The 72,089-nt window shown below is 42.0% G+C and overlaps 1 pseudogene; it reads right to left on the bottom strand.

The window, feature by feature from the left end:
• Positions 1–28,677: 28,677 nt before the first annotated feature.
• Positions 28,678–46,008, bottom strand: LOC110744186 (annotated as a pseudogene).
• Positions 46,009–72,089: the final 26,081 nt, after the last annotated feature.

The raw sequence follows: 72,089 nt of genomic DNA, 5'->3' as shown, positions 1-72,089 counted from the left end.
GAGTGATGTTTTAGACTTGACGGGCCACGTGGTCTCTTTGGCAAGTACTCAACTGTGTTGCAGCACCACAAGAGTACCTATAGACAATATATCAGTGAATGAGTGTGGTGGTGGTGTTCCAATAAAACTTTATTTACAAAACATGTGCCAGATCAGATTTGGCCCATAGACCCCCGATTTAAAACCACAGTTTATTATTTCTCATGACTCTGTGGGTTGACTGGGAAATTCTGCTAATCTTGTCAGGTTCATTGTTGCAGGCAGCTGCAGTCAGCTGGTAACTGACCTGGGGCTGGAGGGTCTAAGGTGACATCACACACATGCCTGGGGCCTCCATGCTGGCTGCCGGCTTGGTTTATCTCTCCATGTGGTCTCTCATGATTCAGTAAGCTTGCCTATGTTTCCTTACAGGGTAGCTGAAACACTTCATGAGGATAAAGGCAGAAGCTACATGCCCCTTGAGGCCTGGGCTCTAGAACTTACACAACTTATGCCGCATTCTGCTAGTCAAAACAAGCCACAAGGCCAGACCATGTTCAAGGAGTGGGCAGTAGACTCCACCTCTGGAGTCTACAGGGAGTTGCTCAATATCATCGTCATTATTTTTCAATCTACCCCCAGAAATAAACTGGAATGCCTTAGCTTCCATCTCTCTGTAGAAATTCACAAGGCTCCATGAACAGTTTCAGCCCCTTGCTACCAGCATGAGTCAGTGGAAGCCAATTCACTAGCTGAGTTATGAAACTAAGTTCTCTTATCAGCCTTGCCTAAGCCTTTTGATAGCTTTTCTTAGAATCTTGGTCTAATTCTGAAGGCAGCCCAAGGTAAGAAGACACATTCACTGGGCCCTGGAAAGTGGAAACTAAAAGCCTATGGGAGATACCCGTGTTTACAAGAAAATGAAGATGCAGCCATGTTAGCTTTCTCCATCCTGTTCCCTTCACCTGGATGCCACAAATAAGGGGTCACAGGGTGATACTAGACACTATAGAGCTTTAACATTTTCAATTAGATCATGAGCATTTCCTGAAAGTGTTTCAAACTTTCTCAAGCTTTCCTTGGGAAATTCTCTGAGCATTTTCTTATCTCCAAAGTTGAAATCAGAGGGATTTTTTAAAAAGAAAAATTAAAATTCCTTGCTAATCTGGGCTATCAGATACTTCCTGTGGAATACTTATCTTGTTATTTATAAATAAAACGCTTCAGGATCAGTCTGCTAACAGATGCACATTTAGTTGTAGTATGTCTTTGATTCATAAGCCAAAAGAAAAAAAGTTTACTGATATAACACATAATGCATTTTTACCTTTAAAATAAAATTTCATATAAAAACATAAATGAATTAGATATATACCTGTAGAGGCTAAGGAAATAGTAATTTCTCCTTCTTCTGCTTAAAGAATTCTTTTCTAAAATTGCCATTTTAAAAAGTAATCATCAAAATGCATGAAAATGAAACCTTCCCAAGGCACCATTAATTCTCCCATAGAGAAAGCCAGTGTGGTTGATTATTTGCTTTATGAAAGTGTTGATTTTTTATGACTCTTTGTTTAAAGCTATTTATCATTGAAAAGGCTGTGCAAGGCCAGATACAGAATTCACTTTCAAAGGTAACTTATACCAAAGAGGCAGCAGTGGTATTATCTGCCATGTGGACTTAAGAACTCTTGTTCTCTGAGTAGGTTTTAAATCAAAAGCGTTAAGTAGAGTTTAAGCCCCGTGTCATTTTAAATTCAAGCTTTAGATCCATGAAGCGTGGATTTTATGATGGAAATGACAACTGACCCTCATCTGTAACAAATACAGCAAACTAACTTTGTGGCTCCCTCAGTAATTCTGAGCAAGTAGTGCAGGCAGATAAGATATGCATGACTAGAAAAATGTGTATAAAATCCACGGCCAACGAGTGGTTCCTGAGGGCTTACCAGTTGTCCTCTCAATGTTCATCTGGTGTTCCTGTCTGCCTGTGCCCTAGAAAGGCTTCCCATCTGCCAGTCTTTCAGTAACATTTTTTATAAGCAAATTTACAGAATTTACTAGTATTTACTGGAAATAATAGTAAAACAATAGCAGTTACCACTTATTATTTACCATATGCCAGGCTACATACTTTCATGCTTTATGTCATTTTGTCCTTACAACAACCCTGTGAGATAGTTTAAGGATGCTTTTCCAAGTTTTATAGACAAAGAAATTGAGGCTCACAACATTTAATAATTTTCCCAAGGCTGCACAGATTATAATGAGGAATGCTGAGACTCAAACCCAGATCGGTCTGACTCAGACCCTGAGCTCTAATCTACTGCAGTAGTCTCACACTTAATCAACTACCCTCCCTGTGTTGCTATCTCTCTAATTACAGTGTAAGCTTCTCAAGAGGAGAGACATGCTATATTCTTCTATGGTATCTTCCAGGATAACTGGTACAATTCAATAAAAGGAATTTATCTGCTAGTTTAAAAAAATTGTATATTCATAATTCACTGAGGCTTAGAATATCTGTCTGAAAAGTCCCCATCTTTCAGGGAGTTTTTTGGTGCCAGGGCACAAAATAATTGTCTTTAGCATTCAATTTTAATTTAATCAACTAAAAACTCACAAACTAGCAGGCCATGTTCGGAATGAAACTTCAGTGAGGCTGAAATAATAGAGGAGGTGAGGAGTAGGTCTCTTGGAGAAAGCAAAAGAATATGCAAAGACGCATCAGTTAATCACACAGTGCTTCAGATGATCAACGTCTCCTTCGACGTGCCACAGAGCTCTGGATTTGAGAGGAGTGTTAGCATTCAAGCTTGATAAAGTTATAGTCATCTCACAAATTCCACTGTCACCTCATTAGATTTGAAAAATAGAATGCTTTAGGACACTTGGAGATATTTTCAGTAAAAATAACATTTTTTCTCTTTATAAGGGAACTGAAAACCACCTCCTAATTGCATGGTGAGCAGTCATGACAGACTGCATAGCCAGTGGGGTCAGAGCCAGAGGTCTGGTAGTGTAAACTGTCCTTCAGCCTATGAGGGTTTCCTCTCCAAAGAGAAATTGTTGTTAAAGCCTTAATTGAGAGGTCAGTGGTCTTAGGACAGGCAAGAGATAAGCCACCAGCTATGTGAAGTAATGTTGACTTTGATCTGCCAGGCCTTTTGGCATAGAAAGAAAGCCAGCCTTGAGCCAGAGGTTCCCTAATCTTCTTAAAGATAAGCTGTAACTGTTTGGCTGGGGTGGGGGTCCAGGGCAGAGAAAGGATTTCTCTCTGTGTGCTGTGGCCAGACTTATGAATGACTCAGTTACTGCCTGACATCCCTGCCCAGGCTCTAACCATACTCCGGAATGGCAAGGCAACCTGTCCTAAGGGGGCTTGTTCGAAGGAAGAGTCTTGAAGAGAAGACCATTATACCTATGGGAGTTACCACCATTCCCTTCTCAGGAGCTGCTTTGGAAGATGTCCAGTGGATTATTTCCCCAAAGAAAGCCAGGATCAGCAGATAACTGATCAAAATGTCTCAGGAAAGGAAGTGTGGGAGGGAGGGAGAGAAGGAGAAAAGAAAGAAAGATTTGAATAATTGACTTGTTCGGGGTCTCTGTGCAATTCCAAGTTTATGAAAATAGAATCTTACCACTTAGCGCTCTCTCTATATATATATGCATGCTATGCTTTTTTATTTCTCCATAGCAAAAGATAAATTTATAGAAATTGGTGGAGGTTCATCCAAGAAATGGAATCTATCTGCTAGAAAGACAGCTGAGAAGTTGGTAAATTCAGCCTTGCCTCTCACTGATTGGAAATCACCGAAATGATTGATTCCTAGGATTGGAAACCATGCAGGCAGGAAATAATGGGACCGAATGACCGAAGGGGATCTTGAGCACTCTCAGATGGAGAAAGGATCAGTGCCACTGTCAGGAGTCTTTGTATAACCCTTCTGCCCTTACAGTGTATTTTAAGGCATCATTTTATAAAGCTTCAGCCAGAGAAGGGAGAGATTTGGGGTGCTTTACAAATGGGTGAGCCAAGATGTATAACTTGTGTTTGGAAAAGAGAGCTCAACTACAAGCAGCACCTTTCAGAACAGACATGGAGCCTCCAATCCCCAAGTTCAGAAAAAGTTTCTTCCATCCAATCAGGCACTATAAACTCTGACCCAAACAGAATGTGGGCTCCATCTACACTAACATTCATTCCAGCAACCAAGACTTGGTAGGCACGTGTATACCCTTGTAGCTAGGAGTGATGCCACAGTAAGGACTGCTTTCCACATCTAGTGGGCTAGACTGCACTTCCACAAGCACCATCTTGCTTTGACTTGAAGATTTCACAAAACTTCCATGAAATAGGTTGCGCTTATTGCCAGCTCCCTTTTAGATTTTCAGAACTGGGGTTCAAGAATCATGGGTTTACATGATTGGCTAATAAAGGTTGCTTAGCTAATAAGAGGCAGAGACAAAATCTATACCTAGATATTTGAATATAAGACAGCAAACATACGAAGGAGGCACCGTGCAGCAAGACCCCAAAGTCAACTTCCAACTAACACTTTATAGTAATTGGTAATTTAGACTAGAAAGGAACCTCAGATGCCAACTCCCTTCAAGTCGGGAAATTCCCCATGGAAAGACATTCAGACCTAGACTCCCACTCACCCAGTACCTATACCATGGTGAATACCCATCACAGATCATCAGGGCATCACCAGCCAATGGAGTCTTCACCTTCTAAAATATTGCTGGTTGCCATGGCACAGGGAAAGAGAATGTGGTAAATTATGCTCTAGCTCTTGACTCTGCCATTCACATTTCAAGGGCCAAGTCAAGTCACATGATCACGCTTAACTTCAAAGAGGGGAGAGAAGTGCCACCCTACTATGTACCAGGAAGGGGGAAAAAAGGAGAATTAGTAAATGTCTTAATGGCTTTCCCAGTGTCCCTCTCATGAATCCAGGGAGATACTGATAATCTGTGTGTTCCATTGAAGTCAGTGATCACAGATGTGAATTTTGTTAGTGTATTCCTTGAAGAACTTAGCCAAAAATGTTGTCTGGTATTCAGCTGAGGAATGGTGTTATCTTAATGTAGCTGAAAAAAAAAGTCATAATGCCTGGAAGAGGCATCTTTGAAGATTTCACAGACAGACAGCAGACCCAGGGAGGATGCTTAGAGGGGAATGCTTAGTTTTTTGGAAGCACTGGGGTGGTAGAGCCATGATAAATGTGCTCCCCATATCCCTCAGCCAGTCTATCTTTTCTGCACATAAAAGAGATAGAGAGGAAAAAAGAAAAAGAAAACAGAAACGCCAAAAAAGATATCTGGAAGTAACTACAGAGAGGGTTCTTGAAAGTGTGGCATGGTACTCTAGCAAGAAACAACAAAGAACATTTGGAAAAAAGTCTTTAGTTCTCCTGAAGACACAGAATTTCAAAATAATCCAAAGGCCACATGCCTGGTCCCCCTTCTTCCATCTCAAATTCTTGAGAACCCTCCTTGGAGCATGCTGAGAAATGGATCTCTAAGTCAACAGAAATGTAATGCCAATTTCTAAGCACCCACAAATTCCTAAAAGACACCAATTTAATATTATTTATCATTTTGATATTATTTATCTCCAAAGTATGCATTGCATCATTATTATCATCAATTGAATATTTTCCCAAAGAAACGAAATTAATTGCCCACCAGAAAAGTTTTGAAATGTTTACATGTATTGCTTTGTATAAGCATAAAAGTAGTGTGTGGGAGCCTGTTTATAAGTTAGCAAAGTGTTAGTAAACTCTGGTTTGACACTGATAAGGTTCATATGAAAGTCATCACTGAAGCTGTTGCCTAAATAATAAACAGGATCTCTAGGCCTATCCTTTTTTCAAGCATGCCTCATTAGATTAAAAAATATATACTGCACCCAGAAGAAACACAAAGTGTACAGAAAAGATGGCAGCATCATTGTTGCATTTAGTGCAACATTTAGGGAGAAACAGCCCTTGGGGAGATCTAGTGTCTCACTGTCCAGGGTCTCAGTTGGATCAACTGTGGGCAAGTCACTGAGCATTCATTTTCCTCTTGCAAAATGGTGATAAGAATATTGCTTTTCCTATAGGGTTTCTGTCGGGACTTAATGAGACAAGGCTTGGAAGGCACCTTAAACAAGTCCTGGCCTAGAGTAAGTCCTCCATGGACTGGCAAACTGCCACTGTTGTCAAGCGAGCTTGGGTTTTCTCATGAGACAGACCAAACATCGTGATGCTTCAAAAGGGTCTTTCAGCAACCATGCCTTGCCAAGAGAAGACCTTGCAATTCAGTGTTTGGAAGCAAAAGATGGAACGCAGGAGACCCTGGACTTTTGCCCCATGATCTGGGGGTAGTTCTAGATCTGCCAGAAACCACTGGGTGATCTTGAATGGGTCACGGCAAATCACCTGGACCTCAGCTTCTAAGAAACAAGAAATCTAAATGGCATTCAAAAACAAACAAACAAAAAACAGACAACAACAACAAAAAACCCCAGCACCATTAAAAAACAAGAAGGCTGGCCGTGTGTGGTGGCTCACACCTGTAATCCCAGCACTTTGGGAGGCCGAGGTGGGCAGATCACAAGGTCAGGAGATAGAGGAGATAGAGACTATCCTGGACTTCCAGAGACAGGTGAAACCCTGTCTCTACTAAAAATACAAAAATTAGCTGGGCATGTGCATGCCTGTAATCCTAGCTACTTGGGAACCTGAGGCAGGAGAATTGCTTGAACCAGGGAGTTGGAGGTTGCTGTGAGTCAAGATCTTGCCACTGCACTCTAGCCTGGCAACAGAGTGAGACTCCACCTCAAAAAAAAAAAAAAAAAGCTGATTATATTTTAAATCACAACATCTACTCTTCAAAAGATACCTTACCAGGAGCTGAAACAGAGAAAATTGTTTAATGCAGCAATGCTCTGACTTTCACAGAGTGGGGAGTTCGGAGACCTGCACCTTAGGACTCCTCTTCTCCCAGCTCCATTCCGCACACCTCCATTGAGAGCAGTGCCTCCTGGGTTGTGCAGTGAGGGACCCTGACTATCTTGCATGTGGCTCCCAACATAGTACCTGCCGACAGCAGAAAATCAATGCATGTTTGTGGACAGCCCATCTACTGAATTCTAGCATCTCCACTCCATAGGATTTCATACTCTGTTTGTACTATGCTTGGCACAAGATCATGCCCACAAGCATAGCTCTTTGGTCATCCACAAATGTAGAGAATTGATATTGGGCTAAGCATAGAAGAAAAAATAAAAACAGACCTGGTCTCTGACCTCACAAAAGGTCGTGGTAGAAGGAAGCATAGAGAATGGTGTTAGTCTGCCATGACTGGATTTGGGTCCTGGTTCTTCCACTGGGCTTATTCAAGCAAATGTCTCAAGCAACTTCCCTAATTTCTGAGTGTCCATTTCATCTGCAAAATTAAACTAATATTCCCACTTTGTACACTGTTATGGGTCCAGATCAAATAACTTTTAGAAAGCAACTAGCATATTGCCATCAAACTCAGAGCTCAAATGCCAGCCCCTTTCCCTTAGTGTTTCACCAAGAAGGGTGCAGAGCTGTTAAAAAGCCTGAGCTTTTATTTGCCTCTATGTTGTAACAATGCCTGTCTACCTTTGGGACTGCCCTGCCCTGACCCAGTTTCAGAACCGAGACTGTCCAATTGTGTTTGCATTGGCGCATTAATCATGCAGCTCCTGAGTGAAGGGCTCGCACTGTCATGACTGTCATTACCTCCAGACCATGCACTGGCAACCACTCCACAGATCATTGTTCCAAGCAAGCCATTGTTCCAGCTTTTTCCTCTGGGCAAGGCTTGGATGGAGTAAGGTCTTCTCCAGCCTCGGTGGCTACACTGTGCAGTTTCAGGGAAAGACAAAAGTCTAGATTCAGTCTGAACTCAGCCTGCACATGAAGCAGCTGCTCGACTAGCTGGAGCTTAGGCCAGCTCTCGGGCTCCCAGGTCACAGGCCAAGCCCTGCCAGACAATAGAGGTGAGATGATGCCACCCTCCAGTGGGCAGGCAGCACCCAGGAGGTGGGGCCTTTGGTCAGTCACTTTATTGTTACAGTCATAAGGAAGGAAAGCATTTAGTTATTTTCTCTAGGGCAAAAATTGTTAAAGGAAGAAAAGAGCTGAGTGCTCTTAGCAGCCCTCCCACCGCTTCTACTAGCAAGCCCCTTCTGTCTACCTGGCCACCGCCTGGTAGTGTGTGTTTGTATAACAAAGGCTGAAACCGATTATACCTAGCCAGGAACACATGCATTTGATAGAAGCTCATGTCTCAACTTCTCTGTAATCACTGCATTTTACACCTTTGTAATTATCTTTGTGCTCCCTTGGAAGGCACCAAGCAATGGTTTTGTGTTCCCATCAGACTAACCTGATTTACAAAAAACAAAACAAAATAAAACAAACAAAAACTTAAGAAAAAAAAAAATCTTTCTGCACAGTAAAAATGTGTTAAGGTAAAATGGCAGGCCTTATTTTTAGGGGGGGCTCCAAAGCACATTATCCATTGGCTCAGTGCAAACACATACTACCCTACCCTGCTAATTCCACCCCCATAGAACTTCCTCTGCCTCTTCCATACAGGTTTTATCCACACTCAGTCACAGTGGAATTGCTTAGGCATGTGTGTGCCTTCCTCGTGAGTGGGGAGCTCTAGGAGAGCACAGATTATGTCCAATTCATCTGCACCTGCCCCACAACACCCCGGGAAGGCACATAGCACCAGAAGGTAGGACTAGCTTCCACATATATTGAGAATCTGCAGGATATGTGATCCCATATATTATCTCCAATACTAACATTATGCCTGTCTTCTGGAAAGAAATGGAGGTTCACTCTGAAATTCCAGGGATACTTTGATCTTTTAAAGGAGTAGTTTCCCAGGTGTTTTTTTAGATGTGGTGGACCACGTCTAAAATCTTTCTTACCAAATGGCTCTACTTATCACCCTATACCAACAATTCTCATCCATAGCATCATGACTCACTGGTGGGTCAAATTCATTTGTGATTTGCAGTTCAAGTAATTTTTGCTAGTGAGACTTTAAGTAGTTAGGTTATTAAAGTTTAAAAGACAAAAGAAAATTATAGGAGATTTTAGGATGGCCACTAATGACCTGTTTTCACTCATTTGTCTTCCCATCCGCTTTTCTGAGGGAGAAGGAGGTAGAGATGGGGAGTCCATCACCGTCTCCATCCTTTTCTGTCCTAGACACTCCAGGTCAGAGGGAGCCGCCATTGTTCATGTACTATCCTAGCTTTGGCAACACATTCATGGAGGGCTCTACTTCCCAGAAAATTTGCAGTGCAGAGTTTTTTGGAGTCTGTGTTCCCCATGGATTGTGATTGTGATCTACCCTGGGACAGGGGAAGATTGGCAACCTCTGACCTCCACTAGCACCTTTAGAAGACTTCAGATTATCAACTTTCTAAAATGGTTTTAGTTTAAAAAGCTACTCGTCACTCAGCCCCATTAGAACTCCCCCAGTCCCATGTTACAAAGAATAATATGTAGCGACTACTTTTGGGAGTTTTTGTTTTTGAGACAGAGTGTCGCTCTTGTCGCCCAGGATGCAGTGCAGTGGCACAATCTTGGCTAACTGCAACCTCCACCTCCCGCGTTCAAGAGATTCTCCTGCTTCAACTTCCCGAGTAGCTGAGATTACAGGCATGCGCCACCACACCTGGCTAATTTTTTGTATTTTTAGTAGAGACGGGGTTTCACCGTGGTAGCCAGGATGGTCTCCATCTCCTGACCTCGTGATCCACCCGCCTGGGACTCCCAAAGTGCCGGGATTACAGGCGTGAACCACCGCGCCTGGCCGGGAGTATTTTAATGCACTTTTTCATACCCCTTACTTTATGCTCAAAATTGCCCTAAGAAGTAGACCAAAAAAATATCAACTGTCCTGTTTTATGAATGATAGATTGTTTCTATGTTCTAAGGAGGCATCAAAGAGTGGGGCAGGTGTGACAGGGACACATCGGTTTAAGCAAGCACAGTTCTTACTGAACAAGCAGTAATGCAATCTCAGCTTTGTGTAGCACAAAGAGAGGCCTTTGGCCAGAAACCATTTGTATTGTTGTACTGCGAGATCAGCTTCTTCATTAATTGCCTGGGGAATATCCCCGCTCCCTATTTTTTTTTTAAGCAATAAACATTTTTGCATGAATCCAGAACCAGCACTCATGGACATATCTACAAGAGCACAAAGCACTTTGGGAAGTAATTAGAATTTATGCTTTTTTTAGTCCCATCTCTATATCACAAGAGTACATGTGCAAGGATTGTAGATAGATTCCCGAACATAGAAATAGCCAGAAAAAAGACCCCGGAAATAAGGAAGCATTCAAGACCTAACTTGCTGTTGAGAATTTATTCCAAATAGCTCAGCAGAAAAACGAAGTTAACTTTTAAATGGTGTGCACAAGATCACAGGGCTACTTTGCTTCATCAGGTATTTTGATTTGAAATTTCTAAAAATCAAACTAAAGAAAAATTTTAAAAATAAGACCTATGTAGAAATTTAAAATTACCGAAAGATTGCAAATGTATCAAAAACATTTCACTTTCACAATACACATTAGTGCTGTTGTGTGAGAAGCCCATAAACAAGGTGTTTGCCCTGGGAGCCATGCCATTAGTCCCAGCCTCAGCAGGAACATGCCACATAGTCATCAGCGATCGCACCTTCACATGTTGTCAACGCATTTGAATGTAGTAGGCATGTGCTCAGCTCTCCCACTTATAGCAATTTCATTAAGGCTGTGTGAAGATTTGAAGATACTGGATGGCAAGGGGTTCGCATTAATAAGAACACTTCCCTGCTTCCCCGAAAAAGGGGGCAGAAATCTGGGGGCTTATTGGCTCAGGTAACTGAAAACACAAGAGGTAGAGAATGAGACGTGGCCAGATCTGGAGGCACCAAGGACCTGAATCAACTGTCTTATATCAGTTATCTCCGCTCTTCAAGGCTGTAATGGTTTATCTTATGTGTCAACTTGACTAGGCCTCAGGGTGCCCAGATATTTGGTCAAACATTACTCTGGGTGTGTCTGTGAAGGTGTTTTTGGATGAGATTAACATTTGAATTGATAGACTGATTAGAGCAAATTTCCCTTCCTCATGAAAATGGGCCTTATCTAACCCCTTGAAGACCTGAACAGAACAAAAAGATGACCCTTCAGTAAGAGGAAACTCCTGCCTGACTGACTTGATCGAAGATATGTCTTTTCCAATCTTCAGACCAGAACCAAAACATCCATTCTTCTTGGGTCTTGTGACTGCCTGCCTTTCAATCTGAAATTTATACCATTGGCTTTCCTGGGTCTTCAGCTTGCCAACTGCAGATCTCAGCACTTGTCAGCCTTCAGTGTCGTGTGAGCATCATAGAGCATACTTATGTAAACCTAGATGATATAGCCCACTATATGCACAGGCTGTATAGTAAAGCCTTTTGCTCCTAGGCTCCAAACCTGTACAGCATGTTAGTGTACTGAACGCTGTAGGCTGCTGTAACACAATGGTAAGCATTTGTGTATCTAAACATATAAAGATATGGTAAAACTAGGGACTATAATCTTATCGGTTATTACTGACTGAAACGTCATTATGCAGCACATGGCTCTTGTGTACGTACGTGTGTGTGTGTGTGTGTGTGTGTGTGTGTGTGTGTGTGTGTGTGTATACAGCCTTTTGGTTTGGTTTCTCTGGAGAAGCCTGACTCATAAAAAAGTGTTGGCTACATTCAGGCAGAACCTTCAAGCAGCTCCAGGCTTATATTCTGTCTTAGCAATCCTGGTGGATTCTTTCTCAAATCTCAGCCTAAATCCTAGAATCGGTTCTGGTTTCCTTGCTTGGGTCATGTGCCCATCCCTGGACCAATCACTGGGGCTGGAGTTACAGGATGTGGTGATTGACTGGCTACACTGGGGAAAGTGCCCATCCCAGGAGTCAGTGGGGGAATTGACTGTACTAGAGCCACGTGAACTAAGAGTGAGCAAGGAATGATCCCTAAAAGAAAGTCAGGGTGCTTCTACCCTAAGACAGAAAGAGATGGTGACAGGCAAAAACAGACGTTCTTTACAGGGCCACCCCCCAGTTTTTTGAATCAATAGGGGCTTTGTTAATTTAGCTTGAGAGCCAGAAAAGCTAGGATGTAAATCGCTGCAACGCCACCTAGCAGGTAGTCTTGGACAATCCATTTTATTGGACAATCCCTATACCAAGCCTTCACTTCTTCATCTCTAAGTAAGAATAATATTTAGATTGGACACAATATATGTAAGCACATAGCACCGACCTAGCCTGTAATGAATATTCAGCAACTGGTAGCTAACCTTATCTTACAAGACATGAGAGCTAAGCAACAGTGGCCTAATTCTTGTAGTGATAAAACACATTCAGGCCAGTGGTTCTCAACCCTTCTTTATCCGCACATAGCTAAAGAACATTCTATAACTCATACATGGAAATTGTTCATACTGGCACAGAGTAAGGAGAATGGTCTCCCTTAAGTTACATGTCAGAATCTCCAGAGGAAGGGCGTACATTGAAGATGCACCTGCTGGTGCTGATGCACAGCTCACCCTCCCCACTCACCTTGGGAATCACCAATACACCATTAAACTGGCTTATTGGAGCATGCCGCAGCAAAATTATCTCTAGATGATGTCTCTATCCAAAAATAATTTCTAAAAGGAAAAATGTCATTCAGAATCAATGTCTACCCCTCCCCTGTGCTCCCAACAGCAGAAGGAAGATAATTCACAGTTATGCTTAAGGTTCTAATCATAACCCATCTCTGTTATAACCATGGTGGTTAAAAATGTGCCTGCTATTTTAAGCCCATAATTATTTTTTAATAGTACTATCATTTCTTTCCATGAAGTCTGTGTCAGTGAACTAGAGTTTGGCCAAAAAGAGTGAAAAATACATGTAGTCAAAAGTTGACTGATAACAGAAGTATGCCTTTTTTCTTAATCTCTGATACCAAAATGAAAGGGATAAGAGAAACCAGGAAACACAACAAATGACAACTATTAATTTAGTGGTAGCATGATTTGCATAGTAATGCAGGAAATGTGCTGCTGATTATTGCATTTGCTCTGTCATTAGAGCACTGAGAAATGTTTGGAACTTGTCTGCATTCCCCACTGGTTAACACTTTTTAGATAACTAAGCCATCTTCAGTATATGAATTATTCTGTCTACCCAAATCCACAACCATCATTCAGTATATTTCCCTTCTTAAAAAACTTTCTTTTCCCCTATAAATACATATTTGAAAAAAAAGTATGGAAATCACATTCACTTTGGTTTTGCCCCATATATTTTGAAGCACTTTTATTTTACCCATTTGTATCACATTTCAGGGAGATTGTGGACTTGTCTACATTAGTCACTGAGAACCCCAATTTCAGGAATTGTAACACCTGAGCACCTCCTTACATCCTACTCGAGGACATTTAACCAATAGATTTCCAATCCAAGGGAAGTTCTGGAAAGAGAAGCCTACTGGGAAATTGAGAAGTCAGAGAGGATGGGTGGGGGGAAAAAGGCAGAAATAGAAAATTTTAAATTATAGAAATATAAAATTTTACTTATATTACTAACTCAGATTAGTCCAACTTTTGGATTAATTATGTACATTTTCTATTTTTGTCCTACTAATCTTCTTAGCTAACTGGTGTACCCAGAATTTTGGGAACACAGCTTATAATTTCCTGCCTCCACTTATTCAGTGTTTATGTCTTTTAGATGCCATCTTCCTGTTTAATCAAACTCTATTGTCAGAGGCCATTTCAAATCCCAAACTCTTCAGGAAGCTGCCCCTGATCAGTTTCACCTGATGGAGTTACTGCTGTGATTCAAAATTGATATCAACCATTTCATATCTCTTGGAACATCTACTATTGTTTTCTTTTTCTCCTGTCACATCTTCCTAAATAATTTACTTCATTTAACAAACATTTACAGAAAACTGCAGACACTGTAGGTATCAGCAATACAGGAATGATTGAAACTGACAGGCTCCCTACCATCACAAAGTCTCTTAGTTGGTTTATAATGGGATAACATCACATACACATTCATTTATTGGCAAGCATGAAAGGGGTGTGGGTGAAGCTGGGTGGGTTAGGGAAGGGAAAGGAAGAATAACAATTTAAATAGTAAAGGCAATTCTCTATTGATGACCAAGTGCCTGAGTAAATGTGAACTGGGAGATGAGTATTCATCTGGTCTTCCCTCTGGTGTACCTTCCTTCCCACCCCTCCCTACCTCCTTATTGAGGGTTTCACAGGGTGAACAACTCTCATATTTAGTATGTATTTTTTTCTAACTTGGCCCCTAAAGGTAAGTCAACACTTCATTTATTACACAACATAAGATGCAGCACTTAGGATCCACTCTCGAGGATCTACAAGAAGAAGAACTGGGATTGTAGTGGTCTCAGGATACTGGAGCCTAGGTGGATTGTTTTCTAAGAGAGGGGCAGCCCTCTCCAGTCTGTCAGCCAAGCTCCAAGTCCCCCTCATTCTTCCCTCCTCATTTCCACAAAGAGCATCTTTCAATAAGAGAATTCTCATAATCGAACTTTGCCGAATATTTTCTTCACTTGATGCAAGTCCAGGGCATCTCCCCAAAGACCCTTGATCATGTCAGAGGTAGCTCAGAGCTGGTGAAAAGAAATCTGGGTTTAGTGGTAAGATACTCATTTTATCGTTTTCCACTCAACTGGCCAGGGTCTTATCTTGTCTTTAAATTTATTTTATTCCAATGTTGTCAAAGAAACAGGAGAAAGCATAAGCTGCATGCACTTTTCAGACAAGCCTATGATTCTCAACACAGACTGAGATCCTACAAGATCTATTTTTCTGTTTGGGATAAGTAGCATGCCATATCAAAAAGCGATGTGCATTCTCAACCCTGACCCAGGTAGTCCTGCTATGAAGGTCTGAGCCAGTGAGGAGAACACATCTGGAAGACACTTCTGAGAGAAAGTCTCCCAAAAAATCTCCTAATCAGCACTATCTAATTTAACACTTTTTCCATAAAAAGGAAGTTCCAGGAGCAGTTCTGCTACTTGCAGAAATAAAAATTAAAATGGACCTATTCTCACATTGTAAAAAAAAAAAACCTTCCAAATAAGATTCCAAAGACACAACTCAGCGTTGAACCAAAATCAAGACATAAACATGAGCTCAGCAAAACAGCATGGAAATAAATCAATCATGTATGCTACATGTTTCAATAAATATGCCAACAATAATAAAATTTTAGGTGTGGTCTTCAAAAGCCAACGTTTCTCATATTAAATTCCCTGTAGCATTTTTGAATTGAGTTGAATAACAAAATAAAGCAGTTTGTATATTTATGGGATTCTTTTCTTCAGAAACTTTTTGACTCAAATAAAATGCATTCCATATGTATGATAACTAAGCTGCATTTCCATGAGACATATATTTTCCCCATTTTTTAGTTAATGAATGTTTCAAGGGACAGTTTTCCAAGTTCTCCTCTCACTTTCCCAAGGCAAGATGTCTTAAGGAAAACAAAACAAAACAAAGCTAGGAGGAAATACTTCATCACTATTCATTATTTATAAACAAGTATGGTTCAGATCACGAAGGAATGGCTCCATTCATCAGTTTCACCTCTCCAAATCCAAGTAAACCACTCCCCAGGCTCTTCGTTATCTGATATTCAGTCCTGATAGCCATAGATCAAGAGAGGCCCTTGGCAAAATGGCAGATACTGAAGGATACTAAAACACACACACACACACACACACACACACACAAATTCGCAAATGACACAACTTTCAAAAAAAATTAAGAGGAAGCAAAACAAATGGCTCTCCACCATTTTTTCTGCCCCATAGCCCTACCTGGGGAAAAAATTGTAAACTATGCTTAAATTTATTCAACAAATATTTACTGGACATCCATAATGTGCCAGGCACATGCTGAGGCCCCAAGGACACAATGCTGAGGATGGTTCTGTTCCAGAGTCCAGAGGAGGGAGCAGGTGGAGGCTCTGTGGGTCAGATTTCAGGGAGGGGAGTGTTAGGGAGACTCCCTGGGGGAGTTGATATCTGAGCTAGAGGCTGAGAAAAAGAGAGGGATGTGAAGGTACCAGGCAGAGGGGTCAGCAGAGTGGAGGAGGTTGGGAGAAAGCAACATTTTCCCAGGTCTGCAGCTCCCAGTGGGAGGGGCGTAGCAAAGCTGAGGCTGAAGGGCAGCAGGGCCAGACCTCCAGGGCTTTGCAGGGCACACACAGGAATCTGGGCTTCATCCTGAAAGGAGTGGGGGTGGCGGGAGGTCACCAAAGTGTTGTAACCTTGCAGTGACAAGGTGACATCTGGGTTTTCATCAGGGTAGTGACAAGGTCAGGGTTGTGCTTTTTCAAAATCACTTGAACTGTGGTTCAGAGGCTTGATCAGAGTGGGGCAGCACATCCTGGAGGCCGGAAGTGTCCTTGGCAAAGTAGATTTGCCAGTGTGCAATCTCCTCGAAGTCCCTCAGTGCCAGCCTCCTCGCCCCTCTCTGAGAGGCATCACTCATATTCTAGGAAGCAAGTGGATCATATGACAAGATGTCCCCCAAATGGCACAGTCCTTAGGCAGAGACCATCTCAAGAGGTTCAAGCAGCCATCTGGGACCCCTAGCCAAGGCAGGCATTCAGTCAAACCCTGGTCACCTGGAAAAGCTTGTGGGTCATCAAATACTAGGCAGCTTGCAATAGGTTGTTTTTAAGTGTTTAAGTTCCAACTTACTTATCTCTTAAAAATGCTAGGTATTTACCTTTTAATCAAATGGAATACAACCAGTACTTGAAAATATCTGTGCCTCCCTCTGCTCTGAGAGACCCCCAGTACAAGACTCTTTGCACCAAAGGCTTGCAAGAAATAGTCATTGGTTTTCTTATTAGCCTCTGGGGTAGAGGATATTGTGCTAGTTAAGAATATTATGGAAATATCCCAAAAACGGGTTAGACATTTAAGAAACAAAACTCCTAAGGGTCCCAAACCTGCTCTTAATCCTAAGAGTATCAAGTTGAGCACTCGCCTCCATACATCAAACTGGAATAAGAGATCTGTGAAAATCCTCAGATGTGGAATTTTAATTTTTTTTAACTTCTGAAGGTTAGATGTGAGAATAGCATGATGATAACCTCTTTATCTACCAGGACAGCAAAATCCAGGCTTAGGATGCAACGATGCTTACATTGATTAATAGAAACTAACCAGCCAGCAAATGCCTTGAAAGTTCCCAGATAACCTGAGAAGTGACAAGAAACAGAGACCATAAATAAAGTTAAGTGCCCTAGAGAAAAAATACACCAAAAGTGGCTTTGGTCTGTCCCACGGAATAATTCTTTTTCATGCTACGTAGCAAAGGAGCTCAATCTAGTTCTTCCTAGTTTTGTCTGGTTTACTGAAAACAAATTCCATATAGGGTTCACAGATCTTTTTTGCTACATATTCCTCTGAAGATTTAAAGCTTTGCAAAACCAGACTGTACCCAGAGTAGAGTCTCACTTTTTTTTTAAGCAGGGATAAATAAGAAGGCAAGATCTGAGCAAACCTTTAGTATCCTCTACAGACCCTATCACTGGATCTTTTGCTAAGAATATTAAATATTTGTAAATGGATGTTTGATCATAATGCCCTAAAGAAATAATTTTCTATTTAATTTTATAAAATTCAAACACTTATTTTATCTCCAATACACCTGGAGTGGTTTGATAAATGGTAGTTGGGCCACAGGAACCTCCCTGCTTCTTGTATGTCAGAGTATTTGCTTAAGAAATACACATGGATTCCTCCAGGGCAGTTCCTATAGGCTCTGAGACATACCCCGAAGGTTAAGTGATGAGCAGAAAGTTTAAACTCCTCAAGTCATTCAGCTTTAAAATAATACCTGGACCAAATCCATCAACCAATGCACTACTCTTATAGCAAATGTGTTGTTCTATGGCCTTCCAGAGTTCTATGATCTTTCTTCTGTTGACCCTGCTACAGTATTTCTTTGGAAAACTACTTTTTCCTGCACCATCAACCCTTGTGCTTTAGTGAAGCTGATTCCAGCTCTGTATTGGGAAGAAGCCACTGACTCAGGCCTGCCAATCAGAGGATCCCATTCTCCCTCCACACTGATTGGTTCAGGGATAGGTGATGTTGCAGTCAGAGCCAATGAGAATCAATGACTCTTGCTGAAAGAGATTCAGTCCTTCATATTCCTACTGGACTTGAACCTGGCCCAGAGTGAGCTTGAGTGGCCATTTTGCCATGATGAGATGAGTCTGCTGAGAATGGAACTCATGCTCCACAAAGGGTGTAGGTGAGAGATGGAAAGATGGAGACTGAGACCAAGGGACATCATTTCAGCCCCTGGATCAAGCAGCATGCAAAATGACAAATCCCTGTACTTATGTCAATAAGTTTTATTTCATGCTTAAGCCAATTTGAGACAGAATTTGTGTCATTTGCAACAAAAGGAATCCTAATGAAAAAATTGTATGTAAACATACAAACTGCTGATAACACAACTTTGAGCAATATGACATTGTGAATACAAAGCTGAAAATGAATCAATGACATTGCCAAGTAGGACTTATTCTCCCATCAACAACATCTTAACGTGGCATATCCTCTTTCAGTGTGCACAGTGCTACTGAATAAATGAAAATTCTAATTTTTTTAAAGCAATAACACTAAGATAAGATGTTAAATCAACAAAGTGAGATAAAAATGGAGACCCAGGTCTAAGGAAACAAAATGAGGATAATAATAACTCATTATTATTATACATAATGGTACAGAACACGTACTATTAAAAATCAAATTACTATGGGGTTTCAATTCCAATAATGGTGAAGCAGCTACTATTGGGCTAACTCTGGACAAAATATTTTTTAAAACAACTATTTAAATATGCTAGAGAGCAATCAAAGTCAGGCAGAACTGGAAGATATTCAACCCTTGGCAGATGCGAGTTACAGTTACATTGGGTAAGATCTATGTTTATATGATTTTTCCTTGAGGGCATCCCCTTAGTCTACAAAGTGTTGGGTGGCTTGAACTGAAGCAGAAAACCACAGAGTGGTTGGTTTGAGATACTAGAAAGTTAAGTTTTAGACAGCCAAAGCATGTAAGAAATGAGGGAGGAAATCACAGCAAGTTTATATTGAGAGCCCTCAAATATGCATAGTCTTTTAAGTCCTTGGCTGATCTGTGATCTGCACATAGTTAGGGAAACTCCAGAGATTGTAGCAGAAAGATACAACTAGAAGGATTAAAAGGCTGAGCAGAGATTTCAGCTGCTGGCCTTAGCAGGGACACTAGTGTTGAGTCTGAATCCTGCCACATTACAGGGGCTTGATAAATAGCTGAGGTTTTTCATTGAAATTCCAGAAGGGTCATTCTGATAAATAAAGACTATGTCCTAGAACTATGAATTTGCCCTTAGACAAAAGGAAAAAATAAAATGAACCCATCCTAACAAACTATAAACTCAAGCCTCCACAGGTTCAAGATGATTAGCTAGTAATTTAACTCCTGGCTAGAAAAAAAATTCACACTCTTCAAAGGAAGATAACAGAATCCAGAGAATCTGTAATACATATTACACAATGTAAGGGAGACAATTTTGAAACAAACAGAATATGAAAAGAAATAGGCAAATGTGACCCATATCCAAGGATGAAAGTAGTCGTTGAAACTGATACCGAGATGACATAAATGTTGGAATTAGTAGACAAAGATTTTAATAAAACAAAAATTGACAAATGGGAACTAATTTAACTAAAGAGCTTCTGCACAGCAAAAGAAACTATCAACAGAGTAAAGAGACAACGTGCAGAATGGGAGAAAAGATTTTCAAACTATGCATCTGACCTAAAAGTCTAATATCCAGAATCTATAAGGCATTTAAACAAACTAACAAGCAAAAAAAATGAACAACTCGATTAAAAAGTGGGCAAAGGATATGAACAGACACTTTTCAAAAGAAGGCACACATGTGGCCAATAAGCATATGAAAAAATGCTCAATATCACTAATCATTAGTGAAATGCAAGTCAAAACTACAGTGAGACCTCTCTCGCTAGTCAGAATGCCTACTATTAAAAATTCAAAAAAATAACAGATGCTGGCGAGGCCTCAGAGAAAAAGGAATGCTTATACACTGCTGGTAGGAATGTAAATTAGTTCGTCCATTGTGGAAAGGAGTTTGGCAATTTCTCAAAGAAATTAAAACAGAACTACTGTTTGACCCAGCAATCCCATAACTGGTATATACCCAAAGGAATATAAATCATTCTGCCATAAAGACACATGCACACCTATGTACATGGCAGCACTACTCACAATAGCAAAGATTTGGAATCAACCTAAATGTCCTTCAATGGTAGACTGGATAAAGTAAATGTACATATACACCATGGAATACCACATAGCCATAAAAAAGAACAAGATCATGTCCTTTGCAGCAACATGTGTGGAACCAGAAGCCATTATCCTAAGCAAACTAATGCAGGAACAGAAAACCAAACACCACATATTCTCACTTGTAAGTGGGAGCTAAACACTGAGTACATGTGGATGCAAAGAAGAGAACAACAGACACTGGGGCCTACTTAAGGGTGGGTACTTAAGTTAATTCTATTTTTTCTACATATTTCCTATGGATGAAGCTAACTGTATACCTACAAATGTACCCTGAACCTAAAATAAAAGTTTCAAATTTTTAAAAAAAGAAGTCAAGAGAAGAGAAAGAAATTCTGAATGTATACACAGTCACCCCTCCTTATCCATGGGTTCTGCATCTGCAGATTCAACCGACCATGGATTGAAAATTGAAGGAAAGGAACACAGAAAAATAACAGTAGAGATAAGAAAAAAATACAGCGTAACAATTATTTATACAGCATTTACATTGTATTAGGTATTATAAGCAATCTAGAGATGATTTAAAGTATATGGGAGGATATGTGTAGGTTATATGCAAATACTATGCCATTTTATATCAGGGACTTGAGCATCCTCAGATTTTGGTGTCTCTCGGAGTCCTGAAACCAATCCGCTACTAATACCAAGCGATGACTGTATATCAATCTACTAATTTGAAGTAGGAGAAATAAAAGATTACTTTCTTTTTAAATTTTGTCCTATAAATCTCCAAAAATGAAAAAAAGAAAAAAATAAAACAAGAGGGAAACACAAAGAATCAGTAATGCCAGCCTGAAGTTGAGATATATTGTAGACAGAAGGGCTCCATCCCCACCTAGATCACCCAATTCAATGTCCTGTAATGCAGATGAGTCAATAGGCCCAGAGGGCTGACAACCTGTCATAGGCCACTGCAGTGAGGGAGGGGCATTGCCAGCTCTAGAGCCCTGATCCCTTACCCACCAACTTCATGCTTTAGAGTTAATTCCATTTTTCTACATGTTTCTTATGGATGAAGCTAACTATGAAGTGCACGCATTGTGCTTTGTGTGTGTCTGTGTGTGTGTGTGTGCGCGTGTGCACACGTGTGTTGTTTTTCAAAGGTGCTCGAAACATGGTTGAAAGCTTTCTGACAGAGCCCTGATTGTTTGCAGAGAGGCAGGGCTAGCAAAATCAGAGGAATGTGTAACATAAAAATGAGGTTAAAAAGGGGCTATTGTTCCTATAACTAATCTTTATATTGAATCTTTTCTAGCAAAGGAACGGATGTAGCGTTGGTTTCAGCTCTATCAAAAAGACCTGACATTTCTGTGAGGAGGCCAAACAATACACGGTTATAGAGATACTAACCTGCAACCTGGTCACACAGAATATGTCCTCTACAGAACTAGAAACTAGTAGATATCCTAGAAACTAGTTCTCCTATTGGTGTAAAAGGATGCTAAGAAGAAGAGAGAAACACACAGCATCTTTGTACCCTAACGCCCAGAACTACAACCAACCACTAGCCTCAGAAACTTAGGAGTTAGATCACAGACTGCACCATTCCTAGATGAAAGAGAAAAAGGGCTGACTGACATTTTTATTTTAGATTTAAAATACTGGAGGAGAACAGTTCATATTTGGCATTTCTGCAGTCTAGAAAAGCTGTGTTGACCCTGATTGGTCTTCAGGTGGTTATTTTGCGTTGCCATGGGGTCTTTATCTCCAAGGGTGTCCAGCTTCTGAAATCAGAGATGAGTGGGGAATGTCAGTCAGGGTCAGAGGAAAGCTGTGCCAGGCATGGATTTGAAGGACTCTGTGGTTGGCTCTGTGGAAGTCAAGATCAACCCTGAAGCCTCCAGATGCTCTTGGATGGACTGAGGTTACAAATACCACCTGCACCACCTACATCTCTGAGAGCTGGCCACAACTGAGACAGGGCTTGGGCTTTCTGGGGAAGACCCTGCATTTGCCTTCCTGTGGAGTGCTGATTGTTTCTTCCATGAGAAATTCACTGTCTCTGAGAATGTTCTTATTTCACATGATCATCTGAGAAAAATAATGGATAAGCAAGTTAAGAAAGTGAAGAGCAGAGGCCACTGGGATGAAGGCTAGAAGAAATGACTTCATGAAAGCTATGAAAGATGACATCGATGCTATCACATTGTACAGACTGGGGCTTAATCTGCTGGGCACCATGCCAAATGCTTTTCAGGTATTATATTATCAATCCTGATGGAAACTATAAGAGACAGATGTTATAATTATCCCCATTTTACAGATGAGGAAACTGATGCTTGGAGGTAGCCTGACCAAAGTAGCAACTCTAGAAAGGAGAGGACCAGCCTGACTCTGGCTCCTTTCCTTCTTACCCTCCTCTGCCTGCCCTTCTTCCCTCTCACTCCACAAACAAAAGCTCTTCCCCTTGGGAAAGATCTGCTGTCAGTCATTCCTACCTTACAATCATACACTTGCAGACAATGAAGTGATGCATCACCTCCCCCAGAAGAGAAACTTTTAAAAAATCTTCTCCAGTGATCAAGAAGGATGTTCTGCTACCAACTCTCCCTATATATGATATACATTTCCAAAAATGGTGGATGATGGGGTACTATCATACTGCAACTTTAGTCCATTGATGAAGTCAAGTAATTGACACAACATTGCTAGCAAGAAACACCCGCTCTGCACCTAAGAAGGGAGGCAGTGGGCGTACTGCATGGACTTTCACAGGGCTGTTTCTGCCCTGAGCTTTCTCCCTCATCTGTAAAATGAGGGATTTAGATGGAATACTTGCTAAGGGATGTTTAAGCATTGTGATGTTGTAATATCTATAAGAAAGCAATTAAACTCTGCTTTTATAAACCTTCACATTTATTGTAGCATTTTTCGTCATCAAATTGGCAAAGATTGAAACACATGGGGCTAATGAGGGGATAACAAAACAGATGCTCTTGGCCTTACTGGTGGGTGAATAAATTGGCTTAACCTCGGTGGATATCTATAAAAATATAACAATGACAGTCAATAATGAATTGCAGTGCATATACCCATTTACACTGATAACTCATTTCTGGGAGATTCTCCTAGAGCTATATTTGCACATGGAAGATTAACTATGGTGCTGTTTATTGTAACGGAAAGCTAGGAATGACCTGCATGCCCTTTGGTGAAGGATGGTGTGCTAAATTGGGCTACATCTAAATAAAGAGGACACTACACCATCCTTAAAAAGAATAAGGTAGATGAACACGTTAGAACAGGATCTCAAACTATATCACTAGGAAGAAAAAGTAGAGAACTATATAATATGCTCCCATTTGGTTTGGCTGTGTGGTTCGAAGGTGTATATGTATTTGTGCAAATGCAGGTTTAGAACATCTCTGGAAGGACTGCTTTAAAAACAACTGTTAACAGTGGTTGCCATGGGAGGGGACTTGGGGACCCAGAATAAAAGGGAGAGTTTTTTTTTTATTGAGGAGCTTATTGTGCTCTTTGAGATTTTGCTTTGTACATATAGTTACTTTTTTTATTTAAAAAAAACTAGTTCAAAAGTTTTTTCAGTTTATCAGAGGTCATGACAAAAACAAAAAAATACTGCAGAGAAATTGTGTCAACTTTATTATATAATGTATCACATATCCACATACATATACAGCATTACACAGTATTATATATATATGTGTATATGTATATACACACACATATACAATTACATATATATGTGTACACACACACACACACATACACACACACCAGTTGGATAATTTGTTGGCCCAGTTGGTTAAAAGTTGAAAGCTCATGAAATTCCAGTCATTGGTTCTCTCCCAGTTTTGAGACTCAGCCTCTCCCTTCCATAACCGCAGACTATGCTTGGAGCCTAGGTCAGCCACCTACACAATGGACTTTCCGAGATGAAAGATCACGCTTTTTTCCCCTCTCATCCAATGCCCAAACATCTCTCCCACATCCCCACCGAGTGAACACATTCAGCATCCATCTCTGACTTCAGCCAGAGGAACTGGGCATAAAGAGGCCTCATTGTAAGTGCCATGGCAGGCAAATGCAACACTTGTTGGCCATGGCCTGAAATCTCCGATGTACACACGAAACAATCAAACATCTCTGATTCACGTTTGTTGAATGTTCTTAAGCCCTGAGAGAAAGGAGTCAAAAATAGCTAAGAGTTTTGAAACCCTTTAGGAAAAGGCACTCTTTGGCATACTTGTTTTTTCAGCATTCAATGAACAAAAAGGTTCACTGTTTCGACCACCAAGAGAACAGCCAAGTTTTTAGAAACGCAGTCACACTTTTGGCTGACATAAGGAGATTTTCCAACTGGGCTTTCATCCGCACACGTATGGGTGGTCTCTTCCACCTACCACGGACTTTTCCATGCCAACAATTTTGTTTGTAAATCTAACTGTAATAACAAAGCTTGTGTACTCATGGAACTCGAGAGGTTCACCACGAGGAAATACAAAGGTGCATTTAGGTGCCTCTATTGCTAAGAAAACCTTGATTCTTTGAAAGATGGAAACGTTACTTTAAACAGATCTCTTACGTCTTTATGGAGAAGTGTAGCTGACTCGCAATTCCTTCTACAGAAACTCAAGATTGAATTATTTCCACTGGGCAGATTAAAATACACAATGTTTTCATGAGGATGACTGGACTTCATAAATTTGTCACTGCCTGGCCATGTGCAGCCTTTGATCCTTTCCATTGGGCCTTGTTTTGAGCAGAAAGCGTTTAGCTGCTGGGCGACACATGTCTCTGCATCCATCCCTCCTGCATGTTGAACTTGGCTGTCCTCATCAAGAGGAAAGAGACAGGGCCAGCTCTTTGGTAAGGGCCATACTGAAACATTGAGCCTTTTCCATTTTAAAGTAAAGCTGCTCAGAAGCCCCCAAACCAAGCAGCCATAGTTTAAAGGTGTAGGACATCTGGCTAGCGCGTCTGTCTTCTCTTTATCCATTAGGGTGGATTCTGCTGGGTAGCCTGATTGGGTCATTATTCCCCTCTTTTCATCCCAACCCATCAGTGCCCTACTCAAAGAGGACCCCATCCCCCAAGACAGAAATACTGTTCAATCCAATCCATGCAAGTCACTGAAGTGCAGCAAATAGCAACTGAGCTTTCTAAGGGCCATGTATGATGCTGGTACCAGGAATATAAGAGAATAAAACAAAGAACCTGCCTCTGAGATGCTCATCAGCTAACAGAGAAGACAGACAACCCAACAACAAAGTGATCAGTGCATGAGGTCTGCCCTGTGGATTTTGAGCACTTACTAATCAGGTCCCATCCCAACCTTCAGGGGCTGTGGGTCCTGCAGCAAGGCAGGCCAATCAGGGAGAGCTTCCTGAGGAGGTGGCAACTGAGCTGGGTCTTAGAGGATCTGTAGGAGTGTGGCCAGAGAAAGGTTATGGGAGGCAGTTCTAGGCAAAAGGGAGAGAATTAGCAGCAGCACAGGTATGTGCAACAACACAGAAAAGCAGGTATTTGCCTATCTGGGGTGTGAAGTACAAGGTAGGAAGCGGTGAGAGATAATGGGTATAATTGAAAACATGGACTCAGCTCTTCATCACTGTTTAAAAATAATTATAATGATGATATTTGGAGTTTTATTCAATTTTTTACATGAAGAATATGGGGGTCCAGAAAGGTTGTGATTTGTTCAAGATTCTCTACCTGGTACTTAGCAAACAGAGCTCAAGCCTTGGTGCATGGGATACTGAACACCTTGCTCTTGACCACTACATATAGGTTACTATAAAAATGGAATACAACAGAGACTCTAGTAACCACAAGGGAGCTGGAGACAAAGTCCTCTATTTCTGGAAGTTGTAAAGGCCACATCAATAATCATGGTGTCAAGGGGTGGCCACAGTGGCTGGCAGGACAGTGGTACTCAGTGGAGGAGGCAGCAGCTGCCCCAGTAAATGCAGCTTTACTCAGCAGAGCTTGTGATGGGTAGTGGTGCCAGGGCTGTGGTGCCGCTCAGTGAAGGTGCAGGGGACAGCTAAGGCTCCCTGAGGGAGGGGCAGGACCAAGCTGAAGTGGCAACACAGCAGCTGAATGAGATGGCACCCAGAGTTGAGGAACAACAAATTCACTTGCCAGAGCAATGGAGAAGAGGTGGGGGTGAGGACGTGGGCAAGAATGGGAAAGACATGCTGTACTTTATCTTTAAGCACGTTTAAGTTTATCCATGTTGTACTAGGTGAGACTACTGGAATCTCATATTTAACTGAAGATTAAAATAGGCCATCTAATAACAAATTAAATACTTTCAGTAAGAATCCACCAATTCACCTACTCAACAATAGTTTTATTGATCATCTACTATGTGCCAGGCAATTTGCTAGGCCCTGATCTAGACAATGCAATAACATAAGAAAAGGGAATGAGCACTAAACTACTAGAAAGGAGGATGTAAAATTTTTCCCTAAGTAAACAATATGATTATATATCTAGAAAAATCAAGAGATCCATTCATAATAGAAGTGTCATTAAAGTGGCCAGATATAAAATAAACATACAAAAATAATAATTTCTTAAAAATACCAGAACTAATTAATTAAAAAGATAATAGAAGAACCAATTCATAATAATAATACACTGGAATAATGTCATAAGAAAATTATGTGAAAATGACAAAACTTTGTGGGAGACACAAAAAGAAGGTCGGAGTAAACAGAGAAGGGTATCATGTTTCAAGACAGAAAACCAAAGTACTACGAAGGTATTAGTTCTTTCCCAATAATGTATATGCTGAACTTAATTGAAAAGATAATTTTAAAGATTTTCTAGAAGAATAAAAAAGAACAGCTTAGATTATTTTAAAAATTTAAAATGCTATACAGATCTTGCCCTATCAGAATTTAAAACAATCTTTTACTGGAACTAGAACCAACAGCAAATGAAATAAAGCAGATAGCCCTAAAATGAACTTAGAACATATGTGTATGAAAAATTTATATATATAATATACATTAATGTGTATGTTATAAATATATAATACACATAATGTATGAATCCATTTATTAATATATTTGTACATATATTATTTATTAGTATATACAAATACATATTCACATATATTTATAATAAAATAAGCTGCATAACATAATTAGTAAAAAATAGTTTATTCAGGAAATAATATTGGGAAATTTAGCTGTCAATCCAAATTATTATCAAACTGCAAAATAGCTACAGACTGATATGTGTTAAATGTTAAATAAATAACAGCAAAAAACCAGAAATGCAGCTGAACAACTGAGCTCTAGAAGGAGAATTTTCTAACTTAGAAATGATTAATGAGATCACAAATAAAACACTTAACAGACTCTACGACATAGAAACTGCCTAATTCCAAAATAGCATTTTAAAGAAAACAAAGGCAAAGGATAACTCAAAAAACTATTTGCAACCAGAATTGTAAACTCATTAGTTTTAATGAACCAAAAACATTTATTTAATCACTAAGGAAAACACTGATCCCTAAATTTAAAAATTGGCAAGTGATATAAATAGACCACCAAAAAAGGCATCTCAAATGTCCACTAAACATAAAAATGCTCCTCACCATTAATCAAAGAAATGTGCATTAATATATGAATGTGCTCCAGTCAGTATCACTGTGTTACAAATTACCCCAAAATTTAATGGCTTAGAAAAGCCATTTTATTTTGTTTCTGATTTTGTGGGCCAGTGATTTTAGAGGGGAAAATTATCACAATACAATATGGGAAAGTGTGACATGAAATTAAATACAGTGTATATTTTGTTTTCTAATGTATATCAATTATACATGCACAGAAAAACGCTGGAAAACAAAAACAAAAACAAAAAAACACCCAAATGTCAACAGTGATTATTGCCTAGTGGAGGAAAACAGGGATTTTTTTTTTTTTTTTTTTTTTGAGACTGATTCTTGCTCTATTGCCAGGCTGGAATGCAGTGAGGCAATCTTGGCTCACTGCAACCTCTGCCTTCCAGGTTCAAGCAATTCTCCTGCCTCAGCCTCCAAATAGCTGGGACTACAGGCACCCACCACCACGCCCAGCTAATTTTTGTATTTTTAGTAGAGATGGGGTTTCACCAGGTTGGCCAGGATGGTCTCAATCTCTTGACCTCATGATCTGCCTGCCTCGGCCTCCCAAAGTGCTGGGATTACAGGGGTGAGCCACCACACTTGGCCAATTTTTGTTTTTTTATATATATTTAATATTTTCCAAATGTTTTATAATGCATATTATTTTACTTTTACATTTAGAAAAATAAATAAGAGCCATTGCCTTTTAAAACAAACGGGAGAATTGGTCTAGAGTCACGGAGAGTGACAAATTTCTCTGCAGCAGGTTATTCGGAAATCTTTCGTAAATCCATTTAAAAATCCTCCTCAAGGTAAGAGTTCTCTAACCACATTTCAAAAGCACTGTAAGCTATTTTAGATTCTCTAGATACATCAAATAGGATTATTCTAGCCACAACTTAATATATTAAAAATGAATAAATAAGACAAAAGAAAGACAAACAGAAAAGTATAAATCAGAGTCTTGGGGAACTTTTTAAAGAGTTGAGTGGTCTCAGTAGCTCTGCAAAGTGTCTGCAGAGTTCTGGAAGAACCATAGCACCAGTTACCATGAAGCAGGAGATAAACAACAGCAGCACCCAGAGATGGCCCTGGGTTTAGAGTCAAAGTGCTGTATCTGTGGTGACAACGGCAGCTCTTTTCCCAAAATCAAGGTCTTCCGTGCCATAAGCTTCACCACAGCCTTCTTGGTGGTGGTGGATTCGTGTGCGAGAGTCATTTTAAGAGGGCACAAACCTCACCAAAGCTCTTCAGCAGGCCACAGAACAGACGCAGGCACCCAGGGGCTGCTTTGAAGTGTTGCAGTTTTACCAAGAGAAGGCGTGCTGCACGCTACCACCCTCCTCCCTCTTGGGACTTTGGCACACAGCAATAATCAATCAGAACACTTTCCTGCCATGTCTAGATTCTTCTTGAAAACTTTTCTTTCAATGATGCTCCAATGGCCTAGGAAGGTCCTGCAAGAAGAAACTGACCTGACAGCTTCCCTGGGACACAAGCTTCGAACTGGCTCCACTGAGAGAGTCTTTGGGGATATCCCCAGCCATTTTCACCAATGGATCAAAAGCCTTACCTACGGCCTCTCCACCTGGACTGCTGATTCCACATCCATTTTCTCCTGAATTGCACACAGTGTGTTGGAATCCAAGACAATTAGCACAGAGCCCAGCTCTGGTTGGGCATCTCCCCTCACTGCCAGCAAGTTACTTACACCCACCTCCATTGCCCTAGAGACTTCATTTCACAAAAGAGCAGGGCCTTAGACCTACATTCAGCTCTTGGGCTCCTTGAGGTTATGTATGTCTCTTTCTGTCCTCCCTCCTTTGCCCAATATCTACCTTCCCAAGAGTCTCCAGGATCTAGGACATTGTTAAAAATATGGCAGTCACTCAAGAAATGTTCCAATGACTAATTCAATCGCTCAAAAAATGATAGTTCCATTCATGTAAGTGATCAGACTGGATATAGATGGAGGCTATCCCACAGAGCCCTGTGCTTTCTTCCTAGGCTCTTCCAAGATACATGGGTGCCATGGTGTCTTTGTCTGGAGCTGGGTTCCTTAAGCAACTTTAGGGTCTCTTTAGTACTCTGGAAGTGTGTTCTGCATCAAGGGTTATTGGCTCTCTGGCTGCATTCTGCCTGCACAATCCATGCTGGAAATGCCCTACAGCTGGAGACTGAAATTCAGAGTCTGCAAGTAGGAGAGGTTAAAATAAATAGTGACTCCAACAAGACCCTTCGTGATGAGAAGTCTGCACGGCATCCAACACCCTGGAATGCTCAGCCACTTCAAAAGGAGAGTAATTGCCAGATATCTGCAAAGGGGGCAAAGGCCTTCAGGCCACTTGCTTTGCAAGTGCTACGGGAGAAGCAGTGGCCCAGACTGCCCGGGACCATGAAGCCCAAAAAGCAGATGTTTTACCACAGTCACCGCAGAGCCTCGATCGCCTGACATCCAGAGCCAGGCGAGGGGTCTCCCTCCCAGATGGTCACTAAGGTATCGCCAAAGCAATTAGTGTTGATCGTGACTCCTGGAAGGAGAACGTCCTGTTTATTTTTTAATGCTGCTTGCTCGTTGCTGGTGTCACGGTAGGAGATCCATTATAATGACCAGGCTCTTTTCCGTTTCACCCCCTTGACCCCGGCCACAACTCCCTATTTTGTTTGGAATTTTGAAGTCTGGATTTCTCTAGCTATCATCAGAGTTACGTCACTGGACACAAGTGTGAGCTTCAGATGCCTCATAAATGTCTACTCAGTCAACTTCTGGCTTCATTTCACAGATCTGTTTCCCATCCGCTCTCATTAGAAACTGAATATGACTTTGTATTGGGGAGTTGAATTGACCAGTAAATCTGATTCTGATATAGTGAAGTCTAAAGTGGCATCCCGCTCCATGACCTTCTATGACCTTGGAAAGGTAGTGCATCCTCCTTCACAGCCAATCCATGGGTCTTGCTCTTTCATGCACACGGACACATGTACACACACACACACACACACACACACACCACCTAATTTTCATTCTCTTAGACCAGACTTTCTCAACCTCAGCATTATCAGCATCTTAGACTGGATAATTCTTTGTGGTGGGGGCTGTTCTGTGCATCGCAGGATGTTTAGCAGCATCCCTGACCTCGACCCACTAGATGCCTGTAGCACAACCATCCCCTCCCCAAGTCATGACAACCAAAAATATCTTCAGATGTTGCCAGATGCCCCCTAGAGAGTCAAATCACCCGTTTGCAGACCGCTGCTTCCTTAGACCTAAAAGGGTGATATGGAATATTACTTCTAATTTTGTTTAGAGCCAAGAGATAACAGAAGTTGAGTAAGAGAGTTCCCATTTTACAATTCATTTCCTGGATTAAACAAATCAGAGAGTTTAAGTAGCTGGAAAAAAAACCCAAGAGTTCATTTGAACGAGAAGTGTTCCTGAGGAGGAGCCAGCAGTTGCTCCTTGAAATTGCAGGGGATTGAAGACATCAGCCAGGGGCCTCTGAGACCCGTTCACTCCACCTTCCTGTCTTAGGGGAGGAGGACTTTGTGATGACGGAAGATGGCAGGGGAGGCCCCGGCATTCCCCTACTGTCTTGTTTGCTCCATCAATATCAGCTCTATCCCAGCTAGCCTCCTCCACTATGCCAGAGTAGAAATATAAAGGTGACAGTTTTAGCTAAACTGAGCATTTTTATGGGAAGTCAGAGGAATTATAAAATAGCTCCTGGCTGGGGGAAGGGCCCTGCTGTGTAATCTCCCCAGCCCTCCTGAGACCCCTGCAAATCTTGTTTTCAGACCCCTTGCATCCTGCCCTGAGATCTTGGGGTCTGTTTTCTGTCTCTCTCCTGGGACTGTGGACTTCCCAAGGACAGGAGCTACACCGTATTCAAATGATTACTCCTTGAGCTTCGCACAGAGCCTGACCCACATTCTTATTTTAACAACAGCTGATGTATATCGAACGCTTACCTGTACCAGGTAGTAAACACAAAACATTTCATGTACAGCATCTCGTTCAAACGTTCCCCAAACTCTTAAGAGGTAGGTACTACATCATGCCCATTTTCCAGAAGTGGAGATTGAGCTCCGGGGGTTCAATGACTTTCCACTGCTTCCTAGCCTGTGACAGAGAGGGTACCAAGTCTGGGGCCAGGCTGCTCAGACAGAGCCTCTTAATCCCTGGATACTCCCAGGCTCTTGATACATATTTGATAAACAAAGGGATGAAAGAACAAAGTAACGTGTCCCCTGACAATCTTGACAATCAGAGTGTTCACTAGACTGTGTTGACTGCCGGGCGACCTTACTTTCTCGTTAGAGGGAAATTTTGGAAACTAGATGGTATCTCACCTCTCCTTGCTATACTGAACACATTCCCGGCATAACTGGAAAATTTTCCGTCGAGCCTGGTATCCTTTCCCCTTTAGGATGGAAGCAATGGGCACCCACTTAAAACTGCCCTCCTAGGGCATGGAGCCATGACCGCACCAGCCCGATCCGAGGACGGGAGTGCTCTCCGTGGTGAGCTGGAAAAAACTGAAGCAGGAGCTGGGGAGTGAACAACTCTGGCCAGTGTCAGGCCCATTTATTTCAGCAAATATTATTCACAACCCCCCAGCCAGCTCCTGGGTGGACGCTGCTCAGATAGTCCTTGCCCTCCAGGTTCCCGGAGCCAGGAGGGAGAGTCACAAACCCAAGCAAAGCTAATAGAAGCCGAGTGCGGATAAATGCTGTAATTAAGGCTCAAACAACTCAATGAAACAGGAAGGAAGTAGTTCATTCTGCCCAGACAGACCAGGGGTGACCTTTGAGTGGAAGCTGGACAAGAATCCGGCCTGAAGAAGTGGTGGAAGACTGAGAGGCACAAGTGGAGGAGAGGCCGGGGGTACAACCCCTGGGGAGTGAGACCTCAGTGGTGTGGGGAGGACATCAGAGAAAGCTGTTAGGTTGTGGGGGTGAGCAAGGCTGAAAGAGGGGCTGGGGCCCATGCAGGACACACATTTCTTTATCCAGTGGAGCATTCTGCCCACTTTGTTCAGAGAACAACAGAGTCTGAGCATATCGGGGTCTAATTTGCAGGCCACCAGAGGCAGATCCTGAAACGAGTGTTTGGGTCCTAGTTGTCCATTTTGGAGGGGATCTAGGGAGCAATGATGTGGTAGTGGGCATGGAAAGGAAAGATGCCAGCACTGGCATGTTACCGCCAGGGGCCGCAGGGCCTCAGTCCCTCTGGCAGGGACATGTGGGAGCCGTGGGAACTGACTTGCAAGGGCCAGTGGTGTGCATCCTTCCCCTACTCCAAGTTCAGGGACATCTGTTGGTAACCTAAATTCATCTACAGTGAGAGAGGCAGTATTTACACCACAGAAATTGGCAAATGCTACAAATGGGGGCTTTACCTGGGCCCATCCTCTCCCAAAAGCCCGTTTACCTGCACCTGCTACCTGCCGAGAGCCTCAGAGAGGATGCTGTCCTTACGGTCATCCTCCTGAGAGCACAGGGCACTAGGGAGCTGGTGCATTTCTCCCCCAACACCCATCAGTGACTGGTAAGAGCCTCTCCCTGTGGTGTCCCCTACTCAGGATTCCAGCCACCCTAAAAGAGGATGCGTATACTCCCAGCCGCAGAATGCCCTCAGGGGAAGGAAGCCTCAGTGGCTTGCCACAGAAACCCTTAGTTTGTAAAGGAATGGGGATTGCTGAGGGGCTATGGGTCTGAACTACCCATGAGTGATACTGAATAAGATGTCCACTGCCCTTGGAAAAATTGCCAGGTAAGTGGAGTGGGGTCCACATACTGTTTCCATCAGGGAGCCCTCTCATCTCTTCCCATCCACACACCTGCATGCATCCCAACAGCAGTCAGCCTGTCACCACAGATGCTGAAGACTGTCTGGGTGTTCATCACTCAGAAGCTCACACTTCCTAGGGATATTTTCACTTTAATAGGGATCCAGAAGGAAAATACATTCTTTAAGATCTCTTTCAGTGCTAAAATGTCATTTGTGGAGTGAATATTTTAGGCCAAGAAGCCCCATCTCACACACCCACACCTTCCTGCCCAGTCACTGAAGTTCATTCTGCTCCCCCAAAAGGAAAATTCTAAATACATAAAGCTCAGGCCCTGGAAGAAGACAACTTGCCTTAAATAAGTCAGGATATATCTTCCTAATGGCAGATACACCACTCCCTGGATCCTCCAGAGAAGCAGGTCTCGTTCATAGGGCTTGTCGCCTCTGTGCCCTAGTTTTGACACTTGGGAAAGCTCCTAAGATGTGACTGTGACAATGGAAAGAGTTTGGATTTGGCTCTTATTTTTCATCTTATGAACTCTGACATGCTCCATTTTCCCCCTGCTTGGGGACTCTGTGCAGGCGAAAAAGATTTTCTATCTCCAGAGCGTTGAGAGCTCTTTGGAAGCAGAGACCTGTGGTGTGATAAGGAAGGTCCTGCAGCAAATCTCCTACTCCTGAGCTTTGGAGGAGCCAGTGCGATGGAACCCCGAGGAGAGGGGACCATGCTGGGGGAACCACTGATGCGTGCTCATTTGCAGGGACTGAAGCAGAAAAGATGAAATAAGCTTGAAGAAAGAAGGGATGAATGATAGAGGTGACAGCGTTTTAGTCTGAGTTTGCCTGTTCCAAAGAAATGGACAACTGTGCTTATTGACTGCCTCCCCCCGATTCCCTGTAAAATCATCCCTTTGCAGCTTGTGTCCCAAATAACTTATAAACAATGTCTCCTTTACTCAGCTCTCCAAAAACAATCCCTTTGTTTAACCACAATTTGCAAAAACAATTTCTTCATTGTAAATAAATCCCTAGACTCTACAATATGCCCTGATCCAGGAAAACACAGGAACATATTTTATAAAGCTCTGCGTATTTCCAAACAAGGGACATTGTTTCACCATAGAAACCCTATTTTAAAAAATCCTACTGACAGTAAAGCATAGAGAGCGCTCTTCTGGTGTGAAGATAAAGGCAGCCCAGAAGTGAGATGCCCTGGGGAAGGTAAAGTGGAGAAGGGAACTCAGAACCATTTGCTCCATCTATTCAGTCCATCACCCAAGGGTCTGAGAACGTGACTTGCAGCGCTGGGGCCAAATAGCAAAAGGCCTGCTGGAGCCAGCCCGAGCTGGCTGGACAGAAGCCTAACCATCCTGGAGATCAGGGAGACATAACTCAGCTGTAATAGCCTCTCCGGCAGGCCAGGGCTGCCATGGCAGGTGGGCAGGCTTCCTGAGTCAGGGTCTGAAGAGTGCTGGTCCCTGGCACACCCACAACCCTGTAGTGAAGGGCAAGGCTGCCTATATAATCAGAGAGGGGCACACATAGCAATGCCCCTCCTAGCTGGCCGTGAAGGATTTGGTGGATCACTGAGACCCTTATTCTACTTCCTCTCCTACCAAAGAGCTTGTTTACCAGCTCATCTCTGCTCACTGGAACTTCTGAGAGAGGATATTGTCTTCCTAAGAGTACATGGCACTGGGGGAGCCCGGGCATTCACTCCTCAGCCCCCATCAGTCGCTGGTGAGAGCTGCTTCTGCTTCTGGTGGTGTTACCTATCCAGCAACGCAGCCTGCCCTAGAATAGGGACAAGCACATTCCCAGCCACAGAATGCCATCAGCAGGGGAGCCTTAGCTGCTTGCAGTAGCAAACTATGAGCATAGAAAGCAATGAGGAGAGCAGGGGTGCTATAGCCAGGGCCCTGACGGTATCTGCTTTGGTCTGAACAGCCCACAGGCCATATCAAATAAAATGTCCCTTGCCTGTGTGCCCAGGTCTTAGCATTATTTTTTCTAGAACCTTTTCTGAGATGTGACACACACATCACTGCCTTCTAGAGAGCCTTCAGAATGTTACCCAGGCCTTTCTCAATTACTCGGTTACTGAGCCCACCCAAAGGCAGTAGGGCCAAGAGGTGGATCCAATGACCCCAGGCCCTGCCTAGTCCCTCAAATAATGTCTGCTGAAGACACACAGCCCCCTGAGGCTAATTGAAACTCCCATGGCCTCCCTGAATTGGGGAAGAGTAGGAAATTATATGCCATTTATTTATTTTTTAAGGCTTGTTTTATTTTAATGGCTGATCTATGTTATCACAGAGGCCAGTATGTACAGACAAAGGGGGAGCTTTTATTTCTTGGTCTCTTCCTCCTTAAACCAAAGTCTTGATGATCTACTTCTTCTTGGCCTGGAGGCGCTCTTCACGGTGCCTGCATGCTTCCTCGATCTTAGACCTGCCGGCCTCAGCCTGGTCAGCCGGGAGCTTCTTGCAGGCTTTGTCTGCCTTCAGGTTGTGGATGTGTTCCATGAGAATACGCTTATTTTTGAACATATTCCACTTCACCTTCAGGTACAGGCTGTGATACACGTGGCGATCAACCTTCTTAGATTCGTGGTATCTTCTGTGATACATGTGGTAATCAATCTTCTGAGATTCACGGTATCGTCTGAGCAGCTGGCACAGAATCCTCATTCTCCTCATCCACATGACCTTCTCTGGCATTCGGGCATTGGCTGTACTCTTTCACATACCTATGCCCATGTGCCTGCCCTTCTGGCAGGCCAAGGTGTTTATCCAGCATCGAGCCAGGAATGGACAGTCACAGGCTTGTGGATGATCGGCCCATCTTTGATCAGCTTCCGGATCCGCTGATGGGAGCTGGCATTGGCGATTTCACTGGTCTCCTTGGGGTCCAACCAGACCTTCTTTTTGCCACAGCGGAGGACACTAGAGGCAAGCCTCTTCTGAAGCCTGAGCATACTCAGCAGCGAAAAGAAAGAACCAAGACGAGAGCAAGGCACAAGATGCCTGGGCAGGGGGGACCCTTGGCCATTAGGACACTGCTTTTCCCATGAAAGAGGCCACTAAATCTAGGACCCTTCCTCAGAGATGTGCCTAACACTTGAGATGGACAGCCCAGCGATGCCCCAGAATGTTCTGTTGCCCCCACACTCAGTGGACCCAGACCACTGCCTTCATCTGTAGTTCCCAAGCCAGCCTCTTCCCTGATACCACCTGCCATTTCACATGATCCACCCTTCCCATCCCCTCCAACCTGGCACTTCTGTCCTGCTCACACTGTGACTATGAGAAACAACAGCCAGTGGAAGAGACAGCCCTGATGATGAACTCAGCTCGCTTTAGTTTTACACGTGGTTCTCAGTCAGAAAGCCGTATGTCTGGGTCTGCACACACTTTTGCTATCAATCAGTAAAGTAGCCAGGGATTGTGGATGTTTGCATGGGGGGCTGAGGAGCTGGCTGTTCTGTGCCTACCCAGCCTGTTTCCTGTAGGGATCACTTCTGACTTCTCTTTGGGCCTCCACCCCTTCCTCTCTCTCTCTGGCCACAATTTATGCAGTGGAACTCCTGACCCAGGTAAAGCCATCCAGCACCTTCCCTTCCCTGTCCTGAGGTGTCCTTAGTGGTGGTGGTGGGATTGGATCAAGGCTGGTTCAATCAAAATGAATCTCAGTAATTTCACTGGGTATTCTGGGACAAAGACACTCTCTTTTGCTGGACTTGGGGCTGTGAGGACACAGTGATGGAGAATGAAGCCCCTTAAAGGAAGTGAGGCCAAAGGATGAGCCCTGTGACATCATCCGAACCCTGAATCAAGCTGAGACTAAGCCAAATGTAACCTCTGGACTTCCAGCTTAAAAATAAGCATAAATTATCTTTGGGCTTAAGATACTTTGGTTTTTCTATCACTCATACCTTCAAAAAGAGTCCCAACCAGTGAATCTTGTAGTAGGCAGTTCCCTGGCTTTCTGGAGGATTTCTGAGATGACAGATGCTTCTCAGTGATCAGCTTTGCTGGTGGCAAGTGGAGCCATCTGTGCAGTAGCTGGGTGTTGCAAACCCTGCCTCTGTCCAGCTTTCTAGACCTATACTCTCACCCTCTGATCAAGTCAGAAGCCTGGGGAGGAGAGGGGGCATCCTGGATTCCTATTTCTTTGCTCCCTGAATCCAGTCAATCATCACATCTGATTAATTACACCTCCAGACAGCTCTCAACTGCATACACTACTCTCTCTTCTCTGATACCATCCTCATCGGAGCTCCTACCACCTTTCATGAGGGCTCCTAAAATAGACTCCTAACCAGTCTCTCCATTCTACACTTACTCCCCAGTCCTTTCTCCACCTAACATCTAAAGTGGAATTGCAAAATAGAAATCAGATCATCATGTCAGTCCCTTCCCTGTTTCAGTCACTTAAATCATTTGTGTGTTTGTCTTATATACAATACTCTAGCCATAACAGCCACCACCTTTTGGTCTCTGGAATGTACCAAGCTGTTCGGTATGTACCAAGACTGTATTCATTTCCTATCTTACAGTTCTCTAGGTCGGAAGCCCACATGGGTCTCACAGGGCTAAAGCCTTGGAGTCTGCCGGAATGCATTCCTTTCTGGAGGCTGTGGGAGAGAATGTGTTTCCTTGCCTTCCAAACTCCTAGAAGCTGCCCGCATTCCAGTGTACAGCCCATCTTCAAATGTAGCATCTTTCTGACCCTTCTGTTGGCACACCATTCTCTGGCTGCAGCTGGGAAAGCTTCTCTCCTTTTAATGTTTCGTGTGATTAGATTGGGGCCCCCTGATAATCCAGGCTATCAACCCATCTTGAGGACCACAACCTTAATCTGCAAAGTTTCTTTTGCTATGTTAGGTAAGATATTCACAGGCTCCAGGGATTCAGGTGTGAACATCTGTGGGTGGGGGGCGGGGGCATTTTTCTGCAGACCACAGGCCTTTTGCACATGTTGTTTGCTTTACGTAAAGTGCTCTTCCACTCACTTCTCATCAGCCCAACTCCTCTAGGCCAAACTTTGGGTCCTCAGAGAGACCTCAGTAAAAATCTACTTTAAATTAGACTCTCTGGTTACTATGGCCCCTATTTCTTTCCCTCGTAGCACTTTCAGCAGTCTGTAATTAGATATATTTGTGTAATTGCTACTTGATCATTTTTCCCATTGGAGTGAAAACTCTGTAAGAACAGGAACTGTGCTGATTTTTCTATTTGCCCATTACATTAGCAGTCATCTGGTGGGTGCTCTGTGAATGAATGACTGGAGTGAAACTGACTTGGGACTTTAAGCTCAGCCCTGTCTCCTTCTTCCGGACCAATCCTTACCTAAGGCAAAAGAGATTTAAGGAGTTCCAACCTGGATTTCTGGGATCTGGTATCTAGCCTCCCTTGCTGCAACTCCATCCCCACCTCAGGCCCCCGTCATGATCCTGAGTACCCGCTCTGATGCTCTGGGTCCAAGGCCCTGTGTTCATCATCTACCCTCTTTTCTCTTGTCCAAGGATTCCTGGATTCAAGTCTGCTACTCTTGAGCCCCTGATGGGGAGGGAGTACCTTTCTTTTGCAGCACTTCTTGGAATTTAACACATGTTATCATCTGCCTCCCTCAGTAAGTGGTACACACCAAAAGGAGAGTGTTTGCTTTTCTCCTGTTCAGTGTGGGACCGCAGGACCCCAGCCAGTATCTGCTCCCCTCTCCCAGACACCCAACACCTGCTGATGAATAAATGGATGCCTGCATTCTTCTATATCCTTTCTAGACCTTCCAGCCTTGCCTATGCATCACCACCATCCTCTGTGTGGGAGCACCTGGTCCCAACTGCTCTGCCAACTGACTACAGACCCTCCAAGGCCATGTCTACGCTTCTTGCTTCCAATATAGCCCTTGCACCTCTATGCCATGCTGCAGGAATTTTATCTTTAGTGCCAGTTCTAGGATTAATGCCAATCAGAAATAAGCACCACTTCAAAGAGAATATCGAATTTAGTCAAACAATATTTATTGAGCACCTACTCTACATAAAAATCAGAGGTGCACAAAAGTGAGCAACCACAGAAACGATCCTCAAGAATCCCACAAAATGGCAAAGCAACAAATAATTATCCTGGTATAATCAGCATCCCAATTCCACTGCTACAGCTATGGGAGTGGGATGCAGTGGGAGGAAAAGACAGGGGCTTCTCCAGTTGTCGCTGCCACCAGACCATTCTACTAACAGAAAAACTCATCTATAGGCTGCCCTAACCCTGGCTTAGGAGGAAGAGAGGCAGTGCAGCCTCATGGAAAACGTTTGGATGAAAGCAAGAAGTGTTAATACGATTTTACTTCTTATTTAAATGTAATTAATGTCTGATTCCAGCCAGACAGAAGCTCAGACTCAAATGTTGAAAAGACTTGGGAAATCATAGGTCTTCTCCACATAACATCTCTCAGGTGAGGATGTCCCTGTCTAACTTCCTGCAGAAGGCCTACAGGAAGAATGAAGGTGGTGTCCACAGTGAGTCCGGAGCAGGGGCAGAGCTGGCCAACTAGGAGGGAGAGTTCAGTCTTCACAGGGCCGTGCCTCTCAGAGTCTCTTTCTCAGATGCCAAGTGCTCAGTTGGGAAAACTGCAAAACAGTAGTAAAAAGATTTTCGAGTTGGAAATATGCAGCCCTGGAACTATTGATAGGAAGCAGCCAGATTGTGAAGTTCCATTATTTGCCACTGAGATGGGGAGATCCTGGGGCAGGTGAAGGACTGGCAAGCAGGTAACATCTCAGCCACCCATCAGTCTTGCTTGTTCATGGAATCCTATCTGAGAGCTGAGGGGAAGATGTTTGTGGATCTCGAGATGTTTCTCCAACGTATTTGCAAGTTGACATTAGTTCTTTACTCCAGGCCTTGGTTATGGCTGACGCAGAGTTTTACTAATGCAAAGTGATCTGCCAAACTATTTTGGCTGTGTTTTGCTGGAAGCCAGAGAGAAGACAAAGAACTCTCTAAAAAATAACAAGCAAAGCAGAATGCCCTGCCTGTCTCCCTGAGGTGACACCAGCTATTTTCCCATGAAAATAAAGAGAGCAAGGAATAATTAAGAGAAGGGGTGGAGGTGGGGAAACCCATCTGTAAAAACAAGAGGGTTTTTGATGATTTTTAAATAGCAAAAGAACAATTATATGATTTTACAGTGATTCAAAATTTTTGAAAATTGAGAGAAATTAAAAGGGAATTAATGCTATTGTTGTTTTTGTTTTCTACCCAGCATCTTGAAATGTTATGTGAGCATCAAAATAAGTTTTAAGAACTGCCACTCTATTCTCTGATGTGAAGGGGGCTCTGTGGGGCTTCCATGGTAATCCGGGTAAGCAAAGAGTGGATTAAGGCAGTAATTTTCAGTAGCTAAAAAAAGAACTACAAAGGCACAAGTGCTACCAATTATATCTCAACACAAACCAGTACCTCCTTAAGCCTCAACACAGAGAAGGCAAACAATTTCATTGTCAACCAGGGTGTTCTCGTAGAAAGCCGTGGAACATGCTGGGCGCATTAAAGGGGAGCTATCTCGCATGTGCAATTACTCAACACATCTTTAAAACTGTAAACACTTGTTCACATGTGGAGAAGTTTAGAGCCGTGCAGGCTTGGAAAACCCACCTGGCAGGCGGGTTCCCTCCACTTCTCTCCAGTTGAGTAACCATCCTCGGCGCCCACTGCTCCTCTGAGAGCCAAACACCATCAGCAGAGAAATCATTAAGGAGTGGGGGACGGGAGTTCATACATGAGCTATTTTTATCCAGAGCACTCCCTTTTCTCCTGTCTTGGTTGATCTCCTCCATAAAGCTTGCCTCCATCTTTCTCCCCACCACCTGGTGCATCTGGGAGTGTACCGGCACAGAAATGCCATCTGGCTTTTGGCTAGCGGCTTTCTCCAGCTTTGAAGGGTGAGTGACACTGAGGATGCAGATATTTCCAAATAAACCCAGCAGAGGAAGATCGCCCAGGGTTGGTTTTTGAAACAGCAGAGTGCGTGACCACAAAGAGAATACCCACCATGCACAGAAAAAATAATCTCTCCAAATGTGTTCAACAAAAAATGTAGAGAGCCCAAAGACCCCTGCCTATAAATATGGGAGTCAAATGGAAAGAAAGCAAGGTTTATTCTCCCCCACTGGCCTGGCTCACTGAGAACTGCACTCATATATATGTATGAATCGTATGTCACACATGGAAAAGACCCATGAGATCATGTTGCTCAACTTGCTGCCAACAGGAGGGCATGGTTGTTTCTCCTTTCCCAGGGCTGATGTTACAACGTCTCTAGAAAGGAACCGATTGTTTTACTTTCCTGGTTTAATTTGCCATTGTGAAGTCACTGGGGAGAGAGCAAAGTCCATCCCCTGGTCTCTCAGATCCACACACATCCTGGTCTCTGGAGAGACATTCGAAGGAGAAGTGCTCTAAATTCAAAGGGAAATACGCCCTGCCATGGAAAATGGCAATAAATCCATGAGAAATTAAAATTTTACTTGAAGTGGAAATTTTATCATCACCAAATTCTGCCAAATTTTGGATTTGGGGATTGGTAAAGAGGTTTCCAAAATGAAATGATGTCTAAAGGTTGTTTGTTTAAAAGGACGTAATATATAGTAAAAATGAAATAATCATCCCACCCAAATAAGAGTTCTTTCTTTCCCAACAGACCTTTTCCAGGCTCAGTAATTTCACTGTTAATAGCAGAGTAAAAGTAATCAGCTAGGTAATGGGTACCACTAGCACTGAAGTCATTTAATTAGCACCAGTAAATGAGAGCTGCCCAGGTGCTCAGACGTAATTAGCTGTGCCCAAAACATCTCCCACATTGGCCAGCAATCAGAGTCAAGGACAGGGAGCTAAGCACCAGTGGAGAAGAATCTGCCGATGCTGAGGATATGACCAGGTCCGTGGTCCAACCCTTCAACAGACTGAGCAATGCCACAGTCCCCAAATCTTCAGGAAGGCCTCACACTTGAAGAGGAAGGAAAGAAATGAGTTATGGGCTCTGAGGTTTGAATGTTGTCTAGGTTTGAATCCTAGTTATATGCTTTGACAAGTTATTAAGATCTTTTTGTCTCATTTTTCTCACCTGCAGAAGGGGGATAACAATAAAATCTACCTGAGGTTCAATAGTTAATATGTGTAATGTGCTTAAAAGGCTAAAGAGTTAATATGTGTAATGTGCTTAGAAGACCGACTGCACATGGTAAGCCTTCTTTAAGTGTTGGTTAGAGTAAGAATAACTCTATTACTTTTGATTATTTTTGTTATAATTATATGTGTATCTCACTTTATTTTTACACCATCAATCAATCGTGGCTGCTTACAATCACACAGCCATAAATAGTAGAATCAGCAGAGTAGTAACAGAAGTACTAATTATAATAATGATGATAATAATGGCTTCTACTTCATACCTAGCATGTGCCAGATTTTGATCCAGATGCTCTACATCAGGAGTACAACCCACAAACCAAATCCAGCCTGCTACCTATTTTATAAATAAAGTTTTATTGAAACACAACCATGCCCATTTATTTACATACTGTCTATGACTGCTTTTGGCAACAATAGAATTGAGTAGTTGTGGCAGAGACCAGACAGATTGCAAGGCCTATCTGGCCTTTCATAGAAAATATTTGCCAAGCCCTGCTCCATATAGCCTAAATTAATTCTTGCAATAACTTCTGAGGTTTTGTTTGTTTCCTGTATTCAGATAAGAAGACCATAACTCAAAGAAGGACAAGGATATGCCTAAAATCTCTCTGATGGGAGCTAGGCACCATTTGACTCCAACACCCACCCCCTTCTGGCCATGTTCTACTGGCTCCAGGAGCCCAAAGCATGTTCCCCGTGCTGTGCCCATCACTGTCCACAGCAGTGGGAGATGAGCTGGGTACAGCCAGGTGGGTGCCACTGCTGAAGGTGCTCTGCTCTCTCTCCACAGAGGGACTGACCATCTGCAAAGCCAAGTCCTTCTGGCAATGACCCACTGAGTCAAACACTCTTCCCCTCACACACACATTAGTTTACTCATAGTCCTCGCTGTGGCTGCCTTGTTTGAGGCAGGATGTTGGCAGATGCAGGTGCCTTGCCAGGCCTGTCCCCTGACTTAGCTGGGGGCAGTTTCAGAGCTATGACAAGCAATGGGCATTGAGTTACTCCTCAGAGACTGGTTGGTAACACTGGTTTACCAAATGATGGGGTAATTACCCAGAGATCTGTAAAATTTCAAGTTTGTTCAGAAAGTCAAGGTTATTGCTACCACATGTGGTGGATGCAAAGAAACATTCTCCTTGTTGGAAAAGTGACCCAGATTTTAAAGTCTTTGAAGATAAAAGGATTGTCTTCACTTACCTTAGATGGTTGCCCATTTAAGGGTTACCCAGCAGTCACAAGTTATAAGTACAGTGGGAAGGGCCTCAAATGCTGGGTCTGGATATAGAAACATTCCCTTTTGATAGCAATGTGGACAGGAGCAATCTACTCCCTTTCTCTTCAACAAGTAATGATCCAGATGATTCTGAAATCCTCCTGCTCTAAAGTTGTGTTCTATTCTCTGCAAGAAGGCCATTCTAGACAGTGTGACAATTTAGTGTATGGCCTTCGAAGTTATACCATCCAAGCTCACACACTTGCTCTACTGCGTGATCTTGGCTGGGGTAGTTAATTGGTCTGTACCTCTTTCTCTTCACTTGTAAAACAATGAGAATTGTGGTACCCACCTCTGCCATTTTAATCCTACTTTGGGTATTTAAAGAAACAAACCAGGTAAAACACTTAACTCAGTTTCTGGTCCACGATGACTATTCATGCATCATGGCAAGCAATATTTTCCTATTTGGGATAATCTCTGAGAAATCAATTTATAAGGAAATCAACTGCAAACCCATCTAGTCAGAGTCAAGTTCACAAAAGCCCCTGGCCCTGACGCAGAATCTTTCAGCACTGTCTGGTTTTAACCTATATAACTTGAATTGGGAAGTGCTCCTTGCTGAAAATTCTGGGACTCTTGGAAGAAAGGGACGAAAGGTTTGCATAGTCTTTGTATTTTTCTCATCTCTGACTTTGTTTCTGCTATCCAAGCTCTATGACCTGCCGGTTGGTGTTTATAAACTTCTGGCCAATCCCAATTTGAGGTGTTGATGTTGGAGTCCTCAAAGGCAGAAGTTCTCAAATGCACATAGTGTAGGCACATGTGGGCTCACGTGTGCTCTTCTCACCGCCTAGAACAACTCCTCCTCTCCTGTCTTTCCATTTAATTCCTTCAGCAGATGCCAGCTGAGCACCTGCTACATTCCATGATCTGCTCTAGTAAACAGGGCAATCTCCATTTCACATGGAGCTTACATTCTATACGAGGTGTAAGGATGGTATATGAAAAAAAAAGGCAAAAGATAGATACTATATGTGTAAGTGATGCAAAGAAAAATTAAACACTGAGAACAGAGATAGTGAGAAGGGTACCTTTTTATTTAAGGCACTTGGGGAAGGCCTCTCTGCTCAGCAGAGATTAGAAGAAACTCAAAAGAGGTGAGAGTGTGAGCCCAGCAAATATTTGGGGGAAGAATTCTAGGCAATCACAGTAACAAAGGTCCTGAGCTAGAGGTGTACTTGGGAATTGGAGAAACATTGAGGGTCAGTGTAGAGCACAGAGGAGGTAAGGAAAAGAGAAGGAGGGGATGAGGTCAGAGAGCTGATGGGGAACCAAGATGAGTAGGGCCTTTGAAGACATGGTGAGGACTTGGGTGTTGTGTTTTGAGGGCAAGGAGATGCCTCCAGAGGCCACTGGGCAAAGTGGCAGAAGGCCCTGGAAGTTGAACACAAAGATTCTAAAATACAGCTGGAATTCAAAACCCACTCCTGCTATCACTAGCAGCTCAAACCTATGAGCCACACCCATCTACAGTGCTCTTAGGATTTTCCATTTTAGATAATCTGGCTTCTACCACTTCACAATAACTCACAAGCTAACCCTGTTTGCTTCTTTCAGTACCCACTTCCACTAGCAAACTTTGTCATTTTCAAGGTAAAGTGCCACATTCAGTGCGATTTTCTAGTTTATTTGAATAGAGGTGTTTATGGTATTCTCTGATGGTAATTGGTATTTCTGTGAATCAGTGGTGATATCCTCTTTATCACTTTTTATTGTGTCTATTTGATTCTTCTCTCTTTTCTTCTTTATTAGTCTAGCTAGCAGTCTATTTGTTAATTTTTTTCTAAAAACCAACTCCTGGACTCATTGATTTTTTTGAAGTGTGTTTTTCATGTCTGTGTCTCCTTTAGTTCCACTCTGATCTTGTCTTCTGCTAGCTTTGGGGTTTGTTTCCTCTAGGTTCTCTAGTTCTTTTAGTTGTGATATTAGGGTGTCAGTTCTTGATCTTTCTAGCTTTTTGATGTGGACATTTTTACATTTTACATGGCGATTACTACAATTCAAGGTGAAGTTTGGGTAGGGACAAAGAGTCAAACCATATTATTCCACCTCTGGCCCCTCCCAAATCTCACATCCTCACATTTCAAACCAATCATGCCTTCCCAACAGTCCTCCAGAGTCTTAATTCATTTCAGCATTAGCTCAAAAGTCCACAGTCCAAAGTGACATCTGAGAAAAGAGAAGTCCCTTCTGCCTATGAGCCTGTAAAACCAAAAGCAAATTAGTTACTTCCTAGATACAATGGAGGCACAGACAGTGGTAAATACAGCCATTCCAAATGGTAGAAATCAGACAAAACTAAGGGGCTAGAGGCCCCATGCAAATACAAAATCCAGCAGGGCAACCAAATCTAAAGCTCCAAAATGATCTCCTTTGACTCCATGTCTCACATCCAGGTCATGCTGATGCAAGAGATGAGTTCCCATGGTCTTGGGAAGCTCCACCCCTGTGGCTTTGCAGGGTAGAGCTTCCCTCCCAGCTACTTTTGCAGACTGGCCTTGAGTGTCTGCAGATTTTCCAGGTACATGGTACAAGCTATTGGTGGATCTGCCATTCTGGAGTCTGAAGGATGGTAACTATCTTCTCACAGCTCCACTAGGCAGTGCCCCAGTGGAGACTCCATGTGGGGCCTCCAACCCAACATTTCCTTTCTGCACTGCCCTAGCAGAGGTTCTCCATAAGGGCCCCACCCCTTTAGCAAACTTATTCCTGGACATCCAGCCATTTCCATACATCCTCTGAAATCTAGGCGGAGGTTCCCAAACCTCAATTCTTGACTTCTGTGCACCCACAGGCTCAAATCGTGTGAAAGCTGCCAAGGCTTGGGGCTTGCACCCTCCGAAGCCATGGCCCAAGCTGTACCGTGGCCCCTTTTAGCCATGGCTAGAGAGGCTAGGGACACAGGACACCAAGTCCCTAGGTTGCACAGAGCAGGGGGGCCCTGGGATTGGCCCATGAAACCATTTTTTTTTTCTCCTAGGCCTCTTGACCTGTAATGGCAGGGGCTGCCACAAACATCTCTGATATGCCCTGGAGACATTCCCATTGTCTTGGAAATTAACATTTGGCTCCTCGTTACTTATACAAATGTCTGCAGCTGGCATGAGTTTCTCCCCAGAAAATGGGTTTTTCTGTTGTATTGTCAGGCTGTAAATTTCCAAACTTTTATGCTCTGCTTCCCTTTTAAACATAAGTTCCAATTCTAAACCATATCTTTGTGAATACATAAAACTGAATGCTTTTAATAGCACTCAAGTTATCTCTTGAATGCTTTGCTGCTTAGAAATTTCTTCCCCCAGATGCCATAAATCATCTCTCTCAAGTTCAAAGTTCCACAAATCTCCAGGGCAGGGGGCAAAATGCCACCTGGTGGTCTCTTTGCTAAAGCATAACAGGAGTCACCTTTGCTCCAGTTCCCAACACGTTCCTCATTTCCATCTGAGACCACCTCAACCTGGACTTCATTGTCCATATCACTATCAGCATTTTGGTCAAAGTCATGCAACAAGTCTCTAGGAAGTTCCAAACTTTCTCACATCTTCCTGTCTTCTTCTGAGTCCTCCAAACTGTTCCAACTTCTGCCTGTTACCCAGTTCCAAAGTTGCTTTCACATTTTTTGCTGTCTTTACAGCAGCTCCTCACTCTACTGGTATCAATTTACTATATTAGTCTGGTCTCATGCTGCTAATAAAGACATGCCCAGGACTGGGTAATTTATAAAGGAAAGAAGTTTAATGGACTCATAGTTCCAGATGGCTGGGGAGGCCTCACGATCATGGTGGAAGACAAAGGAGAAGTAAAGGCACATCTTACATGATGGCAAGCAAGAGGGCTTGTGCAGGGGAACTCCCATTTATAAAACTGTCAGATCTCATGAGACTTATTCACTACCATGAGAACAGTATGGGGGAAATCACCCCCATGATTCAGTTATCTCCACCTGGTCCCTCCTGTGACATGTGGGGGTTATTACAATTCAAGGTAAGATTTGAGTAGGGACACAGAGCCAAACCATATCAGGTACATTGTCTCTTTGTTTTCATTGGTTTCAAAGGACTTCTTGATTTCTACATTAACTTCATTAGTTATCCAGGATCCATTCAAGAACACGTTGTTCAATTTCCATGTAGTTGTGGTTTTGAGTGAGTTTCTTCATCTCGAGTTCTAATTTGATTGTGCTGTGGTCTGAAAGACTGTTTGTTATTATTTCAGTTCTTTTGTATTTGCCAAGGGAGGAGTGTTTTACTTCCAATTATGTGATCTATTTTAGAGAAAGTGTCATGTGGCACTGAATAGAATGTGTATGCTGTTGTTTTGGAGGTGGAGGGTTCTGTAAATACCTATCAGGTCCACTTGATTCAGAGCTGAGTTCAAGGCCTGAATATCCTTTTTAATTTTCTGTCTTGATTATCTGACAGTGGGGTGTTAAAGTCTCCCACTATTATTGTGTAGGAGTCTAAGTCTCTTTGCAGGTTTCTAAGAACTTGTTTTATGAACCTGGGTGCTCCTGTATTGGGTGCAAATATATTTAGAATAGTTAGTTCTTCTTGTTGAATTGATCCCTTTGCCATTAGGTAATGCCCTTGTCTTTTTAAAATTTTTGTTGGTTTAAAGTCTGTTTTGTCAGAAACTAGGATTGCAATCCCTGCTTTTTTCCGCTTTCCATTTGCTTGATAAATTTTCCTACATCCCTTTATTTTGAGCCTATCTGTGTCTCTGCACAAGAGATGAGTCTCTTGAATACAGCACACTAATAGGTCTTGACTCTTGCCATTCTGTGTCTTTTAATTAGGGCATTTCGCTCATTTACATTTAAGGCTAATATTGTCATGTGTTAATTTCATCCTGTCATCATGATACTAGCTGGATATTTTGCAGACTTGTTGAGGTGGTTGCTTCATAGTGTCACTGGTCTTTGTGCCTTAGTGTGATTTTGCAATGGCTGGTAACAGTTTTTCATTTCCACATTTAGTGCTTCCTTCAGGAGCTCTTGCAAGGCAGGGTTGGTGGTGACTAATTCCCTCAGCATTTGCTTGTCTGAAAAGGATTTTATTTCTCCTTTACTTACGTATGGCCACATATGAAATTCTGGGTTGGAAGTTCTTTTCTTTAAGAATATTGAATATTGGTCCTGAATCTCTTCTGGCTTATGGGGTTTCTGTGGAGAGGTCCACTGTTATTCTGTTGTGCTTCCCTTTGTAGGTGACCTGGTCTTTCTGTCTGGCTACCCTAAACATTTTTTCCTTCATTTCAAACTTGGAGCATCTGATGATTATATGTCTTAGGGTTCATCTTCTCATGGAGTATCTTACTGCGGTTCTTTCAATTTCCTGAATTTGAATGTTGACCTGACTTGTTAGTTTGGGGAAGTTCTTCAGGATGATATCTTGAAGTATATTTTCCAGCTTGGTTCCATTCTCCCCATTTCTTTCAGGTACCCCAATCAGTTGTAGGTTCAGTCTTCTTACATAATCCCATAGCCTTCAGAGGTTTTGTTTGTTCCTTTTCATTCTTTTTTCTCTAATCCTGTCTCCCTGTCTTATTTCAGCAAGATAGTCTTCAAGCTCTAAAATTCTTTCCTCTGCTTGGTCTATTCAGTTATTGATACTTGTGGTTGCATTGCAAAGTTCTCGTGTTATGTTTTTCAGCTCCCTCAGGTCATTTATGTTCCTCTCTAAACTTGTTGTTCTGGTTAACAGTTCCTGTGATATTTTGTCATAGTTCTTAGCTTCTTTGCATTGGGTTAGAACATGCTCCTTTAGCTCAGCCAAGTTTGTTATTACCCACCTTCTGAAGCCTACTTCTGTCAATTCATCCATCTCAGCCTCTGCCCAGTTCTGTGCCCTTGCTGGAGAAGTGTTGCAATCATTTGGAGGAGAAGATGCCCTCTGGCTTTTTGAGTTTTCAGCATTTTTTCATTGATTCTTTCTCATTGTTGTGAGTTTATCTAGCTTTTATCTTTGAGGCTGCTGATCTTTGGATGGGGTATTTTGGGGGACTTTTGTTGTTGATGCTGTTGTTGTTGTTGCTTTCTGTTTGTTTTTCTTTTAATAGTCAGGCCCCTATTTCATAGGGCTGCTGCTGTTTGCTGTGGGTCCACTCCAGGCTCTATTCACCCGGGTCCCTCCCACTCCTGGAGGTGTCACCAGTGGAGGCAGCAGAACAGCAAAGATAGCTGCCAGCTCCTTCCTCTGGAATCTGCCCCAGAGGGGCACCGACCTGATGCCAGCAGGAATGCCCCTGTGAAATGTTTCTGGTGACCCCTGTTGAAGGGTCTTACCCAGTCAGTTACCCTGCTTTGGGCTCCTCATCACCCTGGATTTCTTCTTTCTTAGCAGTCACCAGCATTTTTTTTTTTTTTTCTGCTGCATTTCTTGCTATAGTATAAGCTCAATGGGGAAGAAACCATGCTTTATTTGCCCTTTATTCCCAGAGTACATAGTAAGTGCTCAATAAATATTTCCTAAAATAAATGAATGAGTAAATGTAGAAGTGCCACCTCTCCTTACAGAGCAGCTTCCACCCCCTCCAAACCCCCACACCACCAAGAACGGCTATGTTCACTCAATGGGCTGGACCACCAACCAACTGAGGATCAAGACCAGGGGGAGGGGAAGAAACCTGGCTAGAGCCAGTGTTCCTCAGCAGGGATGCTACCAGTGTTTTGGATGAAATCCTTCCTTTAGGACACTTGACATCCTAGACCCCAAATAGGAATGCTTGACTCACTCCTACTCCCTGTGAGAACCACAGTTCTAGCATCTTACAATGGTGCCACTGTGATCTCTGTTGAAAATGCGCCACAATCTGAAAGAGACACACACTGATTACTAACAAAGCACAGGTGTTTGCATGCTACACAAATCCTGCAGTTTTTCCTAATAAATGTATTCAGAAAGGTAGGGTAAAAGTGCTTATAATAATTAAAAATCTTGTTTTTAGATTTTCCCAAGACCATCCTGAGGTTAGCATCCCAGGAATTCCTTCATTCCTTCATTCCCAGGCAGGCCAGGATGATCAGCAAACCTAGGCGTCAATGTGACCTTTGAAGGATGCATGCTCTTTTCCAGAAGCTGGCCTGCAGGACTGTTGCAAGTAGGTCTCAGATAACTGTCCATTCTCAGTGTGGCAGAGAATCTCTGATCACATCCTTACCATTGTAGATTGGAGGATGGACTCTTACAGAGGCATGTGACTCTTCCATGTTCACCCAGTAAAGTTTTTCCATGACAGCCATTTCCTGCTCAACATCAGCATCCAAAGTAAAAAGTAATGTATATATTACTATATCCTTCAGTCTCTTCAGGAATTCATGCACTCCTCTTATCTCTGACTGGCTCCTAGCTGTTTCTAGGAGTGAATAGAGCATGGCAGAAGGCAGGAACTGCACAGGAGATAATAACGAGGCATCCTGTGATCTTCACCCCATGCCTTATTGGATCAACTGTGAAGCCATGAGTATGAGCAAATGATTCTGGAATAATAGGACATAAGCAAATGACTAAAATTTCAGGGGCTTTAGTTTCTCTACAACTAAGAAATAAACTTAGCTGCTTGCCAAACTGCATATTGAGATATTTAAGAAAGCAGGGGGAATTTAACAATTAAAACTATTTCCATCTTAATTTTTTTTAAAGTAGGGATAAAGGGCTATAGGCCCGAGTTCCAGGCTCCTGCCCTATCTGCCTATCAAGTTACCTTTAACTCGGTGATTACAATGCAGACGGGAGTGCCTGGATGTGGCCACATGAAAAGCACCTTGGTGGTTATCTCACAGTCGGCCGCTCACAGAACAAGAAGGGTCTTTCATGCAGTGGTGTAGGGCCCAGGGAGCACAGAGATGCTCAGGGCACCTCAGTGTTCCAAAGCAAGGCTTCATATCACAGCCACTCAGGTGGAAAGAAGGGCCTGCCCCGTGCTCCTCTGCTCACATCTAGGGTCACAGATGAATAGAGCCTGATTGAGGAGCAAAGCAAGCCTCACAAGCAGCTCGATGATGTGCAGAGGAGGGTGTTGTGTTCAGAGATAAGGCTGGAGTCGGGGAGGCTGTGGGGCTCCTGGGGCAGTCAGTTGATATCATCGGAGACAACACAGCCATCTCCCTCCTGGGCATGATGAAGCCGAGAGGACAGTGTGGCTTGTGTAGGTGTCAATGGGAGCTGTGTCTCCAACTGCTTCCAGGAGGCTTAACTTCCAAGAATAAATGATCGACTTTAAATTTCACTCCATTTATTTGAGTTTTGTGGCCTCAAATAATTTTCCATTCCATACAACCTCAAAAATACCAGCCATCATTTGTTGAGTGCCTCTGCCAGACAGGGGCAAGGGCAGTAAGCACAATGGTTAAGAACACAGGCTCTAGAAGGAGGCTCCAAATCCTGCACAGAGTAGGTGCTCAATGAACAATAACTACTGTGGTTATTATGGACAAACCATAACAGTGATGGCCACTGGTTGCAAATGAACACCTTAAAAAACAAAACAAAACAAACAAACAAACAAAAAAAAACATTAACACAGGATATCTTTCCATTTATGTATACCCTCTTCAGTTTCTTTCAAGAATGTGTTACAGTTTTCAGTGTACAAACCTTTCACCTTCTTGGTTAAATTTATTCCTAAGGATTTTATTTTCTGATGCTTGCGATAGTTTAGATGTTTTCCTCCCCAAATCTCATGTTGAGATTTTCTTGATTTCTTTTTCAGATAGTTTGTTGTTAGTGTATAGAAATGCTACCGGTTTCTGCACGTTGATTTTATATCCTGCAACTTTACTGAATTTGCTTATTGCTTCTCAAAGTTTTTTGGTGGAATTTTCAGGGTTTTCTACATATAAGATCATGTCATCTTCAAACAGAAACTATTTCACTTCTTTTTTTCCAACTTGGATAGCTTTTGTTTCTCTTGCCTAATTGCTGTGATCAGGACTTCTAGTACTATGTTGAATAGCAGTGGTGACAGTGGAATCCTTGTTTTGTTCCTGATCTTAGAGGGAAAGCCTTCAGCTTTTTACTGCTGATATAGTATAAGCTGTGGGCTTGTTTTATATGTCCTTTATTATGTTGAGGTACATGTATCCTACAACTAGTTGACAGTTTATATCATAAAAAATCTGCTGGATTTTGTCAAATGTGTTTTCTGCATCTAATGAGGTGATCACATGATTTTTTATCATCTTTATTGTTAGTACAGTATATCAAATGTGTTGATTTCCATATTTCTATGGTTTGAATATTTGACCCCTCCAAAACTCATATTGGAACTTAATCCCCAATGTGACAGTATTGAGAGGTGGAGAATTTAATAGGTGATTGGGGAATGATGGTTCTGCCCTTATAAATGGATTAATTCATTCATGAATTAATGGATTAAAGAGTTAATAGATTACTGGGAATCATGGGAGTGGGACTGGTGGCTTTATAACAAGAGGAAGATAGCTGAATGAGCATGATCAGCTTCCTCACCATGTGATACCATATGCTTTCTTGAGACTCTGCAGTGAGTCCCCAACAGCAAGAAGACCCTCAGCAGATGTGGCTCCTTGACCTTAGACTTTTCTGCCTCCATAACTGTAAGAAATAAATTCATTTTCTTTATAAATTACCCAGTTTCAGGATTTCCGTTACAAACAATAGAAAATAGAATAAGACATATATGTTGAACCATCCTTGTATCCCAAGGATAAATCTCTCTTCATTATTGTGTATGATCCTTTTAACATACCCCTGAATTGCTAGTATTTTGTTGAGGATGCTTGCATCTATGTTCATCAAGGATATTGGCCTGTGGTTTTTTTCTTTTGTAGTGTCCTTGTCTCACTGTAATATCTCGATAATGCTGACTTTGGAAAATAAGTTTGAAAGTGTTCTTTCCCTTCTTTTATTGTTTGCTTTTTTGTTGTTGTTGTTGAAGAGTTTGAGAAGGACTATAATTAATTCTCCCTCAAATGTTTGGTAGAATTCACCAGAGAAGCCACCAGGGCCTGAGCTTTCTGTTAGGAGACATTTTATTACTGAGTCAATCCTTATCCACTATTGATCTCTTTCAATTTTCTATTTCTTCATGATTTAGTCTTGGTAGGTTGTGTGTTTCTAAGAATTTACCCACTTCTTCTAGGTTATCCAATTTGTTGGCATATAATTGTTTATGATCTTTGTATTTTTGTGATATCAGTTGTTATGTTCTCTCTTTCACTTACAATTTATGAGTCTTCTTTTTTCTTCATTAGTCTACGTAAAGTTTTGTCAATTTTGTCTATCTTAAAAATCCAATTCCTAGTTTTATTGATCTTTTCTATTGAGTCACTTTGATTCTTCACAAGCCATTACAGATGTAGCCTTCCTTAAATCCCAAGTTGTTAGCAGGGTCTGAAAGGTCTCAAAGGATCAGGTCCTACCTGCTTTCATCCTTCCCCATTCTCCCCTTGCTTACTCTGTTCCAGCCAAAACTGTCTCCTTGTTATTCCTGTCACTAGGAGCACACTCCCACTGTCCCCTCTGTGGGGAACACTTCTCCCCCTGATACGTGCATGGCTCACATTCTCACTTCATTCAATTCTCTGCTCAAATGTCACCTCATCAAAGAGAATAGTATCAGTTTCCTTAATTCTAGATGCTGCGACATAAATTGTAGTCAACTAATGTAATAAATAACATCTAGAATTGCTTTCTTTAGTTAAGAAATTGGTACTAGAATTGGGGTGATGTTATAATCAATATTTGTTTAGTAGCAAAACGTGATAAAAGTTTATTTCTCATTTATGCAAAATTCAGTGAGGCTTGAAAAGCTCTTCTGTTCATATCTCCCCGAGGTGGTGACTCAGGGATCCAAGCTGTCCCATCTTGGATTTGCATCATTTAATATTACTTCGAAAGGGGGCAGGGGAAGAGTCTGGGAGATTGCATGGGATGTTTCTAAAGACCATCCCTGAAAGTGCCTTACATTACTTCACCTACATTTCTTTGAACACAGTCACAGAGACAGAAGCTCACCGCCAGGAACACTGGGAAATGTAGGCTTCCACTGCGGCTTTGACTCTGCCACAAGAGTTACACCTGGATTGGAATTCTGCCTCTGTCTGCTAGCTAGGAGCTCTTTGGATCTTTTCTTTCATTCACAACTTGGAACTAATGACGCCTACCCACAAGATGTACAGAATGTCATATATACAGTAAGTGATAAGTATTTGCTTATTAATGAATTTAAATTAAAAATTATATAGGCCTAAACTCTTGAATTAAATTGTCTTAAATATAAAAATATTAAAATACGAAGCAAAATGACAAAAAAAGAAAAATGGAAAAAACAAAGAAAAAAAATTAAGCAAAATAACCCTGAAACTAAAGAATAAAATTTTATACCAAGAGGATAGTTGGGGAAAATGACACTATTAAACACAAGCAATCTGCCAACAATTGAATGTCAGTGTAATCTCTTTCTTTTCTGATCTATTTTCATACACGGTCCTTCTCCTCCTCTTCCCCAGCAAATTACTCCTTCTCCCCTTGTGAAACCAGAAGACTATGAAGAATCATTTGTAATTTTTAAAATGTTTAATTAACAGAGTTTTCTAATAGCAAGAGATATGAAATAGACAATATATTAGGGGAAAATCTCATATTAACACCACAAAGGTTAGAGTAGATAATTAAGAATTAATGAATAGCCTATAAAAATTTCCATAGGGATTAACTATACCAGAGAAATGCAGTAGATACAATTTAGGGGTGTGAGTTCCTTAATTAATCACAAAGAAACGTTTATTTTACACAGGCGCCATCCCTGAGAGGGCTTTCCCATGAGCCAGGGGAGTGAGTGTTCAAGAAGGCAGCTTCCAATGACTCAGACACCTCACCCAAGGTAAGGACTGAAATGAGAATTGAGCAACTAGAGGCTTATGCTCGCCCTTACTGAGAGCATTCTGCAAGGCAATACAGACCAAAGGAGGTCCCAGCATGGGAGAGATGAAACAAATGAAGTTGGAGAATTGACACATGGCGTCTACTTTTTAGAGAATGTTGTAGTGAAGAGAATGAGAAAAAAACTACTCTTTGACAGCGTGGCAAGGTCAAGTGAAGTTTTGTTCATTGATTGTCACGTATGTTTGTTATTTGATTATTTTAAGAGAAGGGGGAATGAGCTTTCTAGACAGGCTGAGGAAAGCAGCAGAGAGGTAGCAACCAACTATACAAGGACCCCAGGGTATATCAAGGTCCTGTGGTGGCCTTGGAGGGTTGAGCCCAGTAAGGCCTGGAGGAGTTGGCCTAGGGTTGGAGAAAACGTGAGAAGAATGGGAGGAGACACGAATACATTTGGAGGTTATCAGGAAGCAAGTGAATGGAGTTCCCAGTAGATCTCATATGCCTCTGATCTCAACATCCCTCTGCTAAGAAATAGTATGAAGAAGGGGCAGGAAGAGAGAGTGGTAAATGTGGAAATCAACCACTTCACAAACGATAGAAGAATCAAAGGTGGCATATTCATTTTCTATTGCTGCATAACAAACTACCATAATCTTATATTCATTTGTTACCTCAGTTTCTGCGGGCTAGGAGTCTGGGCATAGCTTCTCTGCTCATGGTCTCATTAGGCTGCAATTGAAGTGTTGACTGAGTTATATTCTCATCTGGAAGCTCACCTGGGAAAGAATCTGCTTCACAGTTTATTCAGGTTGCTGGAAGAATTCGTTTCCTTATGGCTGAGTGTCCTGACTTTTTGCTGGATGTTAGCTAGAAGCCACCCTCAGGTCCTAGAGGCTGCCTGCAGCCTGCAGTCCCTTACCAATGGGCCTCCTCAGCAAGGTCACTTACTTCATCAGGGCCACCACCGTTTGAGATATAGGCTTCCTTGAATCCAAAGTTGTTAGCATCAGGTCCCACCTGCCTTCATCCCTCACCATTCCCCAGCCCGCTTGCTTACCTTATCCCAGCTACAATTGGTATTCCTCTGTCTCTAGCAGGAGTCTCTAGCTCTCATATGCCCAAATTTTGCACAATGTAACTCACCCACAGGAGTGACACACAGCCACCTTTGCCACATCCAAGCAAGTCAAAGGTGCTGCTCACACTCAAGAGGAAAGCATTATACAAAGGAATGAACACCAGGAGATAGCATCACTAAGATCACCTTAGAATCTGTCCATCACAGACACTTGCTTAGTGTGGGTGTCCAGAGTCAGAATCTAGTGCAGGGACTGGGGCAAATGCTCCTGGCACTGATGCCTCTTGAGTCAGCTGACACAGATGGAAGCCTTAGCTTCTCCACTCTCTGTTTGTTTGCTTGCTTGTTTATATAGAGGTTTTGCCATGCTGTTTTGCAGTGAAAAAAAAAAAAAAAAAAAAAAAAAAAGAAGGGAGGTGGAGTTAGTAATATTTATTTTCTGAAAGAGAAATCTCTTCTCATGTAAAGGTTAAAAGAGCTGTGTTATTTGTGTTTCCTTGGCCCAGGTTTTCAAAAACCTGAGTAACAAGTGCCCAAATACCTCCATGTACTGACAGAATTACTTCTCCTGCTTAAATGTCTCAACACTCATGGGGACAACTTGGGGTGAGGGGGACAATAGTATCCCTGCCCCTGACCTTGAATTTCAAGTCTCAATCTTTATTGACAGAGAGGCAAACCTTTAGTCTTCACAATTGTACAAAATAAAATCACCAGCACTCTGCCTTTCAGCCCAGACTGGCCATCTTCATAGTTGAAAACAACAGCCCATTGTTGGGTTAGAGAGCTACAAATGGAATAGTGGGGCTGAATCAGCAAACTGTGTTCGGTGTGTGTACACTGACAGTGGAGAGATGACAAACAGATCCCTGGAACAATGAGCAACAGGCACGTGATTCTGGAGGCGTGTGAATGTGTAATTCTGACTAGCACTCTTCGTAATGAAAGTGAGGCACAGAAATGCCAAGAACACACAAAGCATTTGCTGTCAATGCATTTGTACTGCAATTGTTTAGGCACTCTTTTAATCAAGCCATAATTGGTGCTGGGAAATTAACACATGGGCACCTCTCTAAAAATCTTACAGGCCCTAATTGTGCTCACGGTCTCAAAAGCATCACATGGTACTGAAACAAAACTTCAGAATTAAAACTTTGCTCCCTCAATTAGGGTTTTCTGTTGCTACATAACCATGATTTCATTAAGGAGGTCCTATGTTAAGATACAAATGCCATGAAATCTGAGGTCAGCCTCCCATGAATTGTTCGAATCCCTATCTTCAAACACCTTATCAAGCAAGCATATAGCTTCTACTGGTGTTCCTCCAGGGATTGTGAACTTACTACTTACTATGGGAGTCCTGTAATGGACTGAAATCTGCCTCCTGGTAAGTTCTATCCAAGATCCAAGATCTATCTACAGGAGCTACACATTCTAAGTGTAACTTTTTTCTTCCCCTTGACAGGCTGTCAGATATTAAGAATCAGACTTCTTCCTGAAGAGTGACTTCAAGTATGGGCACTATACAAAAAATGGAATGTCTTAGATTGGCTTTCCAGAAAAGTGCCTGAGATAAAGACAAGCAATATATTAAGGTTTCTGGGAAGACAAGTAATGAAGTACAGGAAGCAGGAGAAGGGAAAGGGGAGGAAGACAAACAAGGGGGCAACTTCAGGCAAAGCCTCACCAAACCCTAGAGCTAAGAAAAGCTTCGGAGCTGTCCTATCCCTAGTCAAGGCTGTTGGGCTTTCATATTCCCACCCTGAGAATCGTTGGTCAAGGGCTGCCCAGCACTGGGGGAGGGCCACTGTAAACTCCCAGGAATTGCAACTCCGCACATATCAGCAAAGCGCTCTGGTATCCTAAGGGAAGTTCTAAATAAAAATAAATAAATAAATAAAAATTTAAAAAGGACACAGATTCCCATACTGAAGGCAAAAGCATCTGATACCTGGAAAGGGATGTACAGAAATGGTTTAAAAAAAAGATCCAAGGGGGATCTTTATGGAGCAGTCACATATTGGCTATAAAAAAATAATAACTGGCAGTTACATAGTGAGCAGCGAGAACTGCAGCTGCATTCCATCACTCAGCAATGAGAACATCTGACAGCAATGTGCCTGCCTCCCAGGTAGAAGATGGGAGGCCACCTCTCTGGAAAAGCAGCCGTTCTGACAGAAAAATTCAGAAGTGCTGAAGGTTTAGGGTTCCCAAAGGATGAAGCTGAATCGACCTATAATGAATGTATAAATAGACAACACACACACACACCAGTCTTAAATACAAACAATCAATGAGCACAATAAATTTAAGGAACATCTTAAGGAAATCAAAGCAAACAAAATTTAAAAATAAACATGTGAAAAATCAAAGTAATGGTTTTAAATAAAAGAACACTGCAATTGCTATTCTCAGAAAAGCAAGAGAAATTATTTTACCCATGAAATAAGAATCAGAGGTTATGTAAAAGGAGTTGACATAAAACAAGAATAATTAAAATATCTTAAAAAGCAGAGTAGACATAAAAGATTCAATAAAATTTTTGGAAGACAAAGTTAATGAAGAACAAGAAGAAGAAGAAGGAGGAGGAGGAGAAGGAGAAGGAGAAGAAGAAGGAGAAAGAAGGAGAAGAAGAAGGAAAAGAAGAAGAGGAAAGAAGAAAGAAAGAACTAGCAAGGTAGGAAATAAAATGACAGCATAACTCTAGGTGATCCAACATCCTAGAAAATAGGTGTGTTCCAGAAGAGAGGACTGAAGAGAGAAAATTATTTTAAAAAACTCAAGCCTCAGACTTCTCAAACTACTGGATGGGGGCAAAACTTTCAAAATTCTGAGGAAAGATTATTTCAAACCTAGAATTCCATTTCCAGCTTGACCATTAATTAAGTTTGAGGGTAAAATAAAGATATTTTGAGAACATTCATTCCTAAAACAGACCTCTTATGCATCCTTCTATTTAGGAAGCTTTAGAGCATGTGCTCCATTAAAAAAAAAAAAAGAAAAGAAAAATTAGGACAGTTACAAAGTAGGAAGAAAAAATGGGATACAAGAAGCAGGGGCCCTAACACAGAAGGAGAATCCCTGGCGTCCTGATTAAGGAGACACAGGTTAGCCACCACGTAGCAAACCTAGGGAGCAGACATTCAGGGTTGGAATTTAAGAATGGAGAGCAACAAAAAATGTCTTCACAGAAAAGGATACAACTGAGAGATTAGCTCATGAGAGGATATTTACACTTCTAGTGAAATGTTTCAGGATATACTAGTGGTAAGCACTAGAAAACTAAGAAAACAAAGAAGATAATTATTAGCTCCAGGGAAAAGAAAAAGCTGCAGAAGAAACATAGTCATAGTACACTACATGACTCAGCTCAAAATATATACTACAACAAAGAGAGTATTACATATTAAATACTCTAACTAAAATATAATGTAACTATAAGGGAGGGTAGAAGAAGAGAAATGGAGGAAGGGTGGAAAGAGGGCATGTGTAAGTTACATACTTGCCTTCAACAACAGGTCAATAGACAATCTCTAGAATTAAAAAGAAAAATCATGGAATTGAAGTGTATATTAACTTTCTATCACTGCCATAACAAAGTACCAATAATTTAGTAGTATTCAACAACACAAATTTATCTTAGTGTTCTTCAGTTTAGAAGTCTAGGTCCAGTGCAGTGGCTCACGCACTTTGGGAGCCTGAGGCAGGCGGATCACCTGAGGCCAGGAGTTCGAGACCAGCTTGGCCAACATGGTGAAATCCCATCTCTACTAAAAACACAAAAATTAGCCAGGCGTGTTGGTGGGTGCCTGTAATCCCAGTTACTCAGGAGGCTGAGGCCGGAGAATCACTTGAACCCAGGAGGTGGAGGTTGCAGTGAGCTGAGATAGTGCCATTGCACTCTAGCCTGGGTGACAAGAGCAAAACTCCATCTCAAAAAAAAAAAAAAAAAAGAAGTCTAACACCGGTCTCACTGGAGTGACCATCCAGGCAAAATCCAGGGGTCAGCCGGGCTCTGTTTCTTTCTGGAGACTCTGAGGGGAAACCGTTTCTTTGCTCTTTGAACTGCTGGAGGCTGCTCACATCTCTTGGCTCATGGCAAAGAGCCAGTGATGATGTATCAAGTCTGAGTTCTAACTTCTGCTTTCTTCTTCCACTTTTAAGGTCCCTTATGATTACATTGGCTCCATCCAGAGAATCCTGGATAATTTTCCTATTTTAAAGTCAACTGACTAGCAGCCGTGATTCCACTGGTGGCCTTAATTCCCCTTTGCCGTATAAACTAACATATTCACAGGTTGTGGGAATTAGGACATGGACACCTTTGGGTTAGGAAGGACAACTATTCTGCCAACCCAGAGTGTAAGTGTGTATTGGGAAGTGTGAGAAGAAGCTGTGAAAGAGTGAAAAATAGCTCCTCCTGGGGTTAGGGAAGAACAGGGTAGAGCCATCTGTTTTCCTTATAAACTAGTACTACTCTTTGCCTTTTTAAAAAAAAACCTACGTTAATGTATAACTTTAATTAAAATAACAATTAAATTACAAAACAAAACTGCTGGGCCGGGCGCAGCAGCTCAAGCCTTTAATCCCAGCACTTTGGGAGGCTGAGACGGGCGGATCATGAGGTCAGGAGATCAAGACCATCCTGGCTAACATGATGAAACCCTGTCTCTACCAAAAAATGCAAAAAACTAGCCGGGCGTGGTGACAGGCGCCTGTAGTCCCAGCTACTTGGGAGGCTGAGGCAGGAGAATGGCGTAACCCCGGGAGGCAGAGCTTGCAGTTGGCTGAGATCTGGCCACTGCACTCCAGCCTGGGCGACAGAGCGAGACTCCGTCTCAAAAAATAAATAAATAAATAAAACTGCCGTAGGCAGAGAGAAATATTAAACAGGGAAGAGCCATGATCAGATTTGTCTTTTTAGAAAATTCCCTCTTGAAGCTGTGTGGATTCAGAGATGGGAGTTAAAACTAAACTCACTCATTAATGATATGCCTGGGGAAGCATCTCAGGTAGAGAAAAAGAACCATCTTTAATGATATCTAGAGGGTGTGATCAAAACCCTGCAGAGGAAATTCGAGAAGAAAAGAAAGAAAATACAAAGAGGGTGTAATTTAAAATCAGCATCCAGAACTCTATACCTGGACTCAGCTCTGCAACCATGTCGGTGTGACTTCCTCCTGCAGGCCATGACCCTCTGGGGAAGGGGCCAGCTCTTCATTACAGTCAGATGTAAACAGGCACCTGGTAAGTGCTTGCACAAACAGCAACCCACAGCTTGTAACTACACAGTCATCCCATTCAGGTCTGCCAAGAGTTCCCATAACTGCCATGGGACTAACAGAGCATTTTTGTTCTCTTGGTTATTACCTTTTAAGTATTTCCTTAATTTAAAATTAATGTAAAATTCAATAGCAACACAAGGAAAATCATACCTGAAGGGTTAATCGTCCATTGAAACAAACACCGGCTCCTTTCACTGGCATTTTGCATTATTGTATCATAAAGATAATGGGCAATGACTCATTCAACCAAGAAGGAAATAGTTCAAAGCTAAAATTATTTTGGTTCATTCCCAGTATTGACAGAGTGTGTGTGTGGGGGTGTGTGTGTGTGGGTGTGCATGTGCACACACACATGCATATTTTCAAGCAGTCCATAGAAATAGGAGACATACCTATATTGGATACTACAGTAACAGTTAACACAGGCAAGTGCTTGATAGTTTAAGAGGTTGACAAGACAATCTGGAGGTAAGTAGCGTTATTAATCCTGTTTTATAGATGCAGACACCAAGGCTCAGAAAGATTATGAACTTGTGAAAGACAATTGTCTAGTGAGTGAGTGAGCTGGTGGTTTGAACAACTGTCTTTCTGATCCTCAAGTTTGTACTCTTTTTCTCTGTGTCTTCCTATCAGTGAAGCTCAAACCTAACACATGACAGGGGTTTTAGAAACGTCGATCAGAGCAGAGCTCAACTTACAAGACATGGGCAAAATGACTAGCAGAAACGGTGAAACCACTGTGTGGGTATCATGAAAACCACCATGAGCACACAACCACAAAGCCCCAAGCATCTCAGAAGGGGCCACTCCCCAGAGCTCTGCCTTCGTTTGCTGCTACCTGGTCTTCTGAACATGCCCTGGCAGGTAGTAGATACCAAGTGTCAGGGGCTTAACAGAAATTTTAGGGAGAAACACTTACAACCAATTTTTTTAAATTCAGTGCATTTTAGAAGAAGGTGGTCATTCACACATCATAATCTGTCACTTTAGTCAAACACTTTGGTCTGCTCAAAGCTCATCAGTATCCCAGGGCATCAAGGTCCAAGGTGGTAACCTCACCCAGGATGGAGACATAGAATTCCCTGGCAGTGCTCAATGGCATCAACCAACAATGGATTCACTGAAACCACCTCCATTTTATTTTTTAAAAATGCTAATTAATTGGGAGTAGGTGAGTGATATTTAGTCAAATTTCTATGATGAGGCACTCCAAGTGCAAGAGTTCATTAACTTTTTCTGCAAAGGACCAAGCCATCTCCGCCATATGAAGCAAAGAACAGTAGTTCCTGCTGAGCTCTGGCCAAATTGCAAACCCATAAGCAAATAAATGATTAATATTTTAGCCAATTTGTTATCTCCAAACCTTCTATTCTCTCTTAAATTCTCCAATCAGGCTGCCCTACCTCTCCACCAAAATGCTCTTGCCAAGGTCATCTATATATTGCCAAATCAATGGTTCCATTCTCAGTCCCCATTTTATTTGACCTATAAAAATAATTTGAATCCTATATAAAGGTAATAACCATGAATCTTCTTCCATGACACACTTTTTCATTTGGCATCCAGTCCTCATAATGCCTTGGTTTTTCTTCTGATCCATTGTTCCCCGTGTCAGCCTCTTTTTTCTGATTCTTCCTTTTCTCCTTTGTTTTCACGTTAGTGTACCCATGAACTCAGTCTTTAGCCTGCTTTTCTGCTCTACCTATGACTACTGTATCAGCAATCTCATCTAGCCTCGTGGTTCTAAATATCACATATGAATGATGTTTTCATGTCTTTCATATGTGATGTTTAGAGTCATGAAAATGATGTCTGGGGTTTGGAAGATGCCTAAGGAGATACAATTTTATATAGGGTGATCTAGACAGGACTTTAAACAGGTGTTTTAAACTAAATGATAGTTTAGTGAACATTTTATGGACAAATTCCATAATATTCCTCAAGACTCATCTTCCAAACTCCAGACTTCATTTTCCAACTACCTCTTATGCTTCCACTTGGATGTCTGGTAAACATCTCAAACATAACATGTGCAAAACCGAATCCTTGATATCTCTGCCAAATCAGCTCCACACACAGCCTTCCCCATTTCAGGTGATGGCAACTCCGTCCTTCTACTTGCTCAGGCCAAAAGCTTTGATGTCATCCTTGACTCTTCCCTTCCTATCCTACTCTACATCCAGTCTGTCCTGAAACCTCCTTTTTGGCTCACCCTTCAAAAACACATCCAGAACCTGACCACTTCTCACTGCCTGCACTAAAACTGGTCTGAGCTAACCTTGACTCTTGCCTTGATTATTGTGATAACCCCTATGTCATCCCTGTACTTCTACATTTGCTCCCAAGTTCTCATCAAAACAACCAGAGTTGTTAAATGTCAGATGATGGCATTCATCCACTCAAACCCTACAATGGTTCCCTATTCCTATCAGAGTAAAAGCTAAAGTCCTCAAAGTCCTATATGATCTTCCCTCTCTGTCCTCCATATTCTGCCTCTTTACCCCTTCCTCATTCTACTCTAGTCACATTAGCCTATTTGCTTTTCCTCAACGAAGTCAGGCATACTCCCACCTTTGGGTCTTTGGTGATTTTCTGTCCCTGCCATGCTCTTCCCCAAGGTATCTACCTGGCCAACTTCCCTTCTCTTTTTCAAGTGTTCACTGAACTATCATTTTCTCAAGTCTCATCTAGACCACGCTATAAAAAATTGCATCTCCTTGAGCACTCCCTAGCTTCCCTACCTAAGCTAGAATGGGAGAACCACAAGGGCAAGGATCTTTGTGTTTATTACTGATTGATCCCAAGCACCTAGGACAATATCTGGCACTTAATATATTCTTAACAAATATTTGTTAAATGAATAAATGAATGAATGAATGGCCCAAAGCCAAAGTCATGCAGATCGTTAGGGGAAGGGCTTTATATAAGTCACTTCTCCTTTTAGAGTCCTGTTTTCCACGTTGTAAATTGAGGGTACTACCCTAGGCCTCTTCTTGTCCCAAAGCACTATGGCTCTGATTTGATGGATCTGTCCTTCCTGGCAGTCATATCTTCTTTAGCAATAGTCCCCAGTTTTCACTGGGCATCCACTGTCCATTCAATCAGGCCATGTGGTCTGGAGGGAATCCCACATTTACTTTTGGATGTGATACATGATCCAGGCCCACGCCCATCAGCACATTGCATTTTCCAGGCCACCATAATTGGTTCAGGAACAGGCAAAGGAACCAATCAATGAGATTCAGTGTTACTTCTAAATGAAAATGCAAGGGGAGCAGCAGGTACTCTTCACCTCAGTGCCAAGAGCTTGTTAGGTCTAGAGTTGTCATCTTGAGAATATGTAGCTGCTGGGGACAACCAGATTGAATGAAGTCAATTCCACGGAAGACAGAATGAGGAAACGGGAGGACACCAAGTCCTTGTAGCATCAACCATACCCTGAGTTTAGCTGGTACCCTGAACTTTTCTGGGATATGAATCAAAAAATTCCATGTATGGCTTAAGCCAGTTTGAGTTGAGATTTCAGCCACTTACAGTTAAAAGAATCCTGACACTAGAGCCTAGGAACATTTGTGAGACTGTCTTCACTGGGAGACAAGCTAAAATTTGAGATGGCCCCTTCTCATTGATAGACTATATAATTTACAGCTTCATCCCCACCCCACCATCCATTTTGGCACAAAGACTGAAAGTTCATTACACAATGAAATCAGAACGTGATAACCTCTACCTGCCCTCGTTCTTTCTTCCATCTCTATGTGTGAATGTTTTAAAAAGCATTAACCAATAAAAGGAATTATTCAAGACTTCTCTATTTGCCCAACACACATAGATCATTACACATACAGCAGGGACCCAATACGTACTTTTTGAATGATTGAATAAAGAGAACATTACTTGTGCATGCTAATAAGTTGTTTCTTTTCCTTTTTTTGTTATTAGTGCTTCAAACAGAGCAAACAGCAGATAAAAATGATGATGGATTTTATTGAATTATAGTTGGTACATGCTATATCTATTGGAGCCAGTTCTTGCCTTTCTAGTTTGAAAGGGACACAGGGTACTTGGAGTGAGTACAGAGATTAAACCAATGATATACTGTAAAGTACAATATATTAATCCAGCGTAAGAGAATAGACAACAGCAAGAAACAACTAAAGAGACACTACTCAAAAAATTTACAGAATCCAAGAGCTTAGAGATCATCTGACCTAATAACCACCTCATTTTACAGAAGAGGAAACTGAGGCTTTCAGAACAAAGGTCACTAAAGGAAATGCCAAGGCATCTGAGATGCATTCTAGGATACTGCTTTTCAAACTGTGGGTCAACATGTATTAGTGGGTTGTGAAATTAGTTTGTGGGTTTGGTCAATTTTTTAAATAAACAAATAAGAATAGAACAGAATAGCAAAGAAAAAAATCTGAATGCATTTTCTATAAGGGTGTTACTGAATACAATTTTTGTTTTAGTTTATACACACACACACTGTGTCCTGAATCAGGATGTAAAATGCACCTCAAACTATGAATCAAGTTTTTAAAAGTTTGTAAACCACAGATCAAGGCATATGAGAGCATTGACTAATTATGCATTGTGTTCAGAGCCCAGCAGAAAAGACCCTCCCTGATTCTGACTCCATGTTCAATAACAGGGAGTGCAAACCTGGACAATCATCAGAATCACCTGGGGAGATTTTTTAAAATACAGATTCCTGAGCACCACTTCCAAAGATTCTGAAGGTCCAGAAAAAATGTTTTATTTTTTAAAAGCTTCCCAGGAAATTCTCATGCACAAATTAGTTTTAAGACTAGATATCCCTTTGAAGGAGAAAATCAGCAAAGGCTCATCCTCTGTTGAGATCAATCTACAAAGCGCTACAAGAGTGGCTACAGAGCAATTCCAGGTTGTCTTTTGGGGAATTGACACATGGGTCTCCTGCAAAGAGTGATGTTTGCATCAGACACCACGCATAGATGTTCACAAATAAGGATTTAAGGTTTCCTGGAGATGAATATCTCTTATGAATATGGATGCAAAAATCCTCAACAAAATAATTGTAAACTGCATCTGGCAACACGTAAAAAAGAGTTATACACCATAACCTAGTGGAATGTATTCTGGGAATACAAGGTTGGTTTAATATCCAAAAATGAATGAATGTAATACACCGTATCAGTAGAATAAAAAACAAAACCACACGACCAGCTCAACATACACAGAAAAAGAATTTGACAAGATTCAATACTTTTTATGGGAGAAACACTTGAGCAACTTGGAATAGGAAGGGATTTCCTTACACAGATAAAGGGCATCTATGAAAAGTCCACAGCTAACATCATACTTAATAGTGCAAGACTGGATGTTTTTCCTTTAAAGTCAGGAATTAGACCAGAATGTCTATTCCCACCACTTAAATTCAACATTATATTGGAGATTCAAGCCAGAGATATTAGGCAATAAAATGGTAAAGACACCAACATTGGAAAGAAATAAAACTATATTTATTCACAGATTACATGACTCTGTATATAGAAAATCCTAAGGAATCCACCAAAATCTATTAAAACTATAAATGTTCTCATTGAATTTATAGAATTCTTTTCTTTTCTTTTAAAGACAGGGTCTTGCTCTGTTGCCCAGGGTGAGTACAGTGTGGCACAATCATGGCTCACTGAAGCCTCAACCTCCCATGTTCAAGCAATCCTCCCATCTCAGCCTCCCAAGGAGCTGGGACTACAGGCATGTGCCACCATGCCCAGTTAATTTTAAAATTTTTTGTAGCGATGAAGTCTTGCTATGTTTCCCGGGTTGGTCTTGAATTCCTGGACTCAAGCAATCCTCCTGCCTCAGCTTCCCAAAGTGTGGGATTACAGGTGTGAGCCACCATGGCTGGCCAGGATTTTCTGTACAAGACCAATCTACAAAAACAAAAGTATCCCTATACACTGGCAATGAACAATCTGAAAATAAACTTAAGAAAACAATTCCTTTCATAATAGCATCTGAAAGAATAAAATACTTAGGAATATCTTTACCAAAAATGTGTAAGCGTTATACTCTAAAAATTAAAATGCATTGATGAAGGAAAGTAACAATGATCTAAATTTAGGATCTCAAAGAGGCTGGACAGAAAGTCAACAGACAGGGGCAGGAGGGAAGTGTCTGGAGAGTTACCAAACTACCCTCAGGGGACAGTCAGGCATCTGAATTATACCCTTTTTAACAGATGCGGTTTGAGATGTGGTTTGCATGCAAGATGACTAGATTTTGAGTCATTTAACAGAATTGTTTTACGGATTGAATATTTGTGTCCTGCTCAGAATTCAAACATTGAAGTCCCAATCCCAGCATGATGGCATTAGGAGGTGGGAACTTTGGGAGATAAGTAGTGAAAGGTGCAAGAATATGCCATCTCAAATTATGCCACTTGGTAAAAGGATTATTTTGAGCTAAAAGGACTTAAGAAAACAGCAGACATAAGAAGGGTGGCACTCTGGCCTCCCCCTTTTTCTACCTAAAAGTGGAAGATAAAAACTCCCATGGGAAAAAATGTCCTCCCTATACTAGAAGGAAAATAATGTTCTGGTCACAAGAGACTGTGTCAAGGCCAGGAGAAATCTGTACAGATCTTATTCAAATAACCCCTCTGAGTTACTCTTCCACCATTAACTGCCCTAGCCCAAGCTTCTTTGTCCTGTAACGTTTCCATAATTTTCTACTCTTTGTCCAGTTCAGTATGTAAGTGTTTAATTCTAACTCCTTCTTTGGGTTGTCAGTTCCTTATGAAGGCTGAGTCACGTAAAACTTAAATAAATGTATATGCTTTTCTCCTGTTAGTTGTTTCTCAATTTAATTCTCAGGACTAGCCAGCCAAAAATGTTAAGAGGAAAGAGGTCAAATTTGGCCTCCCCTACAGTTGGTTTAGATGAGGTCATGAGGGTAGGAACTCCATGATGGGATTAGTGTCCTTATAGGAAGAGAAGGGACCAGATCTCTTTCTTTCCACCATGTGAGGACGCAGCAAGGAGGCAGCCACCTGCAAGCCAGGGAGAGAGCCCTCACCAGGCACTGAATCAGCTGACAACTGATTGTTGGGATGACAACTAATGGTGGGATTTCCCAGCTTCCAGAACTATGAGAAATAAATCTTCCTTGTGTAAGCCCCAAGCCAACAGTATTTTGTTATAGCAGCCTGAGCTGACTGAAACAGATTGCTTCTGCACATTTCATATTCTCTTAAAAGGGAAATTCCTTGAGGTCAGGGACTTTGTTGTCTCATAGGAGTCCCTGTACCTCCAGTAACTGGACAAGCACTTGGAACATAATAGGTGCTCAAAAAAGACTTGAGGAATAAAAGTCTCCCTGAAGGCAACATCTGTGTCTAAGTTGGTTACGTAGCTCCTATATCATCCATGGTTGTGATTTACCATCACTTTCCTTGTCTGTGAAAGGGAGATTAGCATTTTGCTACATGGATTAAATGATATAATGTGTGTTCAGCACTTAGCACTCTGCCTGAAATATTAGAAGCATTTAAAGATCAAGACACTTTTGTACTATTGCGATTATTATTGTTGGTGTTATTTTTGTTGTTGCACACAGCAAGTGCTCAGAAACTACTGATTGGTTCAATAAACAAATGCAGATGAAGCACCAAAAAGAAATCATGGGGCCGGGCACAGTGGCTCATGCCTGTAATCCCAGCATTCTGGGAGGCCAAGGCAGGCGGATCACTTGAGGTCAGGAGTTAGGGACCAGCCTGGCCAACATGGAAAAATCCTGTCTCTACTAAAAATGCAAAAATTAGCCAGGTGTGGTGGCAAGCACCTGTAATCTCAGCTACTCGGGAGGCTGAGGCAGGAGAATCGCTTGAACTCAGGAGATGGAGGTTACAGGGAGCCGAGATCGCACTGCACTCCAGTCTGGGTGACAAGGTGACACTCTATCTCAAAAAAAAAAAAAAAAAAAAAAAATCATGGTTAGTGAAGATTGTTCAGCTCCATGCCCACAGGACAAGAAATCTTCCCTTCAAGTCTTCAATATGCATTAAATGTTGATCTGTCTGCCACAGAAAAACAGTCATGACTTGAATTAGCGGGGAGTATGTAGAGACACCCGAGGATCCAGCCAGCAGACTAGCTATACATGGCTTCTATGCACAGCAGCAGTGAGACACCCTTGCAGTGGCACAGAGGGACCTGCGGCTGCAGAACACTCCTCCAGGAATTTTTCTAAGGAAAAAATGATCACTCATTAAAAAAATGCCTGTTTTCCAGAGCACTGATCACATGCACTGTTCACCAGCAAATCTGGAATATTCAACTCCCTGCTGGGGTTTTTCTAACCCAGAGCAAAGGCTGCATCTTGCTATACTATATGCAGGGTGCTCTTTATTTTTATTTAATTTATTTTTTTTAAAATTCCATCCTGGCAAGCAAGGGCTCCAAAGGCCAACACCAAGATTTGGAGAGCCAATACTTCCTTAATTGCACCTACACAGTTTGTTGGATCCAAGCTTGCCTTTGGAATCTGCTCCCATGATTACAATGGACAGTGCTGAACACACACAGGGGCTGGCAGTTGCATTGTCCTTATCGGGCTTCTCCCAGCATGTGAGGCATCTCCGTCTCACCCGCCATCCACTTGATCGGTGGGACTGGAATGATAAACATGGGGCCTGAATAACCCAGTCTTGAACCGGTGCTGGTCACAGGTGTGCATGTCTGCATTGGTGGAGGCAGCACCCGATTTGAAATGTATTCATATTTTCACAATTAGTAGAGGTGGGAGGGGAAATTTTTGTATAAACCCATACTAGTTCTACCATGAGTGTGTCACTGGTTTTATGAAACATGAAACCACACTACTGTAGAATGTGTGCTTGCAGGATTCTTGTGGGTGAAATTGGAAACTTGTCTTGGAATAGGGTTGTCACCTGCTAATTGAGAAGGGTGTGTAAGAGGAGCTACAGTAGCAATTTGCTGTTTCATACTAACCCACAAAAGTAATAAAAATCAATGTGTAAGACTGTGTTAAGCCTTCTTTAATTCGCCTTCTGAATGAATTTCACCTGAAGAACAAAGCAAAGCAAGAAGGACATTTATGAACCTTAATCATCTCACGATAAACTCAACCTTGCTGAGGACACGCTAAAAGATATATTGCGCCTTTTTCTGACTACCCCACTACAGCCTTCTCTATTTCCACTCTCTTTTTACAGAAGCAAAAACGATCTTCTTCTTTCTCTGACATTTTCGGAAAACTCACAAACATGCCTCCAGCATATTTCAATACACACTTGTACAGGAGAGCCTCAACAGTATAGTGCGAAGACAAACAGAGCCAAGTTTGACATTGAAGACCTGAGACCGATCTTCAGTTCTGCCCTTTAATAAGAAAAGAGAAAGAGTGTGGGAGCATTTTCCAACCTTTTTGAGCTTCAGATCCCTCGTTTATAAAAGGAGGATATTTTCCTTTAAAATCCTCCTGGCAGGAGACTTGTGCGGATTAAATAAAATGAGGGATGTGAGAGAGAACTTCAAGT

This window comes from Papio anubis, chromosome 11 (genome assembly GCF_008728515.1).
Source record: "Papio anubis isolate 15944 chromosome 11, Panubis1.0, whole genome shotgun sequence".
Classification (NCBI taxonomy): Eukaryota; Metazoa; Chordata; class Mammalia; order Primates; family Cercopithecidae; genus Papio; species Papio anubis.
The sequence above is the reverse complement of the archived record's forward strand: the minus strand, read 5'-3'. Positions and strand labels throughout refer to the sequence as shown.